We start from the raw sequence: 72089 nt of genomic DNA, 5'->3' as shown, positions 1-72089 counted from the left end.
AATATTTGAAAAATTTGTTTTTGATATTAATTTGTTTTTCTCAAAACAAATAGTGGGAGTATCATATGCTACTAAACTATAATGAACACAATTAGTAGTTATATATATCTCCAATATTTTGAAAAATGTTTTGATATTGATTTGTTTTATGAAAATGAATAGTGGGGATATCATATGCTACTATTTCATTAACTTTGGACTAGTAGTTATTATAGGACACAATTTATTTTAATGTGATTAAATAAATAAAAATGATGAGACCTTAAAATCCCTCAACCAACATACAATATTAAGTTGAAAGTGGAGAGGTGCTATTGAACACTTCTTCTTGGCCTTCCACCATGGTAGGCTCCAATCGTTTATGACTCGTACACCGCCTTCACCCTATCATGGGGGAGTGCAAAGTGCGTGCTTATACTCAAGAGGAGTCTATTTAAACATTTGATGTGGTTAAGGTAGGCAACGAGTGTGGCGAACATCGTATTATCGTGAGGTCATACTTGGACCCCTATCTAAACCGGCATGGTAGGACAAAACTTAACTAAGAGAAATGGTGCCGACATCATATCATTGTGAGGCATTGTTCTCTAGAGGCCAAATAGATGGGTAATCACAAGAGGTTGTTGTGAATGGGTAATTGTACCCTCTCATTATTATTTTTGCTAGCCGACATCATATCATCGTGAGGTGGGCTTAGTAATAGTGAGCCTTCCATAACCCGCTAGGAGCTTTCTTTGAAATCTCCTGGATTCCATTTTAAGGGATATGGAATTTGCCAAAAATGGTGGGTGGTGTCATTCGGTTTAAAGACCCGAATCGTTTGACTTAATCAACAATCAAACTAATTTATTTTATTGTTTATGTATTTAGATATGGTTGGAAGCACACTCGCGAAAATACTCGACAAACATTGCCTAGAGGGGGCACAATTTCCCATCGTGGTATCATAATGTCAAGATTCTCCTAACCTTGGAGAAGATTGTTTACGTACTAGACAAGGCTCCACCTCACATACCTCTTGGCCTTGGGGCCACTGAGGATGAACGTGCTAAGTATGACAACCATGTTGAGGATGATACACAAGCCAAGTGCTATCTGTTAGCTTCCATGAATGAGGAGTTGCAGAGACAGCACGAGGGCATGAACAGTGCATCTTCCATCATACTCCATCTTACGGAGTTATATGGTGAAGGGACGCGCAACCGTCGCTTTAGCACTGTCAGTGAACTTGTGAAGACCAAGATGGTCAAGGGAGCTCCAGTGCATCAACATGTACTGAAGATGATTGGACTCATTCAACAATTGGAGAACCTAGGGACTCTACTTAACGGGGAATTGGCCCAGGACTTCATCTTAGCTTCTCTTTCTGACTTGTTCTCGCGGTTCGTTATGCACTACAACATGAACAAGATGGATAACACTTTCTCTGAGTTACTAAACATGTTAGTAACCGCTGAGAAGACTATGAAGAAAGAGAACGTTGTAAGGACTGCAGCAGTAGCCTACAACAAGCCATCCTCTTCCAAGGCCAAGCCAAAAGGCAAAGGCAAAGGGAAGGAGAAGAAGTCACCCACTCCTAAACCGCAAGGAGGAGTGAGGAAAAAGAAGGCAAAGGAGCCCAAGGAGACTTGCCACCACTGTGGAAATGAAGGGCATTGGAAGAGGAATTGCAAGTTATACCTTGCAACTCTTAAGGACAAGCCACAAGGTATGGTTTATGTTCTTATCTTTAATTCTAATTGTTAGATCTTCTAATCTTTATATTTGATATAAAATGCTAATCACTTATGCAATTGTATGTAGGTGATGGAGCCAAGTAGAAGATGAACAAGCAAGGAAAAGGATGGAGAAGGGTTCGGCCATCAATTTTTGCTAACTACTTAGGAAGTTTGTTAGGCACTTAAAGATAGTCTTTAAACTTTCTTATTTTGTTAAGAACTTATTATGTGGCTTCATATGATGGAAGACCACTATTGGTGCCTAAATGAAGGTATATAATTAGTCTCTAAATGTATAGAGCTAATTCTTTTTGTATTAAACATTATGAATGTTTGAATTATCATATCAATGTAATGTGATGAATGCCTTCTACTATACTATTTCCTCAAAGTAGTGTTATTAATTGAATATTGTCTTGTTGTATCCTAGTTGAGATACAAGATTTATGTCACTTATGTAATGCGATATCCAAACTTTGGACTTATCAATTATGGATAGATCTCACATGTTGGCCATAGATGGATACAATGAATCTTTAGATTTAGTTCCAATTGCCTACATATGAGTTCTATATGAATTGAAAAGGGTCTAGAGATTCCTTTCTTGAAGAAAAGGAAGATCACATTATAATGATATAAGTAATAAAGAAAAACGTTTCTTATATGGTTATCACTTACTTAAACACAATAATCAAGATCACTCTTGATACAATTAGTAGTTTTGAACAACTAATTGGGCATTCTTAAAATTGTTTTTAAATGTCAAGTGTGTTAGTGATTAAACCAAGAACAAAGTGTCTAAATCTATGAAATGTTTAAAGACTTTAGTCACTTAATAGCAAGACATCGACTTAGTGGAGATTGAAACAAATGAGCTTGAAAGGTTTTAAAGCTACTCCACAATGTCCTCTACCCGTATACTCCACGTTTATACATTTTGAATGTATGAAGTGTTTTCTCATTAAAGTCATGAGAAATAGTGGGAGGTGAGAAAAAGGATATAAACTTGAATATGATTGGTTTATAGTTGTCTAATTAATAATAGTACTTCACTATTATTAAGAGTTTGTAATTTTAATTGTTAAAAGACTCAAGCTCTTCAAAACGTTAAAATTCTATGTTGTGTAACATTCTAAAGAATAGTCTATGAATGTTGGTTTCATCAACCTAGCATAAAATGGTTATATGTTGGGAGTTGTCCATCATTCTCTTTTATGAGAACAAGCTAAATAACAAAGCATATGGACAAATTGATGAAACAAAAGGGAATAGTTTCAAAAATGAGTCACAACATATGGTTTAACAACAAGACAATCCAAATTCGGCACCTCTTGTAACTATAACGCTCTATGTAGTTTTGATAAAGAATTATATCAACCACCTAGAAGGAATGGTTGAGTTTCTATATCCTTAGTAGGAGCCATGCTTCCACTAAAGACTTGGGTAATTCTTATATGACTACATTAAAGGTCTTAGTACGACTAAAACTTGAAGTATGGTGTATGACACCATATAATTTAAATGAATGGACTTGATAAAGCAAGTCATACGTTTCAAATGGAATTACTTGAGAAAGAATTCTTTTGTGTATGTTCGTTTAAATAACTTATGTTAGCTAAAGTTGTTGATAGTCCCAAAATTGTTGAGACATCATCAAATAAGCTAATGGATCTCAATGATTGTCAATAGATCCAAGACAAGTTAGTGGGAGCAATATGCATTCAAATCAAGAAAATGTAAGTGTTAATTTTTGAATGAATGCTAAGTTACAACAAGGCTAGTGGGAGTGATGTCATATTTTGAGCAACAAGATATGAATAAAGCCTATTTGATAGACTTGATAAAACATAGATGTTACTCAAAAATGACAAAATTGTGACACGGTCAATTTTGAAGTATAGACTTGAAATTGGACTTAATGATATAGCAAGGTTATCTCAAGAATGTTTAATGGGAAATTAAATCTCAAATGTTGAAGATTTGAGAAGGTGTTTTCCTATATGATAGAAAATCACTTTCATAACCCTTATAATGAATGTGTCATAAAATCACAAAAGGGACACATGTATGGACTCGTGAAATGATATCCAAAGGTGAAAAACCATTGGGGTTGTCACTTTAAGATATTACTATAGCCTAGGATCAAAACCGTAGCAACTGATAGAGTATTATTGCCTTTAAGAAATGAACATCAGAGTCGGACTCTGGAAGCATGCATTCACTTAGGTTATGAACCAAAGTGAAAATAACCCATTTTGACAAATGGAACTTCATAATGAATGAAGTACTAATCATATGAATGTATTGTTAGTATTGTACTACAATGGTCTCAAGGTTGGAGCAAAGTATGTATAAAGTATACAAACGAAATATATGTCGATATATAGTTTTAGAAACTGCTTCAAAAGGTGTTTTGAATAGAAGGGGTTCTTTTAGAACCAATGATTGAATCCAAACCATAAGGTCGTTAGTAGGACACTATGACGTAATGGGGCGATAGCTTAAGCCATGGAATCAAGGTCTCATCAAAGTATTTGAACACAAGAAATGAGACATCATCAAATGCTTTAAAAACATTTGAGAAGTAAATCCCTTTTATAAATTAAAAGGATTAATACATAACCTAGTTTACCTATGAGCATAAGTTCACTCGACTAGCATGTATAAGATACACTAGTGATTGACTTTAGTGCAAGTGGGAGATTGTTGGAGATATGCCCTGAAAGTCAATCTGTGGAAGAAACCTTTCAGGACAATGAATGTGTGTATAGATGACTCTTATACATCCAAAGGCAAAGATACTAATCAGCACTATCTCAATTAACGATATATGTCCTAAATAGTGAATCCATGGACAATGGATCGATGGAAGAAGTAATCTAATGATGTTAGACTACAGAGACCTTCTTCTCATAACCATCATGTCCAAAAGCTTCCTGGTCATAAGGATTGTCAGAGGGATACTGACAATGCATAGACCAGTACATATTATGTCCCCTTCAATTGGAAGGATGGAAAGTCTCATCCCATTCGTGTAGTGACACTAAGACAGGTATGTAGGTGCTCATTAAGGAAATGAGTTCACTGAACACAATCGAACGAGAGTACTTGCATGGAGGTCTATTCACATGTCAAGCAAATAACTCTAATGGTTGGAATAATGTAAGCAGTCCTTTGACTTGAGGCATCATAGTTGTCTTGTGGTTAGGTCCTTGATCTTTGATTATGTCAAAGTCACTCCATCCGCGGGTGTCCACGGCATAGTTGGGGTTAAGCCATTTAGCCATGGAGGCAAGTGAATGCGCAACAAGGGATCTCTAATCCTCGTTATGAGAGGTTGAATACTCTAAGATATGATTCGGGAATCTTCGGCCGAAGTATCGAGCGTAATAAAGGAAAGTGTTCCTATACAACTCAATTGAATCATATAACATGGAATAATCACATTAGGGGTTTGACATAATATATCCATACCCTAATAGTGTGATTGAGAGTATTGTTTTAGAGAAGGATCAAATTACATTGTAATTCCAACTGAATAGGTTCTCCGAACAAATTCTACATTAGCTTGGGTAGCCATGATATATGGTTAGATGTCACTCATGGCTTGTGAGTTCTTCTATATGATTAAATAAGTAGTCGTCAAAGAAGAAGGAGAATTAAAAGTAAGTTTTAATTCACTAAGTGATTGGATTAAATATAAGCAATTGGATTGGTGCCAATCACCTTACTGCCTTGCTAATTAGAACCTAAAATAATTGTACACCGATACACTCTTATAGTGAGACAACTAATGGATGATGGAAATAATTAATTGGATTAATTAAGTGTTGTGATTAATTAGAAAGTCTAAATAAATCATAAAACCGATAAAAGATCGTTTTGGGCTTAAAGAAAAGTTCAGGTTTATTTGGGCCCATTGAACCTAAACCCATTGGACTTTTATTCAAGCATAGGATGACTTGAAATGATAAAAGCCCAAAGCCCAAAACAAAACACAAAGGGCCGGCCAAAGAGAGGGAGAGAGAAAGTCAAGTTGTTGACTTGTTTCTTTGTGTTATAAAAGGAACTTTATAGTGAAAAGTTTCATTTTAGGGTTTTTTGTGTGTTGATTTAACAAAAGGAGAAAACATATATCTCTCTCTCAAACACAAAGGCCGGCCACCATAAGGGAGATTTTAGCTAATCATCTTCTCTCCCTTTTGGTTATTCCTCCATCCATCTCACTACACTAGTGGGTGTGGATCTTTAGAGGTCCTCAATCTTGGAGACTAAAGGAGAACCAAGGAGCACTCATTCTAGCAAAGTGGAGGAAGCAAGGAGGGAGGCTAGGCTCAAGGAGTTCCAACAACAAAGGGCTTGGAGGTGGTTTATCCTTGGTCTCAAGTCTAGATCAAGAGTTATAAAACTATACCTTCACTTTGTTCTTCAATAATTTCTTAGATGCATCAAATATGGACCTATGCTTCTTGAAGGGGATTTGCATGACTATAGCTTCGATATTATGCGATAACATGCTTCCGTTCCTTATGTATATAAATTTTGAATTGTATATTCATGCTAGTCACTAGAAATCCCACATCAATCTCATTATTTCCCTTTAGATTTGAAGGACCATCTTGTAGCTACCCTCTTTGCAGTGCTGCTCAAGCTTTGTGGCTGATTTCTTTTCGTCGTTGTGACTTTGTCATCGTCATCCTTCAACGCTCACAAGGTTTATCTCGCATGTCTTTTTCTTTAGTGAAGCAATCTTTTTTTTTTCTTGCCGTCCCACCTTGTGCTTATATTGTCTTTTTTTTTTTTTCGTTGCAACCATGGTATTTTTCAAGTTCTTTAAGAGCAATACCATCATTATTCATTAGAAGGAAGGCGATTCACAAGATAGGGGAACGATGTTGAAACTTTGTGCGTCGTTGACTGGCCCTAAGTGAAGGATGATTTTGTGAAAACATGTTCATTTGAATAACATCTATAGCATGCATTTAACAATTAAAAGGCGGAAACATGCTTGCATGCATTCAAAAACAAAACATTACCCATGAAATTCAAAGCCTAGTAGATTGGTGAACCAAGACTCAACTCAAATCAAAGTGAGTTGAGAAATATATACCTTTGTAGATTCCTCTTTGCATAAGCAAAGGCTAATCACCCAAAGAGAGGGTCTTCATTCCTTGCATCTAAAATCTATGGATTTGGATGGAAGAATATGGTTCTCCAAGTTCCCAAAATTGAGAACCTCTAAGTATCCACACCAAGGTAAGATTGATGAAGAAATGAGTGACCTTGGAGTAGTGGGATTGCTAGATACACCCTCCAAGGGGGCCGGCCTCTTTAGAGAGAAAGGAGAGCATTATGTTCTCTCCAATTTCCTAAAAGAAAACCCTAAATGAATTTTGGCTATAAAGTCATATTTATACCTTTATTCATTGGAGTGGCAAACTTGTAATTAAAGCAAGTTCACTACCCTCCTCTAAATGGCCGGCCATAGGGTTTTGTTTGGGCTTTTTGGGCCTTTGTGAATTAAGTTGTCATACAACTTAAGTCAATGGGCTTGACGTTCGAAGCCCATTGGGCCTTAAGGTCCAAAACTATCCCGAGGTCTTTAACGAACTTATTCGTTTAATTAATTAACATATTAATTAATCCTTGCCATAAATAATTAAACCATTTAATTATTCTTACTCATCTCCATTGTTTCTTCAATCTCCACCTTACACATTGTACGATCCATTAGGTTCCTTTTAGCGAGGCAGTGGGTGATTAAAACTCTTTAAAATCGATTGTGAATTGAAACTTACTTTCAATTCTCCCTTTAGTGTTTATACACGTTTAGGGCTTCCACAAACCAAGAGTGACACCTAGCAGCATATCATGGTTACCCAAGCTAATCAGAAGAGGTAGAGAACCTATTCAGTTTAGGATTACAAATGCAATACGGTCTTTCTCTAATACAATACTCTTGACCACATTGTTTGGTTTGATAGTTTATTCATGTCTACTATCCAATGTGATTCGTGTGCTTATATGATTACCTTGAATGTGATTTAGAACGACTTTTCTAAATCTCATTCATACTCTGATCAGAGATTCTTAATCATATCATAGAGTATTCTCCCCCAAACGGTTTGAAGGTTAGAGATCCCTTGTTGCGCATTCACTTACCTCCATAGCTAAGTGGCTTAACCCCAACGATACCGTGGACACCCGCGGATGGGGTGACTTTGACATAATCAAAGATCAAGGACTTAACCACAAGACAAACGTGATGCCTCAGGTCAAATGACTACTTTGCATTATCCCAACCATGAGTTCTCATGTGACGTGAATATGAGAACTCTTCGTTGATCGTGTTCAGAGAACTCATTCTCTATTGAGCACCTACGTACTTGTCTTGATGTCACACACACCAATGACTCGAGACTAGTCACTCTCCCTGAGAGAATACACAGCACGTACTGATCTTAACGGACTGTCAATGCCCAATTGGCAATCCTATGATCAGGAACGTTTAGGATGTGTCTACGAAAGAATGGTCTCATGAATCTAACTTCTTTAGATCGCATTCTCCCAATCACATATTCCTTGGACTTATCGTTTAAGCATATAACATTTATATGAGACGGCTCAAACAATAATATTTGCCCTTGATATTAAACTAGATTAGTTTAACATGTGAAATGTCTGTAAAGTGTCATCATATGATTGGTTTTAGGGCACATTTCCAACACTAAGGTGCTTGTTCTTCCTACAGAAAACAACTCAATGCAGATCAAGTCATGGTCTACTCTTAGGAAGTGACAGATTTTGGTCAATCAAATACGAAGAAGAAGGCTTGTACGTCAAGAATTCTTATCTTGAATCCTTTGCACCATGTTCGTGACAATTCACCGGCTTCATTTGAGCTTCTTGGTGATCGTATCTGTAGCGAAGCTATGACTTTGAATGCCATCTTGTCTACTACTGGAGAGGCCGTCTTTGCTGAGTTTTATTAGGAGTGGCTTAAAGATTTCTTGAGTTGATACGCCAAAGATGTTCTTACCAACGTGGGCCTTTATCATGCTGTGTACGTATCCTTGTTTAGTTATTATCGTCATCTTTCCATGCTTTGTGTGTTCTTTGAGTATTGGTGTTTAGCAACAAACACACTTCACACGTCATAAAGGGAGATGTCGATTTCACTTTGGGATCTCCACAAGATAAGAGGCTTGCCGATCTAGGGTTAGTTTTATGACGAGGTTGTTCCTAGCATGGAGGAACTTTCTCATCGTAATAGTCGAGTATTACCTGTTAGTTGTCGCTATTTGTTTTGGGCGTATCACAAGCTTTCCCAAGAGCCTCAGAGCATGTCAGGTGTGAAGATATCTTCATGGATCCAATTTTGGAATCGGGGTTCCATGAAGTATAAGAAACCTTCGAAGAAAAGTGGTCGTAACAAGACAAACTTGATGTAGCGTCAGAGCATGTAAAAGAATCTTACTTAGCCGTTTTCTTAGGGTTTGTAAGTTTGTTTTTCCCAAAGACGACGTCAACTTTATCCATCCCGGAGTCTTCAAAGTCTTGTTATTCTGGCCTTAGCCAATATTTACAACGGCTTGAGTATTGTTTCGAACTCAGCGAGCACTGAAGATCATGCTGTGTTACTTTCCTACCACTATGTGTATGGTTGGTTGGGTAATTTTGATGATGATTTTTATTTTTGATTTTTTTGTACACAGTTTATGCTCTTGCGGGCCAGGAGCGTTGAGTGTTCATTTTAAGCTCGTGCAAACAATGAGAGTTGAGTGTCGCCATTTAAGCTCGTGGGAACAAGGAGCGTTGTGTCGTGTGCAATTTAAGCTCTTGCAGGTGAGGTGCATTGCTTGTTTGTTTTAGGGGTAGTAGCACGTCGGGAATATGTCGATGTAGAACACCTCATGGTCAGGCAAGTCGTCCAAGATTTTCTAATTGACTGGGATTAGATGATCGGTAAGGAAGTCTACTAGGGCTTGTCCATTGAAGGCTTTAGCTGAAACGTAAATGATCTCGTGTTGGTTAAGAAGTAATGCCCATTTAGCTAGTCGCCCTGTTATAACTGACTTGGATATAATGTACTTGACCAAGTCAGCTTTAACAACCAAGTGGATGGTGTAAGCATGTATGTAGTGTCTAAGCTTTTGGATGGTAAAGATTAAGGGAAGGCACATCTTCCCAATTGGTAAGTAGTTAAGCTTGGCACCAGTGAGGGTTTTACTTAAGTAGTAGACTGCTATTTCCTTTTGGTCTTCATTTTCTTGTGCTAAGAGTGCTCCAATGGAACTTTCTTATGCAGCAATGTATAGAATGAAAGGTTTTCCGGGCACGGGTGCTCCTAAGACAGGTAGGCTTGCCAGGTACCGTTTTATGCTCTTGAAGGCATTGCGGCAAGCGTCATCCCATATGAATGGAGCGTCCTTCTTCATGAGTCAACTAAAGGGTTGACAGCATCCAGCAAGGTTGAAGATGAAGCGTCTAATGAAGTCGTCCTTGTAGACTTTTCAACTCGTGTAGGTTCCTTGGCTCAGGCATGCTTTGAATGGCCTTGATCTTTGATTGGTCCACTTCAATGCCACAGTGCTTGACAATGAAGCCGAGGAATTTCCCAGAAGTGACACCAAATGCACACTTCAACGAGTTCATTTTGAGGTTGTAGTGTCGTAGTTTGTCAAACACCATTCATAAATCCTTCAAGTGATCAGATCTCTTCTTGGTCTTGACGACTACATCATCTACGTAACATTCTACGTTTTTGTGTAGCATATCGTTGAAGATTTTTTTCATTGCACGTTGGTATGTAACTCCAACGTTCTTCAGACCAAAAGGCATTCCTTGTAGCAGTAGATACCTTTTAGAGTGTGGAAGATTGTTAGTTCCTTGTCTTCGAGAGCCATGCAAATTTGGTTATATCTAGAGGAGTCGTTCATGAATGCCAGTGGTTGCGTCCTCCATGATTTCGATGATTGGCAAGGGAAAGTCATCCTCCGGCAAGCATCGTTGAGGTATCGGAAGTTTACACAAACACGTATTTGTCTAGATTTTTTAAGGACAATGACAATTTTAGAGATCCATTTAGGGTATTACATCTCTCGAATGAAACTTGCTTTGATTAGCTTGTAATCTCGACCTCAATTTGTGGGATGACCTCGAATCGATAGTGCTTTTGATTTTGCTTTATCGATCGCGTTCCAAGCTTGACTGCAAGACGATGCACGGTGATGGTAGGATCAAAGCTGGGCATTTCCTTGTAGGTCTAAGCAAAGACGTCTTTGTACTCCAATAGTAGTTGGTAGTATTTCTCTATCTCGTCTGCACTTAGTAGCGCTTTTATGAAGATAGGCTTCTGTTTTTTTTATGCCTAAGTTGAGCTTCTTGAGATCATCAACAGTGGCTTGCCCCCCCCCCCCCCCCCCCGCGGTCTTCGAGTTGTGGTGGCACAGCAATGACATCTTCCTCAGGGACTTCGTCTTGGACCTCATCTTCAGTGTCATCCCCTTGGGCTTGTTGGCATGAAGATTGGCCAGTATGGATAATGGTGTGCCTCTTTACCTTTAGTTGTCCTTTTGTGTTAACTTCCAAGGTTGCTTGGCACTTCATCCTTAAAGAAATCGAGCTTCGAATGTCATCTTTTTCTGCTAGACCGTCAAGATTTTCTTCCTTTGGCATTGTCTTCTTCTTTCTAGAAGGCTGCTTGGTTTCTTCAAGTATTTCCAAGGCCGACCGTTTTGGAGGAGAGCTAGTCGTGTCACTGTGCTTTTTAGGTTTTGACATCCTTTCGAACATATAGCTTTGAGGTGTTGGAGTGTTAAGCCGTTTGAAGACAGAATTTCGATCTTGACCACTAATGCAATTAAGTGCCGAGATTCTGGGTTTTGAACAATTCAGCCTATCAAAAACTGATGTTCAACGCTTACACTAATGTGTTGAGCGCTAGTGTTTTTTGCTTTTCTTGAAATCTTCATGGGTGTATTTGGTGTGAAGCCAAGTCCAGCTTTATTATTGTCAACTCCATAACCAAGATCCTTCAACTTCTTTTGAGTCTCGGTGAGGTCACATTCTTTGTTGTTAACGGTGTTTTATAGAAGAAGAGGCGAAATCGTACTTAGCCTTTGACATGAGTTTGTAGGCATTTGGGTCTAAACCTTCTTCGGTCATTTTGGCTGGAAGAGTGTTTGGTTTTTCCCCCTTTGGTAAAGGTTTACAAAACCTGGTGGTTTTGAAACTGTAGCATCACCTAGTTGTGTCAGAGGTAAAACTGCATTTGTCTTGAGTAGCTTTACATCGTGCTTGTACAGTTGTGTGCCGGCTTTGCTTGTTCCAATTTCGAACGGGGATTGCAAATTCTTTCTTCTTGATACTGGGATGTATCAGAAGACGGGTGTGTTTGGTCCTTTTGAGGGCGTCACACTCCTTTGGTTGTTCTGGGTTTAGCAGTCTCATCATCGTTTTTACTTTATGATGGCAAAGCTTCCCCTTCTTTCTTCTTAACCAAGGCTTACCACTTCTTTTTTTTTTTTGTACGGCTTTGCTTGTGGATTTGATCTCTTTTGGAAGAGCTTCGAGTTCCATGTCTTCATCCATGTAGAACCTGGCATCCGCGAAGTGTGATTTAACTTCGGTGAACGGCTTGGTGTTGCCTTATATCACTTTCACCCCTTCTCAGTAGAACTTTAGGCATTGGTGAAAGGTGGACGACACTGCTCAATTCTTGTGGATCCAAGGCCTTCCTAAAAGCAAGCTGTATGAAGTTCTTGCCTCAATCACGTGGAATAACGTGCTTGACTTGAGTTTGCTAATGGTCATCTCCCCTCAAATCATGCTCATTACTCTTTGTCCTCCTTGGTTAAAACCATGGATTAGCAGATGGCTTCAGGATAATTCATCCACCTTGATGCCAATTATGGTCATTGTTAACTTTGGCTTGATGTTTATGGCTGACCCGCCATCCACAAGCATACGATTGATTTTGTTCTCTCTCACATACCCAGACACAAAGAGAAGATGATTGTGAGGCTTTGATCCCAGCAGCAAGTCTTCTTTAGTGAAGTTGATTGCATCATGGGTGGCACAACACATGGCATATTCATGTGGTCGAAGCTTCAAGACTTCGTCCTCGTTTTCTTGCACTTCGTGGGATCAGGGCTCACCAAGACCACTGCTAGTGCTTTTCGCATCTCCTTGGGCAATCGTAATGTTTCCTCAATGCTAAAGTATGTTGGCAGGCCTTCTTTTGGGTGTAAGGGTTTTCTCTTGCTCGACAACGATAACTTTGCCTCTTGAGGGCTCTTCTATCTCTATTTCAACCATGTGACGGGCAATGGTAATGCAGTGTTGGAAGAAATCCTTCGGGAAGTACTCGTGTAAGGAGACAGGAATACGTGGCTCTTGCTCCATAAGTTCCCCAATGTATGTTGGCTTGGCAGCTCTTACGCTTCTTTTGGGGTTCCTATTGTTGCGGCGGTAATGTTTTCTCCTTTGTTCCACATTTGGCCTTATGGCTTGTTGTCTTGGCTTCCTTGTCTTTTTGTAGGTCACTAATGTCCACCCTTCTTCGTCATTGGAAGGTGTATTTTGGTTGCTTACCCCCAGCGATGGTTGCACAGAAGGTGTCGTGTAGCTTGAGCATGGACTGGAGTGGTCATGCATCACTTGGAGAAGCATGGGATCGAATGATCCAAACACAATCAAAATAGTATGTGTTGCGGTCGTGTCTTGAAGGTCAAGTTTGATTTGCCCTTGTTATGCCAGCTTCATGACGAGCTTTTTGAGGACGAAACACTTGCTAACAAGATGGCTCCCGATACAATGGTACTTGCAGTACCTAGGATCATTAACATGATTCATCTTTTCAAGGCACTTGCATTCGGGTAGCTTGATCACCTTCTTTTCCAACAAGTCTTCTAACATTGCAGCCACGTTAGAGTCATGAAAAAGGTACATCTTCTGCTCCAGCTCCAGCTCTCTCAACGTGTTTTTGTACCTGTCTTGGGTACTAGAAGGCTCACGTCTCTCTATCTCCTTCGCTTTCTTCTTGGAGGAGATCTCGACAAGCACAAATGAGGTCTTGATAAGGGTAGTATTGATGGTAAAAGCTTTATTAGCGGGATTCTTCCCAGTCTTGTCTACTTTTGGGCAAACACCTTATCCTTCTTGAAGCCGGTGATCGACTCCTTCTTCCCATGATTAGTAGTACTCAGCTCCATGTCGTGGGAACAAGTTGCCAACTCCACAAATGTTCTCGGTTTTATGCCTTGGAGAATATAATGTAACCCCCAGTGCATGCCTTGAACACACATCTCAATGCCGGAGGTTTCAAAAAGTCAATCTTTGCAATCCAGACGTAATGAATGCCATCTATTGATACAGTTGACGATAGGTTTGTCTTTTCACTATTTTGTACTCGTTAGCTCCAGCATGCTTACAGTGTGGCGAGTGCTGTAGAAACGGTTGAGGAATTCTCTTTAGAACTGATCACAGTTGTTGATGGACTCAAGCTCGAGGTCGATATACCAGTAAAAAAACATTACCTTTTAGCGAGCACACAAACTGCTTGACAAGGTAGTCTCCCTCCGTCCTAGCATTGTTGCAGGTTTTGATGAAATGGGTAATACGTTGTTTGGGATTTCCTTTTCCATCGAATTGCATGAATTTTGGTGGCTAATAACCCCTTGGCATCCTCAAGGCGTCAATCTTTTTAGAGTAAGGCTTTGAATACAGCACGGAGTTATGTGAGCATCCTTCGTACTATGCCTTAATAGTGTTTATGGTCATCTTTTGCAGTTGTTGGATATAGAGAGATTTCATGAGCGTCGTAACTCGGTTCACCTCCAGCTTCTCCTCAACTTTCTGCACTAAAGGCTCATCTTTCTCGTCGGTTTCTTCCTTTGGCAGATCAACTTTTGGGTCAGCTTTCTCTTCGTGATGCACCTCCAGACGGTTGATAGGTGTAGCAATCTAGAAGTTATTTTCCTCCATAGCCCTTGTCAGCTTTGCAATTGCTTCTTTCATTTAGGCCAGCTGCTTCTCAATGGATGTCGTACCAGTAGTCATGACTTGCATGGCTACAGGATACGAGATGCTACTTGAGTCAACATTAGAAGTCAATGACTTGGAGTACCTCCTCGAGTTTTCTTCCCTTGGTGCTCTTAACGAGGCCAAGGTGATCACGGGGTCATGCCTCGGCTGCTCTTGCTCCTTCGACAAAGTTGATATAGGGATGGAAGGTACAGTAGGGAGAGCTCTTGCCTTGCTTCGGGTTGTGACGCCTAAAGTGCCACCACTTACGGTAAAGATGTTCTGTACTTCGCGTTGATTACGAGAACAACTTGATCCTTTCTTAATGCCATGTGTGTTTCTTATGGATTTGAAGACAGAGATGAAAAGTAGAAAGGTTCCACTGGGTGTGTCAAATTTGTAAACACGAAAATTCTGTAACGAATGAAACAATAACACATATACAAAGTAGATTTATATTAATAAATTTGTAGGTTACAATCTTTGTTTAGAATTTTTCCTCTAATTCAGTCTTCAAAATTCTTATAGATGCATAGGTTGTTGATCCAAAGGTTGTGATGACTTGATCTCGGATGAACAATTGAACGGTTGCTTCAAGTTTTGAGCTTGAAACAATGTGTGGATAATCTTCACCTTAGGTTTAAGGCTGCGGCAAAGGTAAAGCTGATGTAGGACCTTGTTGATTCAAGGGTCTTGGCGACTTGATCTTGAATTGAACATCATTACAAGTTTTGAGATTGTAACAAAGTATTGAAGGAATCGGCATAAGTGCTTGTTGATTCTTCAAGGGAATGCTTCGGCTTTGGTTGTACGTTCTTCGAAGAAAGCTTTAGCAGTGTATTAGTCTGCAAAGATTTAGCAGAGGTTCTTTTTTTTGTGAGAATTTCGGCCCTTCAATGTAGAAATTGTCGACCCTTCTGCTTGTCTTGGGACCTTGTATTTATAAACTTCCAAAGCCATGCCTTTAGGTGGATTTGGCTTTGATTTGTGTCTTGATTCGTCCATGGGAGAATTTAGGCATGCTTTGTGTCTTGTTTTCAACCACTTTCCCTTGCTTGGCTTAAATCCATAGGGTTTGTTGCCTATTTTGTGAGCAATCTTCAATTCTTGCTTGTTTTGTGAAGATGTTTTAGCCTTGTTTCTGGTTTTGAGAGATTTTAGACCCTTTGTCGGTTTTAAGGAGATTTCTTCCCCTTTGCTGAATTTTAGTATTGCTTTTAAGATTCCTTTGCTTGATTTGTGCCACATGTCATTGATGACTTGTCCATTTGTGAAGAGACATATACCACATGGAGCTTTGTGATGCATCATTTGTATGCAATGAAATTTACATATCTACAGCAACATTGAAATGATTAGTTTTATATTGTGGAGCCAAAAATAATCAAGAAAATTATGGAGGTAACAAAAGGACTTTTAGGTGAAAATGACAAAATTACCCTCGAGGCACACCAAGATTCCCACACGCATGCAACGGACAATAACGGCTCAATCAAGGAAGAGTCATAAGTGATCAAAATGGTATTAATTCAAATCCCTCTGATCACTCATCATCAAATCCTTATTCAAAAGGTAACTCCCAATTTTCCTATTCAATTTAGGTTTAATTGCCAAGTTAATTGCAAGATATTATTTCACATAATATCTTGCAATTACACTCACAATTTGACCATAAATGGCCAGCCCCTATTTTCCAAATAGGGTCGGTCACTCCCATATAAATAGTCATATTCTCCCACTAAAAAGCTAATCATTCTCCCCAAAAATTTCCAAGCACATTTTCTCTCAAATTCTAACTTTGGCATCGGAGATTCTTCTACCAAAGCCCCCCCAATTCATTATGGGCGCGAGAGGTTTTTGGCCTTAATCTTCGGTGTTATTATTTTGCAGGTGCATTTTCATCAAATGAGAATACGACAGAAATTCGCATCCACAAAGGTACTTTCATTGAGAGTCTTGATTCACGTGATCGAAGAAGACTCTCACATTCAAAGTTTCTACTTTCTCGTTCATTTGTAGATTTTCTATACATTCTTATTCCTAGAATTTTTTATAAAGTTCAAGGATTTGGACCATGATGATCCATGAGGCTCAACGCGACAATGAGTAAAGCAACACCACCCTAACGAGGCATCACCATGGTAGCAACCACGATAGCAACCCTCAGCGAGCCCACTACCCATGATGAGTAAGCCACCTCACAGCAGCAGTAATTAGAGTAACCCAGCTCGTGCCATAAGTCAACCAGCCCAGGTTCAACAAGCTCACGGCGCTACAAACGCAACGGAGGCCCAAGTAGCTGCAACAATTGAAGCAGCCTGGCCCTCGTGGGCCCAAGGCCAGCGCTAGCTTAGCAAGCTCCAAAGCCGAGCCCAAGCCCAGGGCCTTACTCCACTCCAGCCTACACGAGCCCATGCCCAAGGCAAGCGAGGCCAAGCCGCGACTTAACGCTAGCCCAATGCGATCTTAAGCCGAGCCCAAGCTCAACACCTACATGCGTCGCATGTGGAGTAGCCTACTCTCGTGGCCTAGCCAACTCATGTCACTTTCCAAGTAATCTAAACCGGTCTAAAAACGGTTCAACCATCATGGCTTCAGAATTCTGGACCAACGATTGAACCGAGGGTATTTTCACCTTATTTCTCCGTAAAGTTGAAATATCCCAACTTAAATCTCTCACCCAGAGTCCATTACATTTTCACTACTCAAGGAAATGTATATTGTCCAAGCTCTTCTAAACCCACATGGCGAACAAAACTTGTCTCGACAAGTCATAGAGTTGACAAGCACCCTTACGTAGTAGACAACCTTATTGAATTAGCTCTTTCAGCATACCAAGATGCAGCGTGCCCCAGACAAAGTGTCTTGAAGTAGGACAAAGGCAAACGATGAACCTCTCTAATAGCATCCAGGAAAGTAGCCCTTCGACCACCCATGAATCGAATGTTCAGACATTGTACATTCCCGACTGGCCCCTCGATTTAGAGTATACTCTCGTCTGAGCGCACATAAGAGCGTGCACTCTCAACTAGGCCCACGGAAGAGCATACATTCACAGTTAGGGCCACACTACTATAATCAACATGAGCAACCTTCCAAGCGAAGTGTTCATTCACAGATAGGCCCATGAGAAGCATCATCTACCTCATATCGAAGTAGGCAGCATGATGAATGGAGATAATCAATTACTCAATCTGGCTCAAGTTCAACTAGCAGCCTGCGAGAAATTGGCTTACCTGTTGGGAACATACCACATACACTGCAACCATGGCATAGACGAGCCCAACACATGGAAAAGCAACCTAGACCAACAAGTCACGAACAAGGGCAGCCGAGAACTTTGCTACCTCAGCAAAGGCAAATTCAGGAAGAAGTAGTAAAGCTCCTAAACAAGCGATTGCATGATTTCCAACGTAATGAGGTCATTGATAAGGCATTAGGACAGGACGTGACCAACATAAACAGGTCACCCTTCATAAATGAGATCGAGCAGGTAGAGTCTCCACATAAGTTCAGCATGTCATATTTCACATCTTTCAAATGAGATGGAACCTGGAGAAACACCTTGAACACTATCGAAGCACAATGGTCCTTTATCAGACCAACGATGCTCTTATGTTTAAGATATTCACCACCATTTTGCAAGGTGAGGTGCAAGATTGGTTCCATACTCTGCCATCACAATCCATTTGGAATTTCGATGAGCTTTCTTTGGTTTTCACCAAGGAATATGCATTCTACCACTCGATCAAGAAGAAGTCCAACCATTTGTTCAACATTAAGAAGAACCCAAAAGAATCGCTTTGCAATTATATGAAGAGGTTCAAAGTAAAGAAGGCAAAGATAGTCGGATGCAATGATTCGATAGCTAGTACAACCGTCCAAAAAAGACTCCTAGCAAACCACCTGCTATTTGAAAATTTGATCACGAAAGAAGATATAACTCTAGCAGACTCATTCGTTCTGGCAGAGAAGCATGCAATTTGTGATGAGGCTCGGTGAAAAGACAAGGCACCCGAACAACCTCGAGTATAACAACAAAACCAAGCTAGAAGTAGCGGATGACTTATTTGCATGCCTGATGGTATCTGAAGTAGCAATAAGGTCTACCCTCATATGAGTAGAGCTGGGGCCTGACTATCTATATTCCACAATTTAAAGCACTTCTCGATGAGGAAACCAGCTACCAGAATGACACATTTAGAAGAAAGTTTTGTCCTTGTCACCCTAGAAGATTCTACATAGGAGTAACATGTACTGGCGGTTGAGCACCACCTCCTGCTGCACGTCACATAGCAGCCGATCTTTGCTCTGTAACTTAGCTCTGGAGTGGATCAATACTTGCAGTTGAGCATCGACTCCTACTACGTGTAACATGGCCCTAGCACTGCAGTTCCCTACCTCTCCTATCTTGCATCACAACTCCCGACCATGAAGAGTCATACTCTGTGGCTCTTCGCTACGTCGAATCTAGCTCTGTATCTTCTTGCCATGCTAATTATGTCCACGGCTTTTTAGACTTCAAAGAATTCAATGACACAAGATAATACGAGGCTTTACCAACAAGCCTCCAAATGCCAAAAAACTTAATGGTGAAAAAGCTCGCAATTCATTCCAATTCCTAGCTAATCACCAGCCAAACTACCAAGGAGTACATGACAAAGCATCTGAAGATGGCGTAATACCTAGAGAAGGTATGAAGGCAGCTTGAGGCATTTCAGACTTACACGCTAGCCAGCCTAAGCTCCACCCTCGACCATTAACTCAAGCGCTCTATTTTGGTAGAGTATCTGAACAAGCCAAGCATAGAGCGGAGCCAGCAACCGAGGTGTCACAGGTTAGTACAATACCAAACTTGCAAGATTATATTATAAACTACCTGGTCAATGGCACACTTCTCATGGAAAGATTGGAGTCTAGAAAGCTCCAAACAAAGGTAACATTCTACTATATGTGGAACGACATTCTCGTCCGAATATCCTACGCTGGACCACATATTCGCTGCCTAGCACATTCCGACGACCTAAAGGTTCTAAGTTCAAGGCATTTATGGAAATCACTCCAGAGGCCAATCCTTTGCACAAAAGGTTCTTAACGCAGGCTACTACTGGTCTGGTTTGCATCAAGATGCTAAGGATTAGTACAAAAGTGTGACCGCTACCAATGCTACAAGCCAATACTAGCACTACCTGCTAATAAACTACACCCGCAGACGAGTCCTTAACCGTTCATACAGTGGGCAATCGACTTGGTAAGGCCAATGTCGCCCGCTAATGGGGGCAAAGGCATGATGATCGTGGCAACTGACTACTTCACCAAATAAGTAGAAGCATAGCCTATGATAACCATAACTCAGACGAACATAGAGCGCTTCATATGGAGGAACATCATTTGTCGATTTGGCACTGCTTAATCCATTGTCACAGACAATGGCCCACAATTCGTAGGCAAAGATTTCGCAAAGTTCTTCTAGATATGACATCAAGCAGCACGTGTCCATATTGAGGTATCTCCATGGCAATGGGCAGGCTGAAACATCCACCAAGATAATTCTCGACTGCCTCAAGAAATCCTACTTTGACAAGAATGGAAAATGGCCAAACGAACTTCCCAGATGTCTATGGGTGTATCGCACAACCAAACGACGAGCAACCAGTGAAACTCCTTTCTCTTTGGCATTTGGTTCAGAAGTAATCATTCCTCCCAATGTCATCGTGCCAAGTATCACCACTCTACTGCCAAGCATCGAGCATAACAGAAAGGAAATGACCACAAGCTTAGATCTGGCAGAGGAAAAACGCGAAAAGGTCATCACCCGCATCGCAGCCTACTAGCAGCAGCTCCTCTTCAGCTACAACAAAAGGGCCAAGATCCGGCAGTTCCAACCTGGAGATCTAGTCCTAAGAAAAGCTTTCATCATTGCCCGCAAAGAAGGCTCCAAAAAGATGGGTCTCATCTGGGAAGGTCCGTACAAGATCAACAAAGTAGGCGATAATGGTAGTTACACCCTGGCCACCATGAACGACAAATATATCAAAAAGAAGTGGAATACATACAATCTAAGGAAGTACCATGTGTGACCTCCTGCTACATCAAAGCCCGAAGACTCAAGGAACACGATGGGCACCACCTCGCAAGCTGATGATTATCCAGTTGTTATGCAGTTCCTACCTTACATGTAAGTTTTCATTCGTTTCACTCATTTTTCAATAAGGAATTCATAAGTAATTAACAACTTGGCTTGGTTGTATGCTTACAACAAATGATCACTCCTGCACTTCAAAAAAAGACCGCACCCTTTTTAGGGACTCATCACAGGAATTGCACCCCCTAGGGACCAACCATGCTCTCCAACGCAAGAGGGTAAACCAATTCTCTGACACCTACATAGGTTTGTTCTCCAATGTTGGAGGATAAACTATACACTCTGAATATCCAGATGTGGATGAGTTGGGCTACCCTAGTGTAACTAGGTACATGATGGCTTGTGCCGGGATTCTTAGAAGTAGCCATAATGGTGTTTTTCAATGCTTAGTTAACTAAAGGATTTTGGGTCTCTTAGCTTAATTCGTGGGGAACCGGGCCTCAGAGACGGAGAAGGCACATTATGCAGTATGCCTATGGATGGTTGCCTTAGAACCCTAAAGCTGCTACCGAGTGCACTAAGGTAGCCTACGGTTTATGGAAGACTACCTATGGCTTGCCCTTCGAGTAGTAAGCCGCGCTAAACTTATACAACCACACATTTTCATGAAAGGTTAAACAATTTAGTGTGTATATGAAGCTTTATCCACTACCGACATATTACGCTGTCGATAAGCTTCACCTCTGCCAAGAGTGGAATGATCGTTTAGATCTATACTAATTCCTAAAGTGTTGTGATACTTGTTATAATTAGTTACATAAAGAGCAAGGAGTTCTCTCGGACCTTTGCTTACGAAATTCCATACAACTGCGTACTTTTAATATGAAAGGTTAGCGAATTTCATGGCCCAAAAATCTTTAGTATGTTATGATGCGGGCAACATAACTCAAATGATTAAAGAAAGCCAAGGTTAACATCCAAGTGGTCACGCAGACTCGTCTGCTTCTGTAAATAATGCATTCGGCTACAGACCCTATGGCTAACAACTTTGCAAAAGTTCTACACCAACAATTGAGGCTGCATAGGCTACGCGGGCCTGTCTGCTTATAGAAAAATACCACGCATGCCGCTAGTCTAAAGGTAAAAGGTTGGGCATAAACAAAAGAAGCGAAGATGAAAAAAAGCAAAGGAAGCAAGTTTATTAAATTTTCTAGCAAAATTGATAAACAAATAGCAAAGGCCGAATGAGTTCAAGCAAAACAAAGTAACAAGGAAAACAAAGAAAATCCTAAAAGGCTACCTAGAAGACTACCCTTCAGCAGCTTGGACATCCCACCACTACTTGGCCACCACACCTTCAGCAGTTGTGACGCTCTTAGCAGCAACATCATCCAGCACTTCACCCCTGGCTGCTCCAGCTTGGGCATCAACGTTTCCGACTACTTCACCAATGGAGCCTCAAAAGTAAAGGCCAACAAGTCTTCTGAAGAAATAGAAAATGTCTTGAAGTATTTCCTAGCAAACTCAAAGTTAAACGGTCTACCAAGGAAATGATCTACATAACCCAGCTTGTAGAAATCGGCCTGACTTTGAACAAGCAAAGCCTCAAGCCAACCTTCTAACCTTTTAACTACTCGTTCTCCTTGAGTAAACCAACATAGATGCGCTGCAGCTCATCCACTTCTTTCTTCAAACTTTCGTTGATCTTTAGCACACCTTGGAGTTCAAACATATAGGGTTTAAGCCTATCAACGATCTTCTTGAAGTGGATCACTTGGTTATAAGCAACAATTAACTTATCATCCTTTGCGTAAGTAGTGGAATGAAGCTCAGAAACAACACACTCAAGATCTTGAATCTGAGGTATGTAACATCAAATCTCTTTCTCTGCACCTTCATATTTAACTTGGATCACGTCAAGCCTAGTCTTTAAGTCAACGATCTCTTGGCGAACGGTCTCAAGTTACAAAGAAGTGGGGGCAGATATATTAAACCCCTTCAAAGGAATAAGCTTCAGCTGCCATAGTTTTTGCCATCTCCTTGGTAGCTTTGGTATCCTCTTGGTCAAGGATCATAGACTCGATTGTCAAAATAGCCATTTTTTGCATCATGGCAAGCAGAGTAGTCTTTCTATATTGGGATGTATGCTTCGCTAAGGAACTTTGGCAAATAACCTTTCTAACGCCATCAACAAGCTTGGCACAATGGCTTAAAAAATGCACAGATTTCAACAATTTTTGGCATAACAAGCGTCACCGGCTCAGATCTAGCAGCCTCATCTTTCTTCCATTTGGAAAAAGTTAAGCCAATCACAAGTGGCAAACCCTCATGAGCAATGGAGGAAGTCTTCAATTTTTTCTCAACCGGCATCTTTTGCGCAGGCGGGGAAGATCTCTTCTTTCTACCTTAGTCCACAGTAGGCTCTACGACAGCAATCGGATGAGCTAATGCCTCCACCTTGATCCATTTTATCTCCTCTCTCAAATGTAGCCCACATTTCTCCTGGCGAAGAGGACTAAACAACCAACTCCATTCACGGTACTCCGCGAGGATACCTAAAGCAACATGCATTTTCTTCATATATGGAGAAGTCTTGGGAGTTGAGCCGAATTTCGAATCTACATAAGCGGAGGAGGACAATCAACAAATCAGATAATAGCTTAGAAAAAGCATAACGCAACCTAAAGATTAAGTAGTCTACTTACCGGTGATGAAAATAATTGGAATGGTAGCTCAATGGAAGAATCAGACTCCCATTTCTCCCTATCAACCTAACATGCCAGGCAGCCTAGCACACCAGGAGGCCCAGCGCACCAGGCACTGCCATTCTCTAGGCCAAAATGCCTCACGGCCTAATCCGGCTGGCACCCTTACCCCCCTCTTTCTCATCTCTCCCTCACGGGCCCAAGCCAAGTGGTCCAACGATCAGCACCTTAACGCCTTATACCCTCGGCCCAAGCTCAGAAGTTCCGACCCGAGCCGAGCCCTAGCTTGTCTCCGCGACCCATGCTGCTACACCCAGACCTCGGCCCGCACCGAGCTGCCGCCGTACCAAGCCAACAGCAGCCATGTCGTGGGCTCTTCAACCATTTTTTCACACATCCTTAACCCCCGTCGAGCTAAATTTTAAGCCCTGAGGCTCCCAAAATTTAAAAGACAAGGAAAATTTAATTTGTTCTTACCTTGGTGCGGCGTGAAGACGAAGAAATCAACGCAAGACAGTCCTTTGCACGGGCAAGTGTAGAAGATTGCTAAGGGATGGGGAACAAATATCCTCTAGCTTTCTTTCTCTTGTAAGGGAAAAAAATTGATCTCTGAAGCTGATTTAATCATCTACTTAAGTAGACTTAAATAAACTTTGGAAGTGATTTATTTCCCTTTTCTAGAAAGATCTAATTTTCAATTAATGTGGGAATCTACATCAAAATAGGAAAACAACCTTACGTTTCCTAAAGCAATGGAAGATCTCTACAGTTGCTGCCCTTTCCTACGAACATCCTAATAGGTGTGGAGGCATTTGTGGGGCCAAAAATAATCAAGAAAATTGTGGAGATGACACGTGGACTTTTGGGTAAAACGGACAAAATCACCCTCAAGGCACACCAGGATTCTCACGCACATGCAACGGACACTAACAGCTCAATCAAGGAAGAGTCAAAGGTGATCAAAATGGTATTTAGTCAAATCTCTCTCATCACTCCTCATCAAATCCTTATTCAAAATGTAACTCTTAATTTTCCTATTCAATTTAGGTTTAATTGCCAACTTAATTGCAAGATATTATTTCACATAATATCTTGCAATTACACTTGCAAATTGATCATATATGGCCGGCCCTTATTTTCCAAATAGGGCCGGTCACCCCCTTATAAATAGTCATATTCTCCCACTAAAAAACTAAGTCATTCTCTCCCCAAAATTTTCCAAACATATTTTCTCTCAAATTCTAACTTTGGCATCAGAGATTCTTCGGAAACCTCCCTCTCATTCTTTGTGGGTGCGTGAGGCTTTTGACCTTAATCTTAAGTGTTATTATTTTGCAGATGCATTTTCGTTAAAGGAGAAACCATCGGAAATTTGCATCCACATATATGTTTTCAATTTTTTTGCAAGTCCAATCTTCTAAAGTCATAATCGACATGGATTCTAATCTTCTGCCCCCTTTCATGAACGAATTCTATAAAGTTTCACCTACTTCGATCCTTATCATTCCACCCACAAAATCTGTAATTGAACTCATGAATGACCTATGTGGTCTCAAAATATCCAGACATACCTGTTGACAAAGGGCCAACCATGCGCGCCTTATCACTCAATTGGTCCTTGTCCCCATGCTGCATGATAACCAGGTTTAATACAGGGCAGGGCCACTAGGGTCGATATTTAGTGGTGAATTGAATAGTGGAAGAAATGAGACAAAGATGTGGTTACGGTGGCTGTGTTAACTAGCGGTTCGCCCCAGCCTTGCATTCCTGGCACAGTGGCACTTTGCAGTTGACGAATGGACGGTGTTTTTTCATTATGTGGCGCAATGTAATGTCCACGTCACAGTGAAAAACAGAGGGAATTCGTGTAAAATGATTTGTTCAATTATAGGCTAATAGAGGTGTAATATGCAAGTAATTAACCTTAACTTTGTATTTGATTGACTGACATGACCGAATCCTAATAAGATGGTTTCATCTGATTTTTATCACAAATAATCTTTGAAATTGACTCACCTAATTAAAATGGTCATTGAAATTAAAAATTGATCAATGATCTTTATATGCAATTAATTCAAATTATAAAAATAAATTATTTTTAAGTCCTAATAATATGGTTCTGTCCGAATCTTTTTTTCTTTTAGCGCTCTACAAAGAAATTTTTGGGGCAAGCATTTTCCACGTGTACTTAATTATGGTGAAGTTTATTATTTTTCATCTCGTTGAGCAAAACATTGATATGTCCAAATCAAACGTTGAGTGGTAGGCAAGGACAGAAAAGAAAACTAGCTTCCATTATTTGGAAAAGAGAGAAAACGGAAGAGAAAGGAAAAAAAAACAAAAAAAAACAAAAACTTGCATTATTTGGCATGTCCACGAGGCAATCTTTTCATGCTGACAGCCAAACAGTTGTTGATCCCATGAAGCTTCTATATTGCTGGATAAGCTTGTCACTGTCAAATATGAGTCGTCGATTTGGAATTAAACCTTCAACCAACCACAAGATACCTATAGATATCACTGCCTACTGAATCTGATTCCCCGCCATTATCCGACATTTAACTTGGATCTGCTTACTATTTATATCAAAATTTAAGTGAATAACTAAAACAATAGATATCATTGCCTACTGAATCTGATTCCCCACCATTATCCGACATTTAACTTGGATCTGCTTACTATTTATATCAAAATTTAAGTGAATAACTAAAACAAAAGAAGAACCACTACAACTAAAAAAATTAAAAAAATTAAAAAATAAAAATAAAAATTTATTTTTGTCGGCCTAAAGACCTTTTCGTCACCTCTATAAGTTTGCCCGACAACATTCCATTGGGCAAAGTTTGTCACGCATAACTTATTGCTTAAATATTTGCTCGACGAAATATAAGCCAAAGTTGACCTGACGAAATAAAGTAGTTGCGCTAAAGAGTGTTGAATGTCTTGGCCCAATTAGGGCTGGGTTCGGTTCTCAACGGTTCAGTTTTTTCCCAAAACCGAAACCGAACAGAAATTTCGGTTCGGTTCAGTTTGGTTCAAATTTTTTCGGTTTTTTTTTCGGTTCGGATTTTTCTGTTCGGTTTCGGTTTTTTTTCGGTTTTTTTTTTTTTTTTTTCTTCCTCCAAAAATTTAAAAAAAATTGAAAATATGAAAGTTTACATTCAAAGTCACTTTAGAGTCATCCTTTTTTCGGTTATTCAACAGAACACAACACAACATACACACACCATGCCCATTGTGACCGCTAATGCTCGTCATAGATATTTGTTTGGGCATAAACATCAGGTTTATGTTGTACTGAGGTGTGAGTCCTCACTAAGCTCAAGCAAACAAGGACGAATAGTTTTCTCCACCACCTGTGCAAAGCGTGTTACGCATAAGTGCTTTCAGTGCTTTAACTCGATTTCAGTATTGTATTTTGAAAATTATGCTCCTTTGCGTAAGGACTATCAAATGAAAAGATCTCTATTACTTACCGATTGATCAACTATCGGAATAATCGACTGCAACACCTTAGCCACATTGAACTTGATGTTTGGTACCCTACAAGAAGAAATTCTCAGCCCTACCGTGCAAACTAAATCAAACAAAAAGCGTAGTTTAACTTAATAGCTTCTAATCTATACCTGTCTTTTGATGCAGTGCCAGTGACTATCACCGGTACAAGCCTGGAACAAGTGAGTTCTGATCCCAAAACAGGGGCAAGTAGGGAAATGGCATTCAAATTCAATACGAAAACTTTAACTAATTTACATAATGTTAATGACTAGGATTTCAGAATTTAAAAGCGTTTCTTGGTCTCTTAAACCAGAAAACTTCAACAAGAGTTGCTCATGCTTATACTATCACTATGTTCCTTTGCAAGTGCTAAAATTTCCTTATCAGATCATCATTACTGTCTGTAAAAGTAAAAATTTAGCACCATACTGCAAAAGCTTTTTCTGATTCACCAACATTGCTTCAGCACAAATCTTAGCTATATGTCACATAAAAGCAGTATGCTACTAAACAGGTTTACCTTCCTCGAGAATCCAGAACAAAATTGAATACCACATAGTCCAACCACCAGATATAAGTATGTACTTTATAAAAAAATCTCATGTTTAACCACCAGTTCGACACACACAGAAAAAAGAATATGTAAACATACAGAAAGAAAAACTTGTGAGGAGTCAATACCTGGAGGACTTTGGGGCCGACGAGGTGAGAGGAATTTCGGATGGTATGCGGGTCGGGCAAGGACCTAGAGGAGATGGATTTGAGGTCCATGTTGGTGAGCTCCAACTCCACCGAATCCACCACAGTACGCGTGTCATCGGACAAGGCGGAGTGGATCAGGATCATCGCCTTCACTTGTTCGAGGTCGCCAAAGCACCATCCTCTGGTTCATAGGGTTTCGATTGCAGCGTCGGAAGCAGCGTCGGAACTCCCCCCATCCATTTTTCAACGCCTGTTTGCCGCGGCGTTTGATTTTTGGGGCTCGAAACGGCAAGAAGAAGCTCACGACAAGGGCGAGGTGTGAGAGATTGAGAGTGAGAAGGGTCGCGCCGTCGCGGGTCGCCTGGGATTCAAGACCAAGAGAGACAGAGAGTTTGAGAAAGACAGAGATGAAGCTCGGCTGCGCGAGAAGGTTACTGGATTAGGGTTACACTGGAGGCAGGGAAGGGAACGAGAGAGAGAAGAGGGGAATGAATAAAAGGTGTGGCTGCTAGTGGCTAGGGTTAACTTAAAGGGTTTTGTTGATTTCTCAAAAAAATTAAAAAACTTTTCTGAAATGTTGGAGGCGAGGGTTCGAACCCTTGTGCTGCAACTTGAAAATTTTCCCGGAAACCAACTTGGCAACAGGTTTTGTTTTGTTATGATTGTATGACTAAACTATTTATAATATTGAAAAAAATAATGAAATATATATATCGGTTCGGTTTGGTTCGGTTCGGTTCGGTTCGGTTTCCGAACCTCAAAAACCGAAACCGAACTGACCAGATTCGGTTCGGTTCGGTTTTTTTTTTGTTCGGTTTTTTTCGGCCTCGGTCCGGTTTGGTTTTCGGTTTTTTTCGGTTTTCGGTTTTTTGAACCCACCCCTAGGCCCAACAAATGTAGCTTGCTCGATGACTCAATTTCATCTACTTTCTGGAAATAAATTAGGTATAAAAAATTTCGCTCGACGAAAGATTCGTCGGACAATTGTTTAAAAAATACAATACAGTTTGTTCGAATATTCAATTAAAAATAAATATTCATACAATTGTATGTAACAAAAACTAAATTAAGTATGATTATTTCGGTGGTTGCTGAGGTGGCTAGTGGAATGGTGGTTGAAGGTTGCTCAGCAGATAGGAAATGCGAATGCTAAAACCTGAGCACGTGATGAGTTACTATTTATGAAGGATATAATGAACATGTAAAGGGATGATATTATATGGCACTACGTGCATAATGATTTGATATTATTATTGTATTTTCTATAGTGACTAAAATGGCATCGCTTGACTGGCGTATTACATATTCTACTCACTGACCGACGTGGTTGTTGCTCACCTCTCACATTTTTATTTTATAAATAAGTTATTTGACAAGACAGGTGCTAAGCGAGCTGGGATTGGGTTAGATAGGGATTTAAGAGTTTTCTTTATTTTTGTACACTCTATAAGGATTTTGTAATAATTACTTGTATAAGAGAAGTTTTTATTTTTCGTTTTTATCTTTTGGCTTCGTCACCCTTCGGGTGATGGCCATCACATCGTGATTCGAATGTTCAGCTGGACATTCCAAGTCGGGGTGTGACATATATATAATAGAGAGTATAATTTATATTTTATTACTTTTAATCCCACAAATTATGGGTTTTATTTAAAATCTCATTAATATAAACAATTGCAAATTTCAATTTTTAATTTTTAATTTAAAAAAAAATATAGTAACTTACATTATTACATTAATGTCAGGGACTTCGATCAAAAACTAAAAACTAACAAGGTGTCCCATATTTTTTTGTAGTTAGAATTGTTTTGGGTTTAAAGATTCTACCAAAAGTTTTATTTACAATAATAATGTTTAGGTTAATTTGATGAATGTACCCATGTTCATATATGTACATATTTTCTATGGCAAAACATTATTTTCTATTGTTTTTTAATTTTCTTCCACGGAATAGGAGTATAATTTATTCTTTAATCTTTTCAATCCCACAAATAATGAGTTTATTTAAGAGTGCTACTAGACCCATCCCATTGTTTTATTTCCCCACCCACCTTATAATTTGACCCACTATAAAAAGTTAAAAAATTGAAATGTTATTTCTTCACCCACTGTTATTCCTAAAATGTCCTCTAATTTATATATAAACTCATTCTATTTTAATTTATCAGAATTTCATCACCCCAGCCGCACCACACCCTCAAAACGTCACCCACCCCCGTCAGCAACCAAACCTTTGACACCTTCTTGGTGGCATCTCCCTTGGGAACAGAGAAAAACGGGGGACGGAAGTAGAGAGAGAAACAGGAAGGGATGAAGAGAGAGAAGGACGAGGGAGAGAGAGGACGAAGATAGGACAATAGGGTGGGTTTATCACCACTTTTATTTAAAATCTCATTAACATAACCAAATACAAATTTTATTACTAAATTAAAAAAATATAATAACAAAATACATAAATACATTAATATCAAGGATCTTGATGAAAAACTAAAAACTGGTAGGGTTTCAGTCAAAGAACATAGTGGCTAGGGCATATTACAAATCTCTGTTCAAAAGAGAACAACATGCAATTAACAAAAGCCAATGGTGAAAAGGTATTGAGCCCTTACATGACGTCGTGGGTTCAAACCTCATCGATGGTTAATCTAACATCTAATCTAACAAAATTTCCAAAACAGGTATATCTCTATTAAAATAGCGGTTTCTGAAATCTGAATGATTTTAATTAATCGCCTATACGAATATATCTTACTGCCTCAGTATTTTATTTAACTATTTTGCATATATTATACAGGAAGCATTGTAACATATAGCAATTAAATACATAAAACAGTGAAACAACCGATGAACGTGACCGGCTCTGGATTTAGTTTGGGATCATTACTTGGAACATATCATCCGGCCCGTATTTTTGTGCAATTATTTTTCCGGTAAATTATAAGGTCTCAGTCGATCGGGACCTGGGAAAAAGGACCACGTTGCTGTTGTTATTATTATCATTATTATTATATATTTTTTATGGTCAACCAGGACCACGTTATTAATTTATTGACTGAAAATTTTCGAAAACGTTGCACAATATTGTATAGTAGTTAGTACAAATCACATCCAAATATAGCAAGCAACCTTTAGAAAATAGCAAGTTGTATTGATACTCTTTTATTTTCCAATTTGAATTTCAGAACCTCGTGGCTCGTGATCAGTTACTAAATATGTAACATCTCACATCATTCAGGGAAGTGATCCTTAAATATATATTCATATCTATACCTAGCACGAGGTCTTTTGGAACCTCATTGGCTTCCGGTTTCATAGGAACTCCGAAGTTAAGCGAGAAGGAAGTCAGAGCACTCTCAGGATTGGTAACCCACTGGGAAGTTGCTCGTGAGTTCCCAAAAACAAAACCGTGAGGAAATGGTAAGCCCAAAGTGGACAATATCGTGCTACGGTGATGGAACGGACCCGGAATGTGGTGGATCCACGCTGGGATGTGACAAAATAGATCCAATTATTTTGGTTTGTTGAATAAGGATGCTCTCAAAGCATTTAGTATTTTTAACCGAAGCGATAACGATAACGATAACTTATTAATAATAAAAATACGTTTAGAAGAGGGTGTCAATTGGATTATCTATTTCGGTGACTAAATGTTTGATATGGAAAGAATAAGCGCACAACAAGTAAGCATAATAAACTCCTATGAGGCAATCACAATAAACAAAGAACACATAGAAATCAATGGTGCAAATCTTCCATAATAAATCGGTGATGGGAAATTCGAAATTAAGGATCACAAAAAATCATCGCTAAAAAAGCAAGGCCACACAAATCGCTAGGGGTGGTTCGGTATGGGATCCCATACCGAAACCCTTGTCCCGATTCCCAAACCAAAATTTTCGGGAATCTCAATTTCAATACCGATCTCAAACCAAATTTTCGGGAATCCCGAAATAGTTTCGGGATTTCGGGACAAATCGGGAATCCCGAAATGGTTTTGGGCTTTTGGACAAAAAGCCAATATTGGGCCATGCCCAAAATCTGTCCACCCAGCCTAGTAATGAATATGTCCAATTGTATAGTCACTCAATTCAACAGCCCATATGGGCTTAACCTAATTCAACAAAAAACAATTTTATTTCTACTACACATGTCAAATCTGTGTACAAATCTATTTTAAAGCAATTTGCCAAATATATTCAACAGCCCATAGTGAAGTACAACATGTCAAATCGAAAAGCAAAAATATTAGTTACAAGTCAAGGTTTTAAAATAAATAAAGTAACAAACTCAAAAGCAAAAAAATTAGTTCCAAGCCAAAGTTTCAATAATTAAGTTACAAACCAAAAGCAAAAAAACAAAGCCTAAAATTTATGAAGATTGTTGGCCTCTTCGGCCCCTAATACCGAGACCATATGTGCACTAGATTGGCTACTAGACCCGTCCATCCTACTTAACAAATAAAATAACAATGCACATTAATATATATCACAACCACAGTTCAGCATATATCCAAATTCCAATCAATAATCTGAGCATAGAAAAATCTGAGCATTCAACATGGAAAAATCTGAGCATATATCGTGTATTTGAACTACAAAGCAAATAAAATCTGAGCATTCAACATAGAAAAATCTGAGCATTCAACATAGAAAAATCTGAGCATATATCGTGTATTTGAACTACAAAGCAAATAAAAACCAGGGTGAAAATTTGAAAATCATATACTAACTAATTTTCATATAACACATACAAAACTTGAAGCATTAAAGCAATCGCATAGATATGAAAATACTTACACTCCAAGAAGAAACGGCCACACTTCAGCTCGAATACTTGGATCAACACCCTGCATCAGAAAGTAAGTGATTAATATCCAACAGCTGTAAAACATACATCAATTTTAAAGTAAGTTGACGGAAATAGAAAAATAAGTCTGACAAAAGTCAAGAACATACTCCGCTACGAACTTTCTTTAAAAACTTGAGACCCCCATCAGTGAGTTTCCCATCTGGTGAAACAGAAACAATTTCCATGTTTCAACACATAGGAATAGGATGTCACACACTTCACGTCTTATTATCTAATCACCTAGCCAGGGATGCATAAGTAAAGTTACATACAGAAGTGTAGTTTTGAAAACCATATCACACATACCTGGAGAAGCAAAGTACCATCATTGCATTTATCTGCAACCCGTTTGCTCACATGGAAAGGATCTGTAAAATGCACTGCTAGGGTCCTGCACAAATTAATAATCAATAAAAGACATCTACAATTTTGAAAGATAAGAACAAAAAGTAGAACAAAATAAAAGAAAAATACCTCTCAAATATCTGATTGTGAGATACACCAAATTCAAGTTTGAGTGCTATCATCCTCATTCCATCCACAATGCTCTGTCTCTGGGGAGCCACTGCATAATGCATTATGTACAGGTAAGCAGTTGGGACTCAATAGAGTATTTAAACGTAGAACACACATATTCACAATCTGAAGATGATCCTACTGCAAGCTTTTCACTGATACTCAATCAAATTTTTTGTCGTATTTATTCAAACATCGAAAGATATTGCATTTTCTCCCCATACATCCCTTCTACATACCAATTTCATTTGGGAGAGGATGAGACTTGCAAAAAACACGCAGCGCATAAACCTGGTAATCCTGGTAGCCGCAGCAATCTGGTAATCCTGCAAACATGCAGCGCATAAAAACATTCACTCTTCAAAATTGAAACCAGTAAGGGAAGATTCAAGATTGAAATTAGGTTTCAAAACGAAGACAGAAATTAAGATTCAAGATTCAAACCCTAAATTAAATTTCAAAAGGAAGACAGAAATTAGGTTTCAAAACACTAAATTAATTACCTAATTTGGGGTGAGGTGAGACCGTGAGAGTGACTTCGAGTTCGATGAGAGATTAGATGAGAGATGAGGGCTGCGTTTCGAGACTTCGATGGATGGAAACAAATGAACGGAAAGAGTAGAGTACCATTTGGATCTGACCTAAAAACAAATCAACGGCACATATTAAATCCAAAATAATCAATGGTTGAAATAATTCTCTTACAATTAAAAAATAATATATATATAATTTTTTTTCGGTTCGGTATGGGAATACCGAAAAATGGAGATGCAGTACCGAATCCCATACCGAAAATTTCGGTTTGGTTCAGGATGACATCCCGAAAATTTCGGGAATTTTGGTTTGGGATTTTTTTGGTTTGGGATCGGGATTTTTTTGGTTTGGTTTTGGATTTTTGGGATTTTTTTCCAGCCCTACAAATCGCTAAGCGACATAAACATACAAAAATAATCAAGCCAAGAAGAAAACCACTGTTGACTCGTCTCCCTCGTCCCAACTAGGGGTGGGCACTTGGAACCGAAAACCGAAACCGAAACACGAATCGAATCAAACCGCACCAAACGGTTTGGTTTTGCGGTTTTGAAATGGTTTCGGTTTCAAAACCAAACCGCGGCACACAAAACGGTTTGGTTTCGGTTTTGGGTTTTCAAAACCGCACTGAAACCGAAACCGCACCATATAATAAATAAATGTTATATAACTTATATTTTAAACTTTTCAACTAGATTATAACTTATAGGTTTGTATTATGGCAAACTTAACCTTTCAATTGGATTGTAAAGTATTGTGATTGGTGATCAAGTTCAATTTTAATAGATGTGATGCATAAGGATTTAAAGTTTAAATCCTTTGATGCATTGGATGTTGTCTCAATTTTAGTAGTTGTCATTTGTTGTAGTTTTGGTACAAGTTAGCTGCACTTTTGGTGCAGATTTTTGATTCTGTTTTGTGCAGTTTTTTGGTGCAGTTTTGGGGCTGTTTTGGTGCAGTTTTTGGTGCTGTTTTGGTGCTGTTTTTTAATGCAGTTTTGCTGCATTATTTTTTGGTGCAGTTTTGTGCAGTTTTGGTGCAGTTTTGTGCAGTTTTTGCTGTGTTTTTTATGCAGTTTTGCTGCAATTTTACTGCATATTCATTAATTAATATACGAGAAAAATAAGACCGTCTTATGCATAAATAGGTGTATATTTTAAATTGTACATTTTTTTTTCTTATAAACCAAACCGAAACCGTTTGAAACCGCACCGCACCGAACCGAACGGTTTGGTTTCATTTCGGTTTTGCCTTCAAAACCGCACCGCACCGCACCGCAAAATGTTTCGGTTTCGGTTGTGGTTTCATTCGAAACCGCACCAAACCGCACCGCGCCCACCCCTAGTCCCAACCATCCGCAAAATCACCGGACCAACGATAAAAAAATAGGAGGGAAATTAAAGCCCTTCAGCTTTTTAGTATTCACTTTCCTTTCTCATGTAAACCAATAAAACGTTGAATTTTTTTATGACAAATGTGTTTTTGTTAACAATTAAAAGTGTTAAAGTTCAATTCTTGTTAAAAGCGAATTTGAAACAAATTATTGCTAACCTACTTTCCTACTCTTTTAATATAGATCATATTATTTGTTAAAAAAATGCTCATTTCCATTCCCATACGAAAAGACATGGAAACTCATTTCCCTTAAAATCCTTTATGCGTACCAGACAGCTTCAGGTTTGGTAAGCGATGAAGAAGGATAATGTAATAGGTTAGATTTATGATTAATATAGGTTTAGTCTTCGATTTCTTCCAAAATAAAATAGAAACATGCTATGTTAATGCACCGAGCAAGGTTCCCAAATATCGATGAATACATAAACGTGGACATGCAGCAGTGATATATCTGACATACCAGATCGAGTTAGTATATGAACTGGGAGGCAGATTCTACGCCCTTCCACTTTTCGTGCTCTCTCGTGCTCTTCTGTTTGTGTGGTTACGGTTAAATCACGTCAATATTTTATATTACTATTTATTTTTATCTTATTATCTCTATAAAAAAATAATATAAAATATTAACATGACTTAACCATGACCACATAAAACATAAAGGTACAGAAAGGTACTAAAAGTGGAAGGGCAGAGAGTCTGCCTCCTATGAACTGTACCGAGTACAACTTGCAAGCTACATAGAGCAGTGCAAAACGTCAAACGTGTTTTGAACAAAACAGATCACTGAGGGTGGGCGGCTTTACCCATATTCGGTGCCGCTGTAGTAATTGCTCGATTTGCTATTAATTATTAAAGTTTTACTTATTGATGATTGCATTTGCATGTCCTTCTGGCCAAACAACTCACTACTCAGCATCAGCGACCCTCTTCAAATTACAAAATGTAGAGGTACGTAGTTATTTAAAGAGTATATGATACTTTTGAGAAACTAATAGCAGAAAACAGAGGCCCTCGAAATTATGAGTATGTGAAGGTAAAAAAGTTTTATATTGGTGAAAGGAGAAATATTGTAAGGCCTATAAGAGGTTGAGCTACTCCTTATATTGTCAATTGGTTTTTTGGTGGACCTCAACTTTCTTTATGATATGAGAGCATGTTGTTTTAACGTGTCAAGCCCAACTGCCACAGGTGCTCAGCGTCACCTAATTCGTGTTGTCCATATATAGGGGTGGGTTCAAATAACCGAAAACCGAAAAAAATCGAAAACCAAACCGAACCGAGGCCGAAAAAAACCGAACCGAATCTGGCTGGTTCGGTTTCGGTTTTTAAGGTTCGGAAACCGAACCAAACCGAACCGAACCGAACAGATATATATATTTAATTTTTTTCAATATTATAAATAATTTAGTGATACAATCATAACAAGACATAACCTGTTACCAAGTTGGTTTGCTTGAAACTTTTCAAGTCCCTGCGCATGGGTTCGAATCCTCCTGCCTCCAGGGTTTCAGAAAAGTTTTTTAGTTTTTTTAGCAATCAACAAACCTTTTAACTTAAAATTAAATATAAATACTTAAAACCTGCTGCTATGAAGAATCGAACCCCTTCCGTCCAGGAGGGATAATTCCTTCAAGCCAACTTGACTGTAGGCTTGTTGTTGCTATATCTGTACCAGTATATAATTTATAGGTATTCTAATCGCTAATGCTTTATAAAATTTGTTAAGTTTACAAACCCTAGCAGCCGTCACTCATTTTTGAGTTTTCATTCTCAGTCTCTCTCTCCCTCATCCGCTGCTCTCTCTCCCTCATTCCTCAGTCTCTCTCTCCCTCCTTCCTCTCTTCCTCTCTTCCTCTCTTCCTCTCTTCAACTCTCCTTCCTCTCTTCCTCTTTCCAACGTGCCAAGTCCATGGTTGTAACATGGATCTTTAGCTCTCCTTCCTCCGGATTTCTTTAACAGTAAGTATTCAATTTCTTCCTTTTTTTTCATTTTCTTGTTTAATTCTTTGAGTGCTGAAAATGGTAGTTTTTTTATTTATTGATTAATAGTTTTTATTTCTTTAGTTTGTTGAATATGCTTTGTGAATTTATTTGTTGGCTTTGTGAATTTATTTGTCCGAGGCCCGCGGATTGGCGGATCTGGAGGAGAAGGATCTCGAAAAGGAGGAGCAGGCGGCGTTGGAGAAGAATTCGGATGAGGTGAAGAAGAAGCAGAGCCGTACGGTCGAGGAGGAGGAGGCGGCGTTGGAAACATGTCATATTTTCTATTTCTATATTATGTTGTGCTTGTTTTGCATTTTTTGGAGGAAAAAAAAAAACCGAAAAAAAACCGAAACCGAACCGAAAAAACCGAACCGAAAAAAACCGAAAAAAATTTGGGCCGAACCGAACCGAACCAAAATTTCGGTTTGGTTTCGGTTTTGGCAAAAAACCGAACCGATAAAAACCGAACCCAGCCCTATCCATATATTTGGTTTAAAAATTAGACACATATGACAAGGCGTGTTAGAATGTGAAAATAAAAGATCCCCATATTAGTGAAAGGAGAAACATTGTAAGGACTTATAAGAAGTTGAATTACTCCTCATGCTACCAATAAATTTTATGGTAGAACCTTAACTTTTTTTCAAAACCTAAATTCAAACATATTTTCTAAGAGCAAGTCCACCCCTAAGGACTTTATGCCAGCACCCAGCTCATTTATCCACTCCAGTGAACAGTAACAGACTCAAATGAACAGTAATAGGTCAATGCATCTCCACCCTTTAAAAAATGCGTTGGCACCCAGTGAAAAAATGCGTTGGCACAAACGATCTCCACCCTTACAAAATGCGCTGGCACCCAACCCATTTAAAATATTTTTAAATTTTTTCTAAAAGAATAAAAAAATAAAATAGTTTGAATTTCGGATAGGATTTTTAACCAATCTCGTCACGCCACGTGTCATTATCTGAACGTACTATTTTGTGAATAGATTTCCGCTAAGATTTTCAACTAATCCCGACACACCACGTGTCACTTCCATTTTACAATAATTTAGCCAAGATTTCGATAAGATTTTCAACCAATCACGTCATGCCACATGTCATTATTCGAACGTACTATTTTGTGGATAGATTTCCAATAATATTTTCGACCAATCCCGACACGCCACATGTCATTTCCGGTTTACAATAATTTAGCCAACATTTCGATAAGATTTTCAACCAATCACGTAGTGTCACGTGGCATTGTCCAGAACCTCATCCTTTCTTTTTTTGTCCATATAAACCCTACATCCCTACATCCATCCTCACACCAAGCTCAATCCTTCTTTTTAGCTCATAATCCTTGTTCATCGTTTTCAAATCTTGAGTTCTTATTACAATGTCTTCTTCAAGAAGGGTGTATAAACAGTTGCAGGAGCAACAACAAAGGTTGTTGGCACAACAGGCAGAATTGGCCAATCTCGAGGAAGGTGGAGGTGGAGATGAGGCTTTCTTCATGGAGGAGGATGAGGATGATCACCATAGAAGGCAGAAGGCCTTACATTCCCGCCGTGTCATGGAAGCCATGAGTCAGATAGCCAAACCAAGACGTGTTGCAAACCTCGATAGAAAAAGGGAAAAACGAGGTAAAAATCTATAGGAAGATTATTTTATTCCCAATAGCATATTCCCTGATCATATTTTTAGACGGCGTTTTAGAATGCAACGAAATTTGTTCAACAAAATCATGAGTGATATTTGCAACCATGATCCATACTTTGTGCAAAAAGAAGATGTTTTTCATGTTCTAGGTCTTATTCCCAAGCAAAAAATTACGGCATCCTTGCGAATGCTTGCATATGGAGCATCTGCAGATCAAGTGGATGAGATCGCGAGGATGGGAAAAACAACTGTTCTGGAATCCCTGATGCGGTTTTGCTCTGCAATTGAAGCCCTCTACACCAATGAGTAACTCCGGACACCTACGCCAAGGGACATGCGAAGGCTTCTGAGGAATGGTGAGATGCGAGGCTTCCCTGGCATGATTGAAAGCATTGACTGCATGCACTGGACTTGGAAAAACTGTCCAAGTGCGTGGCAATGAGCATATGGCGACAGAAAATGAGCCAAAAGCATCATTTTGGAAGTGGTGGCTTCATTTGATACATGGATTTGACATGCTTTTTTTGGTGTTCCAGGAGCTCAGAATGACCTAAATGTCCTTGCCTAATCCCCAGTGTTCGACGAACTGCTGCAAGGAAACTCGCCGAGATACACATATTGGGTTAATGGTACCCAATACGAGGGATCATACTACCTTGCAGATGGCATTTACCCAAGGTGGTCAACATTTGTCAAAACAGTGCCACATCCACAGACTGAAAAGGAAAAACACTTTGCAAAATGTCAAGAAGGGTGTAGGAAGGATGTCGAGCGTTGTTTTGGTATCCTGCAAGCTCGTTGGGCGATTATCAGGGTTACAGCTAGAATGTTTGATGTCGAGGCTCTTCGATCCATCATGATGACGTGTATTATTCTCCACAACATGATTGTTGAAATGAGTATGATTATGATGCTGTCGATGAATATGAGCTGGATCCGATGAACAACTCAAGAACACGTATCTATTGTGCTCATGACCGGACCGAAGATCCAGTGCAACATGAGCCGTTGGAACGCGATGGACGTTACAATGAATTGATCGTTCAGCGGTACACTAATGTGCAAGAGCCATATTGGCACGTAACCTGCCAGAATGATTTGATTGAGCACCAGTGGGGATTGCATGAAGGCGAAGATAATTAGAATGAGGCTTGTGGTTGAAGAATAAATTGTATTTTTTTTAAGTTTATGTAATTCTATGTAGTGTGTTTTGTTTTTAAGTTTATTTGGTGAGTTTATGTAATTCTATTTATTTGGTGAGTTTATGTAATTCTATGTAGTGTGTTTTGTTTTTAAGTTTATTTGGTGAGTTTATGTAATCTTATTTCATGTGTTTAAATAAAGTAAAAAAGAAATAAAGTTTTAAAAATAAATAAATAAATAAATAATTGCATTAAAATTGCATAATAAATTAAATAAAATAAATAAAGTTTTAAAAATAAATAAGAAATAACATAAAAATTACATAAGAAATTAAATAAAGTTCAAACCTAAAAAAAGAAAAAACATAAAAATTACATAAGAAATTAAATAAAGTTCAAAAGAAAAAAGAAAGAAAAAACATAAAAAATACATAAGAAATTACATAAAAATTATACAAAGTCTCTCGAGTTAGGATATGTGGTGCTAGGATCTTGGTTGCCATGATTTATGTAGCTAGAACCCCCTTGACTTGTTTCCGCATCTCTTGCACGCCTCCTTCGCATGACATCTCTTTTTTCCAATGTCCAAAAATATTTAGAATTCGGAGACAGTCCTACTAGAGACTTGCTCATAGTGTCACGATTTGCTTGAGCCATCCTTTTTTCTCTAAGCATTTCATTTTCTCGAAGAAGTGCTTCTCTAACCAGCTCGTTCTCTCGATTAACTACTTCTCTTTGTCTCTCAGCCGTCGCATCACGGGCCTCAGTACCTGCTAATATTGCTGCCATAGCAGCAACTTTTTCCTCATCTCTAGCCTTTTCCCGTGCCATGTTCAGTTCACCTTGGCGAGCAAGTTCCTCCATATATTTAGTGTAATCATTTTTTGAAGAACTACCTTTTTTCTTTGACGCCTTTTTACCTTGAGGCCTGAGGGACTGACGAGTCGGTTGGGTCTCGGGCACTTGTTCAGGCATCCCTTCTGTGTCTTGAAATGTGTCGACTTCTTGTTCGGCCATGTCTGGTTCTGGAGAACTATGTAGACCCATACCGTGCATGACAACTTCTAGACCAGTTGCCACAATTTTGTATTTAGGGCAATCTTTGACAATTTGCCAACATTCCCATCTAGTGAATGATTTGTTCCCATTCTTTGAATTGTAGAATCCTTGAGCTTGTAGTGTCTATAAAAAGGTGGGATAACATAGTGTTAAAAAATGCGGGTGTAACACAAATAAATAAATTCAAAATATTGATACGGGTGGAATGCATATAAATTACATAAAAATGACATAAGAAATTAAATAAAAATTACATAAGAAATTAAATAAATTAAAATTTTGATGCGGATGGAATGCATATAAAAATTACATAAATAACATAAAAATTATATACGAAATTAAATAAATCAAAATATTGATGTGGGTGGAATGCGTATAAATAAATAAAAATATTGTCACCTGATCCGCTAAACTTGTCCCACTACGGAGGTTACTGGAAGCATGAGAGATGGCATTTTTCCAACAAGTAAAGGATGCGTTGAGTTTTTTCCAACGACCTTGAAGACCTTGACTTGTTCTGGTGTCTTTTCCATGTACATCGCAAAATGCTTTCGTAATTTTACTCCACATTTCTGGCTTATCCATCTCATTACCCGTAATTGGGTCATGAGTAGTGTGAACCCAACATTCACACAACGTAATATTTTCAATGAGCTTCCACGAAGACATTTTTTTCTCTTAAAGTGTAGAAAATATTGAAATGTAGATAGTATAGAAAGTGTAGAAAATATTGAAATGTGGTGTAAAGATGGAAGATGAGGGTTAGGTATTTATAGGAAAAAAATACCTATTTTTCAAAATTTTCTGTATTTTTTAATAATTTTTCTGTGTTTTTTAATAATTTTTAATGAATTTTAATATAGTTAATTAATCTGGACCGTTGGATTTGAAAAATATTCAAATCCAAGAGCCAGGGAGTTGCCACGTGGCCAACGGTCATATTTCTGACCGCTGGGCCTTTTTTTTTTTTTTTACTTTTTTGTGAAAAAACGTGGACCGTTGATCTTTGATCCGATGGTCTATTTTAAAAGTAAAATTTAAATTTTTTTTATCGTTGGAAATCCAACGGCATAAAGGGAGCCACGTCGCCAACTCAGGGGGGGGACTGAGTGCGCCTGTCACGCGGGCCCGCGCTCCGAAATCCTGTTGGACACTCGAGCCACGCCTCCGTGAAGCGCACGCACCAGGCCAACAACCCGGCTTCTTGCTCAGTCTCTTTTGGGCTGGTCCAGAGCCCAGCTCGGGCTGGGTACCAGTCAAGTTGAGGGGGTGGACTTGGTTGACAGGTGCTGGCCTTGTTTTTGTGCTGGGTCCTGGGCAAAGTCCACTCCGTGGACTTGCTCTAATAATTTGCTCCAGCGGGTAGAAATCATATGGGAAAGAGGACCTCTAGGGATTGAACGGGGACCACATGGGAGGATGCTTTGTGTAGGATTTGGTAACATCTGACTGAATCTGTGCATGTGGCTGATATCAACTTCCCATATACAGTGGAACGTTTCAGGAAGTTTCGAAATAAATGTTTGTCTAAAAACCCATTTCGAATTAGTAATGACGCTGAATTATGTAAATGAGAGTATGGAGGTTTTCCAACGAAAAATTAAAGACTTATAGTTGGTTGTGTAGATCGAGGATCTACGCTTGACTTCTTGTTGGTTGCTTGAAAATAACAATGGCTGGCGGGTTACTAGCATGAAGATGTCAAATATTCAAGGAAGAGAGATAATGGCGGAGCCATAATTTTAGATTAGGAGGAACCTCCACAAAAGTTTTTAAAAAAAAAAAATTAATTTAAACAGATAGTATTTACAACACTACTAACCAAAATATCATAATATATATATATATATGAAAAGTAACCAAAATTCAAAATAACATAGCATCCATAATATTACATATTTCCATGAATCATAATAATTGTCCTCGACAAGTTTTCATATTTTGAAACCGTTGCATGATAGCCTCGTTCTCTATACTATTAAAAACATGTTTCTCAATATAAACAACCAAACAATCATTCATCCACAAATCACCCATTCGATTGCGTAAGGTGTTCTTCACAATGTTCATAGCAGAAAAGACTCGATCTACACTTGCAGTTGCAACAGGTAAGATGAGTGCTAGTGTCAAAAGTAAGCACACTAATGGGTAAGTCTGATCTTTCTTTGTTTCAACCATCTTTTGTGCAAGATCGCTAATTCCTTTCAAATATGCAAACTCACTATTAGAGGTCATGTCCCAAATGTAATTCTCGAGTTATTCTCTGAGTAACTCAAGATCATGCTCGGAAAAATCATTTGGATAAAATTGGGCAAGACGCATCAATTTTTCTTTGTCAAAAGTGGATAAAGAATTACTTGGATTTAAACATGCCACACAAAGAAGTAATTCATTATTCTTCTCAGTAAATCGATTGTTTAACTAAGTGAGTTGTTTATCTATGACATCGATGAATAAATCAACACGATAATGATACAAATTTGTGATGGGATGAGCTTTTTGGTCTGGCCAATCTCCACTCGAAAAAATATCATCCATGCTAGGAATTTTAAAATGATTCTTGTCACAAAAGGATGAAACTTAATCAAATAAAGATTCCCAACCACTTTCTCTCAACCTTTGCAATCTTCTTTTGCATATATTGACCAAGTTAATTGCATTCACAATATCTTGATCCTTCTTTTGTAATGCGTGTGATAGATTATTTGTGATTCCCAAAACCTTTTTCATTAAGTGTAGACCAAAAATGAAGTTGAAGGATTGAATAAAAGTCAAAAGAACCTTTGCTTTAAATTTTTGTTCTAAACTTGTTCCATCTTTTCTTACAATCTCAAGCACTTCTATCGATGATGAGAACATGCGAGCCAAACTGATTAAATATTTATAGTGAGAGCTCCATCGTGTATTAGTAGCCCACTTAAGAGTAGTTTCTTGATTCTGACCTTGTCCACTTGAAAGCTCGTTATTTTCTAGTGCTTCCAAAACTATATAAGCATGTTTCTCTCCAAGGAATATCATGACAATTAGAATATGTCACCACAACATACACCACAGAAGAAACCATAGTGAAGAGATCCCCAATTTCTAAATTCTTTTTTGCCACTGCTACTAAAACTAATTGAAGTTGATGAGCAAAACAATGAACATAAAAGGCAGACATATTCTCATTTAAAATTAGAGCTTTAAGGCCATTGAACTCACCTTGCATATTACTTGCCCATCATAGCCTTGTCCACGCAATTTGGATATACTTAATCCATGTGTAGAAAAGAAGTCATCAATGGCTAACCTAAGTGAGGAAGCTTTAGTATCTGCAACATGCTCAATACCTACAAAGCGCTCTATCACTTGGCCCTTATCCATATAGCATAGTACAATGGCCATTTGCTCATTTGAAGACTTGTCTCATGATTCATCAACAAGAATGGCAAATAAAGAATCACCAATATCACTAGTGATTGAACTGATGATTTCATATGAAATAACATTTGAGATGTCCTTCTGAATATCAGGTGATGCAAATTTCAAATTTTTAGCAGCATTTTCTAGTGTGACAGCTTTTATACCCTCATTATAGTGACGTAGCCACCGCAAAATTTCAAGAATGTTTCCTTGGTTGAGTGAATTTTTAGATTCATCATGCCCATGAAATAGAAGACCTTGTTGTAAGAGCATTATACTCACACCAATTGATGCACCTAATCGAGTTAGATAATCAATTCGGTCTTTATCAGTTTGTTTTGAAATAATTGTTTCAATATGTTGCTTTTTGTTTAGCAAGGCCTCACAGTTTCTCCAAGCATTATTATGAGAACTATTTGGTCCTCCAACATGATTTTCTAGTTTGTTCTTACACTTCCAATGCTTAAATCCAACTCCAACAAAAGTATCCCCATCAGATTGATCTCTAATGTCAGGTTTGAAGAGATAACAACATAAACAATAGGCTACATCTTATTATATGCTATACTCCAACCAAGTAGGAAACTGAGTAAACAAAGCACGATTGAACCTTCTAGGTTTTGTTCCAAAATTTGTGTAAGGAAATGTATGGGTTTGTGGTTGACAAGATTTGTTTTGCAAATAGGCTCTTTGAACTTGGTCTCGAATATGAGGATGATAACTCAAAATCGGTCTACATAATCCAGGATCATATTGGAGAGTTTCCATGTTATTCTCCATAGAATCCACTAGGGGTGGGCACTTAGAACTGAAAACCGAAATCGAAACACGAACCAAATCGAACCGCACTAAACGGTTTGGTTTTGCGGTTTTGAAACGGTTTCGGTTTTGAAACCGAATCGCAACATAGAAAATGGTTTGGTTTCGGTTTTAGCTTTTGAAAACCGCACCACAAATATTAATAAACATTTAATTAGATATTCATATTAGATTTCATGTTTTCATTGTTGTGATAGGAGCATATTTATGCGACTTAATTGGCTTGTTCTTGTGCGTTTACGTTGTGTTTCTTTAGTTATTTTAGTGTTTAAAGTAGGCTTGGCAATTCCTGACACGACCCGATAACCCGACACGACACGACACGAAATTAACAGGTGTTCCGGTCGACACGATAATGAAACGGGTCGTTATCGGGTAACCCGATAAGCACCTGTTAAGATAACGGGTTTGTTCGGGTATACACGTGGGTAACACGATACACGATAAGCAGAATATTAATTTAATAATTTATAACCCTAAAAAAATACTATAATAATTATATATATATATATTAATTTAACAATTTTATACCCCTAAAAACTATAATTATATATATATATATATATTAAATTAACTATAATAATTATAATAATTATATATACTATAATAATTATACCCAAAATATTAACTATAATAATTATATATATATATATATATATATTAAATTTTATACCCCTAAAAACTATAATAATTATACATACAAAATAAATAGATTTAAATCTACTTAATAAATAAATATATATACACACACACACACCATAGAACTTCATGGGATACGAATTATACGAAACTAATTTCAACGATCCAACCGTCAAACATGTTTGTATATACTTCGAGATCGCATACGCCAAAAATTGCAAAAAAAAAACATTCAGAGAGCAAGTAACGGGACAAAACTTTTCGACGGTTATAAACGAAAAATCACGATTTAACGGTCATTGTAACTCCGATTTTGATGATTTTTTAGAACCACACTCCTTGACCCTATATGAATACAATGATTGAATTCGATCTTCAATTTAAAATATTTACACTAGTGGATACCACAAAATCTTATGTTATACTTAATAAAAGTATGAATAAACTCTTAAGTATTAGTGAATCTATTGTTTTGATAGGATACTCATTCTACAAAACTATTTTCAATGATCAAACCGTCAAACATGTTTGTATATACTTCGAGATCACATACACCAAAAATTGCAAAAAACAAACATTCATAGATCAATTAATGGGACAAAAGTTTTTTACGGTTATAAACGAAAAATCATGATTTAACGGTTATTTTAACTCCGATTTTGATAATTTTTTACAACTACACTCCTTGACCCTATATGAATACAAGTAATGAATTCGATCTTCAATTTAAAATATTTACACTAGTGGATACCACAAAATCTTATGTTATACTTAATAAAAGTATGAATAAACTATTTAGTATTAGTGAATCTATTGTTTTGATGGGATACTCATTCTACGAAACTAGTTTCAAAGATCCAACCGTCAAACATGTTTGTATATACTTCGAGATCGCATATGTCAAAAATTACAAAAAACAAACATTCAGAGATCAATTAACGGGACAAAACTTTTCGACGGTTATAAAAAGAAAAATCACGATTTAACGGTCATTTTAACTCTGATTTTGATGATTTTTTGCAGCTACACTCCTTAACCTTATATGAATACAATGATTGAATTCGATCTTCAATTTAAAATATTTACACTACTGGATACCACAAAATCTTATATTATACTTAATAAAAGTATGAATAAACTATTAAGTATTAGTGAATCTATTGTTTTGATGGGATACTCATTCTACGAAACTAGTTTCAATGATCCAACCGTCAAACATGTTTATATATACTTCGAGATCGCATACGCCAAAAATTGCAAAAAACAAACATTCAGAGATCAAGTAACGGGATAAAACTTTTCGACGGTTATAAACGAAAATCACGATTTAACGGTCATTTTAACTCCGATTTTGATGATTTTTTACAACTACACTCCTTGACCCTATATGAATACAATGATTGAATTCAATCTTCAATTTAAAATATTTACACTAGTGGATACCACAAAATCTTATGTTATACTTAATAAAAGTATGAATAAACTCTTAAGTATTAGTGAATCTATTGTTTTGATGGGATACTCATTCTATGAAACTAGTTTCAATGATCCAACCGTCAAACATATTTTTATATATTTCGAGATCGCATACGCCAAAAATTGCAAAAACCAAACATTCAGAGAGCAAGTAACGGGACAAAACTTTTCGACGGTTATAAACGAAAAATCACGATTTAACGGTTAATTTAACTCCGATTTTGATGATTTTTTACAACTACACTCCTTGACCTTATATGAATACAATGATTGAATTCGATCTTCAATTTAAAATATTTACACTAGTGGATACCACAAAATCTTATGTTATACTTAATAAAAGTATGAATAAACTCTTAAGTATTAGTGAATCTATTGTTTTAATGGGATACTCATTCTACGAAACTAGTTTCAATGATCCAACCGTCAAACATGTTTGTATATATTTCGAGATCGCATACGCCAAAAATTGCAAAAAAAAAAACATTCAAAGATCAAATAACGGGACAAAACCTTTCGACGGTTATAAACGAAAAATCACGATTTAATGGTTAATTTAACTCCGATTTTGATGATTTTTTACAACTACACTCCTTGACCTTATATGAATACAATGATTGAATTTGATCTTCAATTTAAAATATTTACACTAGTGGATACCACAAAATCTTATGTTATACTTAATAAAAGTATGAATAAACTATTAAGTATTAGTGAATCTATTGTTTTGATGGGATACTCATTCTACGAAACTAGTTTCAAAGATCCAACCGTCAAACATGTTTGTATATACTTCGAGATCGCATATGTCAAAAATTACAAAAAACAAACATTCAGAGATCAATTAACGGGACAAAACTTTTCGACGGTTATAAAAAGAAAAATCACGATTTAACGGTCATTTTAACTCTGATTTTGATGATTTTTTTCAGCTACACTCCTTGACCTTATATGAATACAATGATTGAATTCGATCTTCAATTTAAAATATTTACACTAGTGGAAACCACAAAATCTTATATTATACTTAATAAAAGTATGAATAAACTATTACGTATTAGTGAATCTATTGTTTTGATGGGATTCTCATTCTACGAAACTAGTTTCAAAGATCCAACCGTCAAACATGTTTGTATATACTTCGAGATCGTATACGTCAAAAATTACAAAAAACAAACATTCAGAGATCAAGTAACGGGACAAAACCTTTCGACGGTTATAAACGAAAAATCACGATTTAACGGTCATTTTAACTCCGATTTTGATGTTTTTTTACAACCACACTCCTTGACCCTATATGAATACAATGATTGAATTCGATCTTCAATTTAAAATATTTACACTACTGGATACCACAAAATCTTATATTATACTTAATAAAAGTATGAATAAACTATTAAGTATTAGTGAATCTATTGTTTTGATGGGATACTCATTCTACAAAACTAGTTTCAATGATCCAACCGTCAAACATGTTTATATATACTTCGAGATTGCATACGCCAAAAATTGCAAAAAAAAAACATTCAGAGATCAAGTAACGGGACAAAACTTTTCGACGGTTATAAACGAAAAATCACGATTTAACGGTCATTTTAACTCCGATTTTGATGATTTTTTACAACTACACTCCTTGACCCTATATGAATACAATGATTGAATTCGATCTTCAATTTAAAATATTTACACTAGTGGAAGCCACAAAATCTTATGTCATACTTAATAAAAGTATGAATAAACTCTTAAGTATTAGTTAATCTATTGTTTTGATGGAATACTCATTCTATGAAACTAGTTTCAATGATCTAACCGTCAAACATGTTTGTATATATTTCGAGATCGCATACGCCAAAAATTGCAAAAAACAAACATTCAGAGAGCACGTAACGGGACAAAACTTTTCGACGGTTATAAACAAAAAATCACGATTTAACGGTTAATTTAACTCCGATTTTGATGTTTTTTTACAACTACACTCCTTGACCTTATATGAATACAATGATTTAATTCGATCTTCAATTTAAAATATTTACACTAGTGGATACCACAAAATCTTATGTTTATACTTAATAAAAGTATGGTATAGTACTATTGTTTTATTTTTTTTCATAATTATTTTGGTAAACTTCTCATAATTTGAATGATTTTTAATGTTTGGTTTTTCTATGCTTAGTTTATGCAGAAGATAGTTATGACGTGGAAAACCTTACTGAAAACATAATCAACATAACTCTTGAAGGCAATAGATCAAGCCAAAGTTCCAATGCAATTTCATGATGATCGATGTAAATCGAGGATTTTGTAAATTGAGGTTTAAACTTTTGAGAAAGATTTCACAACCTTGAAAACAAAAACTGTTTCATTTTGTATATCCTTGCACATTTAAAATTTGTAATAGATTAGTAGTGTATGTATTATTTTTTTATTAGGCTCTTATTTTCGAGTGTAGATGTAGTACTTAAACGACAAATGTGTTTTAATGTTTTGAAGTAATATTTATATGGCAATGTGTGGTATGTGCAAATTTAAGAAAAAATATATATTTTTCTTAACGAGTCATAACGGGTCATAACGGGTCGGGTCACTTTACCCGTTGGGTAAAGTGACACGACTTGTTAAGGACCCGTTAAGATAACGGGTGTGACACGACACGACCCGTTAAGATAACAGGTGTTACACGAAAACGACACGAACACGACTGACACGACCCGTTTGCCAGGCCTAGTTTAAAGTCATTTTCATTTGTTTGTAGGTCTTAATAACAACCTTGGTAAGAAAAGTGCATTTTGGTGCATGTTGGATCAATATTGGGCTCAAATGGATTGCATGCATGAGGATGGACGTTTTGGGCATATGTGTGTGCAAGTGTGTGTGTGTAATTGCAAGGATAAACAATGACAACTCATACACATGCAAAGAAGCCCACATGCAAAGTGAAAGACTCTAAGTACAAAGTATGCAAGAAGATGCATTTTGGAGGCCTTTGGAGCATGTTTCGGGCTTGGAATGGATAGCAAATGCATGGGCCAAAGTGGATGGACGAATTTGAGAACTAAAGAGGCCAAGAATGTGAAGAATTAGTGTCCAAAAGATAAAGAATTCAGCCCAAAAATGTCACTCCAAGTTGCACACTCCTTGCCATGCAAAACACATAGAATTCCCTTTGGATTCCCATGCCATGCTTGATCACTCTTGTCCCCTACATAATTTCTGATTTCATGCTTTAATTCATTTAATTATTTCACTCAATTGCTTGATACCTCTTGTTCCCTTCACCCATTAGATTTTAAACAATCTTTACATCCATTACATGCACCAATTGATGCTCCATCATTCACATTTGGAATCCAATGGCATGTGTCACACATGTTGTTGCACCTTTGACCCATTTGTTGACACATTTCACCTCCCTTTCCATCTCTATGCAATGTACACAATCATTCATGCTCCCTAACTGCAACACCACTCCATTTTACCCTTCACACTTTGCATCATCACTTCATTTTCACCCTTGGACCATTGCACACCACACACACCAACTTGCCATGCATTTCATCCCTAGCCTAACCTGATTTTCTAAGGTTTTTGGGGCCTATAAATACATGTTTACACCCCTTGGCCAAAGAACAATCCCCCATATTCATCATTTTATCACAGAAATTCGTCCATACACACCCTAGGAAGAAAAACACCCCAAAAACACCATTCTAGTGCCTAGAAAACATAACAGCCACTCCACCTTCTTCCACCCTCTTTGCCTAGTTCTCCACCACCTTCCAACCATCAAACACTCTTCCACACTCACCCTAAACCCCTCCATATCATTCCCCATCCATTCTACACCATAAATCCACCCAAAAATCTGTCCACAAGCTTCATGCCGCAACAAGGAGGAAGGGAGATCCATTGATGCACTTGCTTTCCAAGTTGGAGCATTTTAGGTGTTTTATTTCCTTTGATTTTAATGTCTAATTTTATGTATCTTTGTATTGCAAGAATGAGGAACTAAACCCCCTTAGTTGGGGGGTGATTCGAAACCATGTACATGCTTGCAATATGATTTGATTACATTCAGTTGTTATTTCATAAGTTGCGGATTCAATTCGTTCATCTACTTGATTGATAACTTATTTGTGTATGTTGATTGAGAGTGCACGCTTAGTTTTCATGCATGAATATGATGCTAGATTATGAGGGAGTTTCACCTAATAGTTACAATCTTATAATCACAAGTAGTGAAGGTCGCTTGAAAACGATCGCGTTGAATGAATTCTTGGCACTAGTTTCATGCTCATCATAGTAACGAATGCCTCGTCAACACTTATAGTTCTCATTGTGCTTCATGATTCTTGATTGTATCTTTATTGTGCTCATCACGTAAGGAACCTTTGAGGAATGCTTTGAATTGTTGTATGCGCTTTTCCATCCAATTCATTAACTTAAGGAGAACTTGAAGGTTAATTTAAGCGTATCTAATTAACTTGGGGTGTTGAGTTTCATAATTTATTGAAAGAACAACTGAAAATCATTTTGTTTGCAAGTGTGTCATGTGTGGAGAAGAACCTCATAACTAGCCTTTTATCCATCCTTTTCATCCAAAAACGTTTTACAATCTGTTTTGTTTTAAAGTTTCTGTTTTGTTTTCAATTTTTGTCCAAAACAAATCCCCCTTTATTTTGAAGTCTTAGATTAGTTAGAAAGTGTTTTGATTTGTGTTTCTAAGTGTTTTGATTCAAGTTTTCATCCAACTTCGTCCAAGTTCTTGTTAGGTTCTCAAAACTGCCCAGAAAGTGGTTTTTAGGCAGTTTTGAGTCATTAGGTTGCTGTTTTGAGTTTTATGTTTGTTTAAGTATTTTAAAGTATAGTTTTGCATTCTTTGAGTCTAGTTTAGTGTTTTAAATTTTTTTTTTATGTTTTTAAGTCAGTTTTCAAGTGTTTAGCAATCCCTCCTAATCCCCGGCCTAGAACGATCCCTACTTACATACTTTACTACATTTGATAAAAAGAGGGTTTAATTTTGTGTGTTAACTTATTTTTCACATCATGTTGTTTGTTAGAATCCATACACTTAGTAAGGACTCAACCACACAAGAATATCATCATTCATCACTTTTTTTCGTTCATTAACTTGAAGAACCTCTGTTATTTTATACCATCACACACACAGACACACACACAAATATGTACAAGGGTGGACTAATCTTGTTATCAAGAGTCGAGCAATGATCTAATGATTTCCACTCATTTGAAGCATGATATCACATATTATAGTATGAAAGTTTCACTCATGTTAAAGAAAAAGACATTGAAGTTTCGTTCCCCACGTAATTGACTTGAATATCCTTCATACATGATGAGTATGCGAGAATGTGAATTACAAAATCCTACATGGGTGATAGAACAAGCCTTGCAAGGGCTTATAAAGAGTATGATTACTTCCCATATTACCAATAGGTTTTATGGTGAAACCTCAACTTCTTCTACCAATGCTCTCTTCATACCAAATAAAAGACTGAGTAATCATGCATTCCTCAGTCACCTAGTAAAAGAACAATTTTAACGTTTCCATACCTATTGTACATGAATTAGAGACTATGGAGTACCTCAAACATTTTTTAAAAAATTTGCTAGTTTAGCTGGTGAACAATGTTAAAAAAAAAGGGAGTTTTAACAAAAAGCCCGCGGTACTGTTAACTTTAACGAAAAACCACATTTTTACACTAAAAAGTCAAACCTGGTACCAATCACTTTACCCTTTATTTTGTCCTTATTGTTAAAACTCAAAGTTTTCAAGCCCTTTTTATTAGTTTTCCTAAAAAAAAAATAGGTATCTAGGTTCTTTAAATTTTCATCTTCAACAACACTCTTTATTTTAACGAACTTTAAATATTTTACGATGAATTATTTCAAAAAGAAAAACACAACCCACTTAGTTTCTAAAATCACTTTCTCTCTTCCTTTTCTCCTTGGTTCACGGGTCCACCATTGAGTTTTATTAATTTTTTTAACATTAGCATATGAACCGTGTCTTTATAAATGTAATAATTTTTATCACAAATGGTCCTTCAAGCTGACCCACCTCATAATGATGGTCCCTAAAATTAAAGATCGATCAATATAATCCTTGAAAATGAGTGTCGCAAAATAATATGATCATTCCGTCATAATTTTGTCAAAATTCTATTATGTGCTAATGCGGCACGTAACTGGATCCCACAAATATAATTAAATATTGTCATGTAAATTAAAAATATTTAAGTAATAAAAATAATAATTTTTGGGAATTGTTATTAGCACTCCAAAAATCTCATTTTATACTCCTCACAAGTGTATTTTGCTTTCTAATAATACAAAGTTTGGAGTGTCAAATGAGATTTTTGGAGTGCTAATAACAATACCCTAAATTTTATTCATAGTTAAAAACTTAAAAAATGAAAAATGAAAAAAAGAGGATAAATTTGTCACATCCGTCCTAATTTTAATTGTATATTATTTCCAGCACTATAAAATTATAAAATTGCCCTTGACGGCCTAAGTGAAAATCCTACGTGGACATTAAATACTTCATAAACTTTAACTCTTTTCTTGTCTTTCTAGTTAGTACGTGTCCTTACGAACACGTGAGTGCGAATGAGACGTAAATTAGACGTGCAACGAACAATTTAGGCACCTTTCCTACCCTGGGGATTCTACTACCTGTTTTTTCGAGACAACAGTGGACTGTTGGTATTACGGGTTGTAAACTATGATATTCTGGCTTATTTGTTGGACTTGTTAAAGAAATGGACAAGTAAGTTGTTCAATTGAGTATTCTTAATTAGGCCTAGTACCTAATTAATTATTGTTTGGGCTTGACCACCAAAGGCGCACACATATACTCTCGAAGTGCTTGATGATAAAAAAGGATAGATGCAAAAGGAATTGAATTCAAAGTTACAACAGAGATTTTACAAAACTTTAAAGTTCAAGGGTGATATTGTAATTTTACTTATGTCAATGCACCTCCCAAATATTTTATTAATTGAATATATTCATTTTTGACACTTAGTGCTACAGTCTAGTAGTATTCATCTTCACTTGTAAGTGAGAGGTCTTAGGCTCGATTCTCGCCAAAGATGAATTTGAACCACATTATTACTAGCCTATTGTGAAGCTAAGCTCACCCCCTCCCTTTAGTGTAGATAATATTTTAAAAAGAAAAAATATATATTTATTTGTTTCTAGTCTATCTCTTTCTATATATATATATATATATATATATATATATATATATATATATATATATATATGGAAAGTTCAAAAATCATCATATAATAATCTAGAAATTGCAATAAAAAAGAAAAAAAATGTAGGTTTGTGATGATTTTAAAATCTTTTATACTAGGTAATCTAGTATCCTTATGTAGGGGGTTGGTTCACAGGTACAACCTTTGTAACTTCATGGTATACCCATGAATTAGCAAGTTCCTATTTGGAAGGTTGTAACTTCTTAACAGCTGCAATTTCCACTCCGGCTAATAGTTTAATGCACTTGTTGTTGTTACTATGGGGTCCTAAAGCGCAGGGCCGTCTTTGAGATTTCGGGGGCCTTGTGTGAAATTTATAAAAAGGCCCCTTTTTAAGATATTTTTTTAAAGTATGACAATATATTGGTACTAGAAAATAATAACTTAAATCAAAACAACTTTTAGGACTCACTGATTGTAAGTTTACAAGTGTCATTAAGTAAGTAAAAGTTATAAACATAATCTTCACTAAATAATAAAAAGCAGTTCAATCTTAAGCAACCAAATAAAGAAAAAAAAAACTTCAAAAACTCTAACTTTAGAGTTTCATTTGAATATATAGCATTATTATATAATTAATAAAATTGAAAAGAAAATCGTTTTTTAAGGTGTTGTTATTAACACCCCTAATATTTCATTGTGCATTCCAATTTTTTATATTTAGAAAGAAAAAAAAAGTTTACACTTATAAAAGTGCACTATAAGATTTTAAAGTGCTAATAAAAACATTTTTTTAATATAACATTATTACATATAAATATAAGATACCGAAATTTTTTGAGGGCCCTTCAAATTTGGGGGCCTTGTGTGATTGCATCTTTCGTTCCCCCTCAGCGCCGCCTCTGCTAAAGCACAAGGAGATTTTACTCGATGATGTCAACTAGGTGGTATATGAACTTTTGTTGCTCTACACGGCACTAGTGGATCTTAAATAAAAAAGAGTTTGTATAGAATAAAATATATACAATTAAATACGTATTTATTTTTCACTAGTGGCTTATTTATATCATTTGACCAATTATAACTTCTTGATTTTCAATATTGGAAGTAGTTTGGAAAGATTCAGAATAATTAAGGCCCATTTCTAGTTTGTTCTCTTCGTCCATCATCACTCCCCCTCTTACTAAGTAGTTTGGAAAGATTCAGAATAATTAAGGCCCATTTCTAGTTTGTTCTCTTCGTCCATCATCACTCCCCCTCTTACTCTCTTCCTTTCTTTATCTTTCCCTCTAACCCTCATTCTCTCTCATGACTTCATCACTGTCTCTCCCAATGAAATACAGAGACGCGGACCACTACCACATGCTAAAAACTCTTCGAACCCACACCATAGGCGACCACCACCCCCGACTCAATAAGCTCCCATACCACTCCCTCTAGTTCATTTTTAATTTCTGGCATGAATTCAATCTTACATGTGGTTTAGAACCCACACCTAGTGGCGAAGCCAGGAATTATTGAGGGGAGGGGCGAAATTTGAAAGGGTAAAAATTGTTACTGGAGAGGTTTCATGTTATTAAAACATTCCATAATGTGCTCATTCACTGCATAATGAAACGTTATTAGCAAGGGTAAAATGCTGTAGGAAAAGGTATTGAGCTGTCGGAAAAACTTTTCAAGGAAAAAATTGTCGTTGATCGTCGCAAATTCTTCTATGCGAAATAATTTTTTTTTCTTTTCTGATTAGTCATCCAAAAAAATACATTTTCGACACTAATCACCCTTCGATTTCGGTTAAATACTCGTCGAAGTCGAATTTTAAAAAGGTTAATAATCCTAAATTAAAGAGGTTTTTTGTCAATCCGGTGCAAATATAGTTTACAAGTTAGCTCATATAAGGTTCTCAAGCTCACAATGTCATAAATTTAATAAATTATCATACAATTAGGTTGAAGATAAAAATTAATACACTTATAATACATCTTATGATGTATTATGAGAATTTTAAAACTTCGTGACCCATTCTAAAAATCATTCCAAATGTGAACAGTGTAAATTGTAGTTGACCTATTTTTTTAAGGTAAACTCCAAATACATACGACTCTTCATTTTTTTTTACTCATTTGAAAAGATTAAAATGAACACTACTGTGAAAACGATCAAAATGAACACTACCAATTATCGAATATTTACATATATGTAAGAGATTGAATTATGAGCTAACTATTAATCTACATTAAGTGATTGTAGACTAAAATTTATATTCATGTATACAAAATTAAATACATTGCCAATATAATTTAACAAGAGGGTATATTTGTGAATTGTGAGTTTTGGGGCATATTTTGCTGCCCTAGGAATTTAAAAAAAAAAATTATAACCCTTCGCTGCTGCGTGCAACAACAAAGAAACTAGAGCAGTAGCTGGGACACCATCATTTCCAACGGGACCAGAGGGGCGGAACCATCGCAACTGAGCTTGATTCCAGTGAGGGGAGGGGCATCCGCCTCTCCTCGCTCCTATGTAGCTTCGCCCATGCCCACACCCGTGTCTATCCAGAAGCTTAACCTACCTTTTTCCTTTTCGACTTCTGCATAGGACTCTGGTGAGATTTCTTGAATCTCCCGACCACGGTTGGCCCTGAAATCACCTTAAGTTGTTTTCCTTTTGTGTTCTAAGTTCATTCCTAAGCTTGCATGTGAAAATTGGGAATGGATTGGTGCAGATTTGATGTGGGGCAAACCTCTCTCAAGTTTTCTAGCAAGGACCCTTGTGTTTTAGGTTGTCTTCCAGCCATCTCCAGCCACCTAGTGTCTTTAAAATGGGTATATTTCTCATCCTTACGTTTTTTTTCAGCTTTAAATCTCTACATAGCACGCTAGATTTGGTTATGAATTAAGCTTGAAATGGGCTCTGGAAACCATGCCCAGAAATCGACCACTCTCAGCCCTCTCGAAAAAGGCGAGTACAACCCATACTCGCGTGAGTATGCTTTGCGTGGTATTGCAGTGCCCAGCGTGTTAGCACACACGCCTCCCACCAGAGGTATTGTGCTCCTTCACCAGCCACGGTGGAATTTGGCAATCCCAACTTGGCGTGTGGCGGCCCGAGCTGTCGCCACATGATGGTGTGTGAGGGTGCGTGAAGGAACCTAATGCCATCTCCAATCGAATGGTCCAGATGGCCAGAGGGCCGAAAATAGCCCGAAAACCATCTCAAATCGAGGGCTAGGCTAGAGGCCTGTGGAATCTGAGAGGGCCCCACGGAATCGAAGAGGGCTAGAGGGGTGGCTAGAAAATCATCTATCCTGTCGGTTATAACCGACAGGAATTCTTAAAAAGAAATTTGAATCCAACGGCTAACTGGCGCCAGTTACCGTTGGATTCAATTTTTTTTAGGCCCTTTTTTTCCTATAAATACCTAAACCATTCATTCACCATTCCTAAAAAAATTTCACCATTCCTACACCATTTCAATTCTCATATTTTCTTTCCTCTTTCAAAAATCTATCCTTCAATTTTTTCAATAATTTTCAAATGGCCTCGTCTGCAATGAAAGGTAAGGCTCGGACCCGAAAAGAAGATGAAGCTCTTTGCAAGGCTTATAGATGGGTGTCGGAAGATAGTATGTGGGGTAACTATCAAACAAATGACGGTGTTTGGACTCATGTGTCCAAAAAATATTTAGAGTTCTATGAAGGCACCACTCTAGTGAATATTCGAAACCACGAGAGTTGTTCTTCAAGATGGAATAAACATCTTCAGCCAAGTTTGAACAAATGGCATCAAGCATTGTTAGCAGTCGCAAGTAGACATGAAAGCAGCGCTAATTACTACAACGAAGTAAGTGTTTTCACAATTTATTTTAAATATTTAATTATATTACATTTAATTCCATAAATTAATTTCCTTTAATTTTTTTCTAGGTATGCCAAGCGGAGGAATTGTATATGGAAAGCAACTCGAAACCTTTTCAGTTTCACAGTTGTTGGGAAATTTGTAAAGGGTGGGTGTTATTTGAAGATCCACCACAGAGAGCTCCTACGCCGATGTTCGGAACTGCATCCTCAGCTGCAGATATGGATGAAGATGGATCTCCAACCATTCAACAAATAAGGGTAGAAAATCCGTCTTCGGGTGAAGGTTTCATACCTAGGCTATGGGACGAAACACGGCGCGAAGGTTGAAGGAAAAAGGCAAGGCAAATGATGATTACGCCGCTCAACATGAAGTGGCGTCCTCATTGTGATTATTGGTGGAGCAAAATGCCCTTGAGGCGAAAGAAATGAAGTGTAGGCATGAAGAACAGGCCAAACAAATACAAGAAGAGATGGATGATAAGAATATGGAATGGAACACTTCAAATTACATTCCAATGAGTAAGGCCTATTTTGATAGAAAAATAAATAAATTATGAGCCAACGGCAATTGTTTACCTCTGACTATACTCCTACGATGGCGAATGATGAAGATGATATTGATTATGGATATTAAATTTAAGTTGTTGTATTTTTTAAATTTAATTTGTCTTTAAATTTTAGTTGTAGTTTTTAAATTTAAGTTGTTGCTTTTAAATTTAAGTTGTTGTAGTTTTTAAATTTAAATAATAAATTATGTTTATCCCTATGGCCCTCGGTTGGAGACGGTTTTTTGTGACATGGCTAAAACGAGCCCTCTGGCCCTTTAGCCCTCGGTTGGAGACGGAGGCAAATATGGTCTTGTACTGTTCATTAAAATATTAATATCTTGGAGGATCCTGGAGGGCCAGAGGGCTAAAATAAGCCTTTTGGCCAGCCATCGGTTGGAGATGGCCTAAGGTCCCTTTTTAGGTTTGTCAATGTGCTGCATCTGAATGCGCCCTCCGTTTTCCAAATTCGACTATTTTAATATAGTTTCTCTAATAGTCATACTTTGTACAAATATGTGAATTTACAATCATCCTTAGTATTTACATTAGGAGTTTTGTTTTTAGGTAAAACACATCTCAAGAACCTCCAAAACTTGCAAGGCGATTTTCAACTCGACAACTTGGTTGTGAATGGATCTTTTATTTTATGTTATATATATATATATATATATATATATATATATATATTTATATATAATAGTTTCCTCAATAACTGTTTTATGCTTACTGATGTGGTGACATGCCATATTTAGCTTTACAAGTAATCATTACATACTATTTACGTTTATTATATAATTTGTAAGCATAAAAGTGTGGCATGATCACAGTTGCATAATATCTGCTCATCATTACTTGATTAGCACGGTGTCTTTTAGATGTCAAGCCCATGTGTGTGTTCACATGCACCATTTACATTCGTTTTGGATTCATAATAGGTGTTAGCATGCCCCTAAGGTCGATGATTAACTTGTATGTGATGCGCCTAGTGCCATCTTCATGTGGTAATAGTACTAGAGTGTAAAACCTACACCCAGCATGTTCCATGTTAGAATATCTATTGTTGGACTTGTGTACCAACGTAGACTAATGAGCATTGACATGTACTTGACTTTGTTGAGATATCTGTTGCATATGTACCTTATATCCCTTGACATACTTTGTCATCCGGGTGCTATACTCTATACTTTAGTATATTTTATCTTGAAAGCTTTATACTTGTTTTATAGCGAGAGGTTACAATTTTCAAAGACGGTTTTGCAAAACTTTGCTTTATAGTCCAACTCACCTTTGTTTGTTCCTCTCAAGGATTTAGTAATAAAGCTCTTGTAACGATGAGGATTTCTAGAAAAAAAGTTGACATGTAGGAGATTTCTCCTTTCGGTATAATCATTCTTACTTTAATATTGCATTGTTATCTATGCTTTGACGTCAATATCTGCTAAGGGTTCAACCTCGCTTATATGCTCTAGTATTAGTTACTTTAGGTTTTACTTTATTTGATTTCCACATCACCATCACTTTATGACTTGTTGGCCAGCATGACTCAATTTGGCTGTCTAGATAAACATTTCGGGTAGGGATGTGTCAGTTAGGTATCGGAACATAGATTTAGGCAGTTCTGCATTCACCACACACGTGTTGTAAACACAATCAATTCTTGAACTCTAATGTTTTAGAATTATACCACCTCATCAATCACAAACCACACCAGCTTTTCTTAATTTTGGGTGACTTAGAATGGCTATTGTTGACACCATCTAGACGACTTTGTGCCCTTCCCAGAAGAATGATTTGGAGATCGTCTGTGATCTTTAAGTAAAGAACTCCTACGGCACAGAGACTCAAAATAGCCGAAGCTTGGTTCAGACATGTTAAGAAGATGTTGCATTTCATGCAGAGGCAAGGAAACTTCCCAGTTGACCAATAGATTGTGACTATAGTATGTTTCCTCCAAGGACCAGCAATATCGTGGTGGAAGTATAAGATGAACAAATCCCGAAAAACGAAAAAGAAACTAGATATATTCAAGCAACGGTTCGTGAGCATGTTTATGCATCTGGATTACAAGACTTTAATAAGAGACGAGTAGATGAACTTAAACTAGGGCATAAGTGTCGATAACTGAGTGCCACATGAAGTTCACCGATCTATATCACAATTATGCAGTCATCCCTACCAATCATTTCAAGACATATCACCAGTACAAGAAAGAAAATTGCAAGCAACTTTTTCCTTTAGTAACACCTACACAATGTACCAAACATTAGGAATTCTACAAGGCTTAGTGATAGACCCTAAATCAACCTTGACTCTTAAGCTGCCATAGAAGTCGAGAGAGAATATGAACAAGAAGAAGACAATACTATTTTTATCACACATCCTTTGTATCTTACAATTCTTGCTATACAGCAACTAACCACAATAATATTTTCCTATTACAACCAACTAACAACTTTTATAGCTAATACAATCTTATTCACTAATATGATGACACTTGGCACCATCTCAGTTGTCATACAACAACCCTTTATCCTTAAGATTCCTATCAATTACTCCCCCCTTTGAAATTAGCCTTGTTTTCAAGGCTGGAAGTCAGGAAATCGAGCTTTCAAATCATCCAAACACTCCCAAGATGCATCGGCAACATGATGATTCCGCCATTGCACTAAGACTTCGGTGACACGAGTCGACCCATGTTTAATAACCCGTCGATCCAGGATAGCTGCTGGTTCATCTTGAATCAGACTTGCATCATGAGCAGATGGAAGCAATATAGTAGTAGAGGCTGATGTGCCCATTTGTTTCTTGAGACAAGAAACATGGAAAACTGGGTGAATCTTAGAATGAGGTGGCAATCTTAACTTGTAGGCCATAGGTCTGACCTTCGTAAGAATTTCAAAGGTACCATAAAACCGAGGATGCAATTTATGATAAGGATGTAGAGCTAGTGACTTTTGTTGGTAAGGTACCAACCTGAGATACACATAATCACCACCTTCAAAAGACCTTTCAGTTCAATGTTTATCTACCTGACTTTTCATTCTTACTTGAACTACTTCCATATTAGTCTTGAGAAAAGATAAAATCTGAGTTCGATCTTGTAAGCACTGATCCATCGAGTCAATCTTTGTAGTTCCGGATTCATAGATTGGAATATATGGAATAGACTGCCCATACACTACTTCATAGGGTGTAAGTTTCGTTGCAGTATGATAAGATGTATTGTAACTCTATTCCACCCATAAAGCCATTTCAGCCATTGCTTGGGCTGTAAGCTACAAAAACACCTTAAGTATGTTTCTAAACATTAATTTAAAAGCTCAGTATGTCCATCAGTTTGGGGGTGAAATCCTGAACTAATACACAATCTGGAGCTTTGAAGTTTAAAGATTTCTTTCCAAAAAGAGCTAATGAAAATGGGATCTCAATCTGAGACAATGGAGGTTGGCATCCCATGTAGTTTGAACACTTGATCGATGAAAAGCTAAGCTACGGAGTGAGCAGTATAAGGATGAGACATGGATAGAAAGTGTGCAACTTTTGAAAGTCGGTCAACCACAATAAATATGACAGATTTGCCTCTGCAAGGAGGAAGTCCAGTGATGAAGTCCATGGATATGTCAATCCACACTATTTAGGGAATAGGTAAAGGATTCAGTAGTCCTACGGGAGCAAGGGACTCATACTTGTTTTTCTGACAGATATCACAACCAGCAACCATATCCCTGATGTTGTTCTTCATACCTTCCCAATAAAAAGACTTAGAAATGCGTTTGTAAGTCTTAAGAAAACCTGCATGACCTGCACTAGGTGTGCAATGAAACTCTTCAAACAATTTCGCCCTCCAAGAACTTGTAGGACTTAGGACAATCCTATTTTTGTATCTCAAAAAACCATTAGGAAAGTGATATCTCAAGAATTGCAATGGAACAGAATTCGAAGTTTTATTCAAAACTGATTGTGATTTGGCTAAGATCCAATCATCTTGCTCAACATGTCGGCGAAGGTTATCGAGCCAAGACATATAAGGATAAGATATGGCAGTAAGTTAACTGCCAAGTACTCCCGGAAGCACGGAATTAGGAGCAACACTATTCGTGGCAAAAACAACCAGAGTGGTTGAAGTAGTGTCAGGTGGAATCCTCGAATCTGAGAACATTCGAGACAAAGCATCTGCTGCCTTGTTATCACTCCCTTTCTTGTACTGAATTTTGTAATCAAAACCAAGTAATTTCGAAACCCATTTTTGCTGAAAAGGAGAATTAGCACGATTCTGCAGAAAATACTTGAGGCTGTGATAATCTGTTCATATAATGAAATGGTTCCCAAGGAGATATGATTGTCGTTTCTTAACTGCATGAATTACGGCTAACATTTCCCTTTCATAAGTCGATAAAGCCTGATTCTTTGGTCCTAAAGACTAGCTTGTAAAAGCAATCGGCCTACCTTCTTGTTGCAACACTGCTCTTATACCCGTACCTGAAGCATCAATTTCAATAATGAAGGTTTTTGAAAAATCTGGGAGAGCCAAGACTGTATGAGACATCATGGCACTCTTGAGTTTCTGAAATGCAACCATTGCCGCAGAGGTCCAATGAAATCCATCCTTTTTAGTGAGTGGAGTCAAAGGACCACAGATTCTGCCATAATGGGGAATAAATTTTCTGTAATACCCACTGAGGCCTAAAAAACCCCTTAAAGCTTTCACAAAAACCGGTTTAGGCCACTCTGCAATTGCTTTTAATTTCGAAGGGTCAACAGCCACTCCTTTATCAGAAACTGTATGCCCCAAATACTCAATTTGCGTTCTCCCAAATGCACACTTAAAGAGCTTGACAAAGAGGTGATTATCTCGTAGTAAACTCAAAGCAAGATTCAAGTGATGGAGATGTAATTCCCAAGAAGCACTATATATCAAAATATCGTCAAAAAATACCAAGATAAACTTCCGCAAATAAGGTTTGAAAATCTCATTCATTAGACCTTGAAAGGATGTTGGGGCGTTAGTTAAGCCAAATGGTATAACAAGGAATTCATAATGTCCCTCATGAGTTCGAAATGCCGTTTTATCAATATCCTTGGGATGCATACGAATCTGGTGGTAGCCCGACCTAAGATCCAGTTTCGAGAAATACTTGGCACCAAAGAGTTCATCTAAGAGCTCATCAATCAATGGTATAGGATATTTGTCTTTAATTGTCAACAAATTGAGTGCCCTATAATCCATGCACATTCTCCAAGTACCCTCTTTTTTCTTCACTAACAAAACTGGAGAGGAAAAAGGACTATGGCTTGGTCTTATAAAACCAGAATCTAGCCATTCTTGGACACATTTTTCGATTTCAGTCTTTTGGAAAAGACCATATTTGTACGGTCTTGCACTAGGAGGCTTGCACCATTCTCTTAAAGGAATCTTGTGATCATGTGACCGTGACCGAGGCAACCCTGATGGTGGTTGAAATATAGACTGAAATTGATTCAACAAAACCTGTAGATCTTGTTCTTGTGGAGAAGGCAGTTGCAGAGGATTGGAAGGAAGTATAGTCTCCTCACTGAGTTGTAAAACAAATAGTACAGCTCCCAAACAATGATCATTATTGAGTAATCTATCCATTTGCAAGGAAGATATTGACTGAGGATCTTGAACTTGAGGACTTGTGATAGAAAAGGTAGTAGTGCCAACAACAAACTGCATAACCATTTTTTCAAAATCCCACAAAATGGGTCCCAACGTTCTTAACCATTGTACTCCAAGAACAATATTACACCCTCCCAAAGGAAGAGCGTAAAAATCCAACACAGCTACATAATTCTGAATTCTCACAGAGACTTATGCTAAACAACCTGGACTGGTGAGTGAACCTCTATTTGCAATTTTAACAGAAAATGGATGTGTAGTATCTAAGTGACCCCTCAACTGTTTTACTAAAGCAATGTCAATGAAATTGTGAGAGCTACCTGAATCTATCAAAAAAATAGCCGGATAATTCAACACCAACCCATTGACTTTCAGAGTTCGAATAGACTTTGGAGCAAGCATACCATAAACTGCACAAGCCGTAACTTCAGGTTCATCAGTATCATCAGATTCATGCTCAATCAAATGGCCATTTTCATACACATCTATCAGTAAAATTTGACATTTAGGACCAGCATACACATGGTCTTTAAAAAATTTCTCATCACAATTGAAACACAATCTATTCTTTCTTCGGAACTCAATTTCTGCAGCTGTTAGTGGTCGAAAATTATCATTTCATGTTGAAGATTCAGGTTTTGGTATATTGGTAATGTCAGACAGATAACTAGGCTTGAATTGTGATGCAGGGAATGGATTTCTTGAAAAAGATTTTACCTTGAGTTCTGCCAATTTAGCATCCACTTATTGCGAATAGGCGATAGCTTCATGAACATCGAAAGGCCGAAGGATCTTGACATCATGCCAAATCTTCGGTTTCAAACCCCCAATGAAGCAGCTTTTTAAGATTCTTGGAGTCATTTCCACAGTATGATTCGCTAATCGACGGAATTCCATGATGTAATCCCTGAGTAACCCAGTTTGGAGAAGCTTCACTAAATTCTCAGTGAAATCCACAAGATCAGGTGATCCAAATTCGCGACAAAAAATCTTTGTGAAATCTTCCCATTTAGGGTAATTCTTGACACAATTCACCCATTGAAACCACTTAAGTGCTTCATTTTCCATGTGAAAGGAGGCACATTTTTATCCGTCGGAATGGTGAAGTAATCGAAGTAGTGCTCCGCTTTATAAACCCAGTCGAGAGGGTCATCACCTTCATGAAATCGAGGAAAATCCAATTTCACCAATTGAGGTCTTGGGTGAAAACCTGAATCTTGACGATTGAATTGCTGATTTCCTGCATCTTCATGCAAATTGGGATCTGAAGGGGTCGCATAAGAGGAGTCCACATGAAAACCCATATCACATTTCGCCACGAAATCGCGATGAAATTTCTCAAATCGAGCGTCAGATGAATCTTGGCGTTCTTCCATGGCGTCAAACCTTTGAAGCATGATGTTGAGAGTGTTGTTTATTGCTGCAAGTTGATTATGTGAATCAATGGCTTTCTTTGTAGAAGCATGAGTCATACGGCACAGAGAAGGGATGAAAGATCGTGACTGGCTCTGATACCAATGATAGACCCTAAATCAACCTTGACTCTTAAGCTGCCATAGAAGTCGAGAGAGAATATGAACAAGAAGAAGACAATACTATTTTTATCACACATCCTTTGTATCTTACAATTCCTGTTATATAGCAACTATCCACAACAATCTTTTCCTATTACAACTAACTAACAACTTTTACAGCTAATACCATCTTATTCATTAATATGATGACACTTGGCACCATCTCAGTTGTCATACAACAACCATTTATCCTTCAGATTCCTATCAATTAGCATCAAGGATTTCAAAAATGTCCCGAGTGACAATATTGACAATCAGAGTGGTAGCACTCAGCAGAATAAATGCTAGAAAACAATCACCTTTGATCGCCGACAGTACCAGTCTTTCTAGAATACAATATTGTCCAGTATCCATGAGTTGTTAACCGGTATCTAGGCGGTACGATTTTTTTTTTATACTGAAACCAGAATGCAGTATTAGGGAGTCATACCTCAGTACTCGGACGCTGGTTCACAGTTTCATGGAGGCAGGCAATACAGATTAGAGCTTAGCGTCAAATAATGGCGTAGTCGGCAGACAAGCTAACAGAGGTAATCAGGTCGAAGGAATTAAAATCATAGAAATAGAGGAGCAGACTGTACGGGAAGACAATAGACCCATGGTCGTGTTAAGAATATCACTTACCAAAATGATCAGAACAAGTCTTACCTGGTCACAGGTACCTTAAAAAATCTAATCACTTCGCTAAGGTTTTGATTGACCCGTGTGCTACCCACTCTGTCATATTACCCTTGTTTGCTCAATTTACTTAACCACAAGGTACCCAGTCGGGTACGACTTAGGAATTGCAATGCCACAACGCAAAACCTGTTACGTGCAGTGGGAATGCAGAGGATGCATTGTTCACATTCCCAATCAACTAAGGCCAATTAATATCAGTCTGTTTGATATCGTGAACTTCAATATGATCTTAGAAATAGATTGGCCACACTAGAATCACTCTGGTGAATCGCCGATTGAAAGTGGTCACGTCTCTGACGACCAGCCATGCATGTGGTTACATTCACGGGCGAACAATGGAAGTTGAAACACAGATTAATCTCCGCCATAAAGACAAAATGGATGCTAAGAAAATGCTGTGAAGGCTTTTTAGCTCATGTCGTAGTGGAAGAAGGCAATCCGGTACAGCTTCAAGATCTACCTGTAATACTGAAATATCGAGAAGTGGAGTTCACCATCGATCTACTTCCAGGTACAACGCCTATTCTTCTTGCACCTTTCTTGAGACTCCTACAAAATTGAAACAACCAAAGGCTCAGTTGCAAGAGCTTATTGATAAGGGATTCATCCAATCAAACACTTCACCATAGAGGCCCCCGTTTCTATTCTTGCATTACCCGTTAACCTGACATGAAAATAACGGGTACAAGTTGACATGTTAACTAATCGAGTTGTTATCGGGTCACCCACTAAGAACATGCTAATAATGGGCTCTTAACAAGTCTACATGGGAGTAAACCGTTTCAACCCCTTAAGAAAAAGCTTAATTTGGTATTTTAACTACTAAAAAAACCTTATTACAATAGCCATATGATTTAATTTCACATAAGTGAGATTAAATCCTTACCATTGACAACGCTAGTCAGCAACGTTGGTAGAAAAACTGCAATTTTTGTGGTTATATTTGGTGTCATTTAAAGCTAAAACCAAACCATTTGGTTTTGGTTTGGTGCTGTTTCAAATTTTAATATGGTTTTTTTAATCCAAAATGGTCCATGAGATTTACATAACACATTACTTTGGTTCCTGAAATTGAAAATCGATAGAAATGGTTCTTGAGATTGTCCACCATCTATTATTTTGATATTCCGTTAAAAACCCCGTTAAGTGTCTCGGAGCTCTTGGTCGGAAGTTTGGACAATTTTCAAAACTTTGTAACTTAATCATTTTTTAACCAAATTCGACCCATAATATATCAAAATGAAGATAGGAAAGTGTAGAATATGATTATACCCATTTGGAAGCCAACGGTTGCCGGAGTTGGCCGGAAAATAGCCTGAAAGATGAATGGTCCGCGGGAAAACTAGAAAACTTGCCAGAAACTGGTAAACTTTAAACATTCATAACGTTTTCAATACTCAACTAAATCGAGTGATTCAAAAACAAAAATCATACTTCTCGATGAGAAAAAGAGAATGGTACATTTCTCGAAGGCTAACTAGCCGTGGTTTGGCCAGAAAAAGGCTAAAAAATGGCAGTCTTGGTTGTTGAGTTAGCCACTTTCGAGCCGTTTTCCAGCCAAACCGTGGCAATTTAGCCATCAAGAAAGGTACTATTCTCTTCATCTCATCAATAAGTATGATTTTTCTTTTTGAATTACTCGATTTTGTTGAGTATTGAAGAAGTTATGAACGTTTAAAGTTTACCCAGTTTTTGACGAGTTTTTCCAATTTTCCCGCAGACCAATCATCTTCCAGGCTATTTTCCAGCCATCTCCGGCAACCATTGGACTTCCAAATCTTGTTCTACATTTTCCTATCTTCATTTTGATATATTATGGGTCGAATTTGGTTAAGAAACGATTGAGTTACGAAGCTTTGAAAATTGCCCAAAGTTCCGGCCAAGAGCTCCGGGACACTTAACGGAGTTTTTAACGAAATGACCAAAATAATGGATGGTGGATAAGCTCAGGGACCATTTCTATTGATTTTCAATCTTAGGGACCAAAGTGATGTGTTATGCAAATCTTAGGGACCATTTTGGCTAAAAAGCATTTCTTTAAATATTTAGGAAAAACTGGTAGAATTAATGGTATTAATTTATTAGATACTTATATGACTAAAATAAAATGACTAATAAGTGAAAAAATTTGGAATAAATGGCAAAAGCATCCAAAGGAAAATTATATTGCAATAGGACATAGAATTCAACATGTATGTGAAGGTAACAGTGTAGCCAAATAAAAGCAAATAGAAAGATTATGAAATAGTTTTATATGAGTTGTAAAAAAATAGATTTACCACAACAATATGGTTGTCATAAAAAGAATAAGCATAAGAAAAATCATAAGAACAAATATAGATCATATAAACCTTATAAACAAAATAAGAATTTCAGCATAAGACCTTCCAAAACATATTAAAAGAGTAATGATAAGTCAATATTATACTATATATTTTACTCTAATCTTAGTATTAATTTATTGGTTATTTTGTGAGAATTTTGATACTTTAAATTATATTTCCAATGTAGGACTTTCAACTTTATCTTGAGCAAAAAGTATCCAAATGGACGAATTTTGGAGTGATTCCAAATGGAGAATTTTGATACCTTGAAATACAAATTGTCAAAGCCTAGCTAAGATCTCCAAATTGATGCGTTCTCTCACCTTAATCTAATGGCTTAATAGCCTTATTTATAGTACTACAAAATAAAACCCTACCTAGAAAAGGTCTTAGAATAAAACTAGGAAACATTATAAAATAATAACTAACAAATAAAAGGTTTCCTATTTAAACTAAAATTCGGACTGCAGAGAAGACCCATCTTTTGACCAAAATGTCTCTTTTTAAAGCTTGAGACGTCCCTAATAAATCCTCAGAAGGAATCTTACTCAAAACATGCTATCTTGACCTTCAAAATAACCAAAGTGTCTAGAAACGTCAATCTAGAAAAGATGCGCACTGGGCCTTTATTTCATTGCCACGGTCAAACGGGTTAGTAGAAAAATCTGAAATTTTGATACAATCATCTAAAAACACTCACGAACATCCTCCAATTAGAATCACTCCAAAGTTCATCATTAGAATGCTTTTTGCTCAAGAGGAAGTCAAAAGTCCTGCATTGAATATATAATTCAAAGTATAAAAATTCTCACAAAATAATCAATAAATGAATACTAAGATTAGGGTAAAATATATAGGATAGCATCAACTCATCACCTAAATATACTTCAAACAATTTAGGAAAAAAAGTGGTAGACATTGGATAAGAAAATACAAAGCACCAAAAGATAAAGTAATTGTAAGTGCTATCTATGTGGAGAAGTAGGACATATTATACTTAAATGTGCAAAATTAGGAAAGCAGTTGAAGGATAAAGTACATTTAATGGAATTATTTAAATTAGAAGAGGATGAAGATATAATGGTGTGCCAAAAACAATGAAAACTTTCCCGTGCAATGGTGGTGGGTTTAGGGTTACTGGGTGTAGAGAGAAAAAACCCATACTTTTTTTTCTTATTTATTAAGGGCAGATTTGAAAACTTGTTGAAGAAAATTATTTAATTGGGTGTAGAGATAAATCAAATGGGTCTAAATAAAATTTCCTTTATAATATTAGTGTGGTCATTGACTCTTTTTTTTCCCTATAATAACCTCATTAGATAATAGTAAAGTAATTAACAAGTAACAGGATACTGTTTTTGGTCTAATGATAGTCGAGTATGGCATGAAATGTAGTCCAGTTGGATGTGTGATTCAAAATGTCAAACATGCATATTGGATTGTTTAAGTTGATCGAATTCCACTCAGTTCAGGCCCAACTCTTTTTTCACGGTTCTTTGTACATCTAATTTTTATTTTTGGCACACAATTTTTTCTTAATTTAACGACCGTGGTATACAATTAATCAGTTACGTTTTGCCGTTTTGGACTAAATCATTTCAGGAGGTTGTAGCTAGGCCTGGCAATTCCTGACACGACCCGATAACCCGACACGACACGACACGAAATTAACAGGTGTTCGGATCGACACGATAACGAAACGGGTCGTTTTCGGGTAACCCGATAAGCACCTGTTAAGATAACGGGTTTGTTCGGGTATACACGTGGGTAACACGATACACGATAAGCAGAATATTAATTTAATAATTTATAACCCTAAAAACATACTATAATAATTATATATATATTAATTTAACAATTTTATACCCCTAAAAACTATAATAATTATATATATATATATTAAATTAACTATAATAATTATAATAATTATATATACTATAATAATTATACCCAAAATATTAACTATAATAATTATATATATATATATATATATTAAATTTTATACCCATAAAAACTATAATAATTATACATACAAAATAAATAGATTTAAATCTACTTAATAAATAAATATATATATATACACACACACACCATTGAACTTCATGGGATACGAATTATACGAAACTAATTTCAACGATCCAACCGTCAAACATGTTTGTATATACTTCGAGATCGCATACGCCAAAAATTGCAAAAAATAAACATTCAGAGAGCAAGTAACAGGACAAAACTTTTCGACGGTTATAAACGAAATATCACGATTTAACGGTCATTTTAACTCCGATTTTGATGATTTTTTACAACCACACTCCTTGACCCTATATGAATACAATGATTGAATTCGATCTTCAATTTAAAATATTTACACTAGTGGATACCACAAAATCTTATGTTATACTTAATAAAAGTATGAATAAACTATTAAGTATTAGTGAATCTATTGTTTTGATGGGATACTCATTCTACGAAACTAGTTTCAATGATCCAACCGTCAAACATGTTTATATATACTTCGAGATTGCATACGCCAAAAATTGCAAAAAACAAACATTCAGAGAGCAAGTAACGGGACAAAACTTTTCGACGGTTATAAACGAAAAATCACGATTTAACGGTTAATTTAACTTCGATTTTGATGATTTTTTACAACTACACTCCTTGACTTTATATGAATACAATGATTGAATTCGATCTTCAATTTAAAATATTTACACTAGTGGATACCACAAAATCTTATGTTATACTTAATAAAAGTATGAATAAACTCTTAAGTATTAGTGAATCTATTGTTTTGATGGGTACTCATTCTACGAAACTAGTTTCAATGATCCAACCGAAAAACATATTTTTACATATTTCGAGATTGCATACGCCAAAAATTGCAAAAAACAAACATTCAGAGAGCAAGTAACGGGACAAAACTTTTCGACGGTTATAAACGAAAAATCACGATTTAACGGTTAATTTAACTTGGATTTTGATGATTTTTTACAACTACACTCCTTGACCTTATATGAATACAATGATTGAATTCGATCTTCAATTTAAA

At 37.2% G+C, this 72089-nt stretch overlaps 3 long non-coding RNA genes across 5 annotated transcripts; 1 reads left to right on the top strand and 2 right to left on the bottom strand.

The window, feature by feature from the left end:
- Window positions 1-26669: 26669 nt before the first annotated feature.
- On the bottom strand, window positions 26670-27288 carry LOC103405370 (uncharacterized). Its single transcript, XR_003768464.2, has 3 exons — window positions 27161-27288; window positions 27011-27077; window positions 26670-26890 (listed from the first exon to the last, which is right to left on the bottom strand). It is a non-coding gene; the product is annotated as an uncharacterized lncRNA (long non-coding RNA).
- A 4617-nt stretch (window positions 27289-31905) lies between these two features.
- Window positions 31906-33727, bottom strand: LOC114821167 (uncharacterized). Of its 2 annotated transcripts, none has more exons than XR_003768583.2 (7): window positions 33602-33727; window positions 33338-33424; window positions 33057-33147; window positions 32889-32973; window positions 32690-32742; window positions 32531-32580; window positions 31906-32183 (listed from the first exon to the last, which is right to left on the bottom strand). It is a non-coding gene; the product is annotated as an uncharacterized lncRNA (long non-coding RNA). The 2 variants fall into 2 exon arrangements; XR_003768584.2 differs by having other exon boundaries at window positions 32022-32180.
- Window positions 33728-36634: 2907 nt separating this feature from the next.
- LOC114821041 (uncharacterized) lies at window positions 36635-37643 on the top strand. Of its 2 annotated transcripts, none has more exons than XR_011575703.1 (2): window positions 36635-36983; window positions 37146-37643. It is a non-coding gene; the product is annotated as an uncharacterized lncRNA (long non-coding RNA). The 2 variants fall into 2 exon arrangements; XR_003768456.2 differs by having other exon boundaries at window positions 37089-37643.
- The last annotated feature ends 34446 nt before the right edge of the window (window positions 37644-72089 follow it).

This window comes from Malus domestica, chromosome 14, assembly GCF_042453785.1.
Source record: "Malus domestica chromosome 14, GDT2T_hap1".
Classification (NCBI taxonomy): Eukaryota; Viridiplantae; Streptophyta; class Magnoliopsida; order Rosales; family Rosaceae; genus Malus; species Malus domestica.
This window is presented reverse-complemented; position numbering and strand designations above follow the sequence as displayed.